Genomic DNA, 72089 nt, shown 5'->3' on the forward strand with positions numbered 1-72089 from the left:
ATGACCCTTAGCCTGGCGTACCAGAGCCTCGGGGTGGTGTACGGCGACCTGAGCACTACAGTACAACACCAACAGTCTTGGATGAATCGAGATCAAGTTGAATGAATGAATGAATGAATGAATGAAATGCTAGTTGAGTACTACAGTACGTACTGTATTACTGTGTGGGATGCGTTGGTAGGAAATGTCAGTCAGTCAGTCATTCAGTCAAATGCAGGCTTATTTTCCACTACTCTGTCGGTGTCAAATGCAGATATCTAGCAGCAGCTACTACTCAGACAAGGAGTCCGATTGCTCCCAAGGAAACCGCGGCGAGGAGGCCAACATCTGAGTCGTCTGCATCGTGAAAGCTCGGCCGGCCGTGGACCGGCGAGCAACCCCCAGAACTTGTATGCAAAGGTGAGTTGAATGCATGTGCAGCCCCGCGCGTCAATTCAATGTGACTGTTTCAGTGGACTGGTTTAGACTTTTTTTTTGTCCAATGCAGAGAAGAAGGGAGAAGATCAACGACAAGCTTCGGGTTTTGCAGAAGCTGGTGCCCAACGGAAACAAAGTGAGTCCATCCTCTTTTTCCTACTCTATGTATGAATAAAACTCCTTTTCAAAAAATAAAAATCTAGGAAGCAAACTGAGTTGCAGATTGAGCTAGTTATTGGCATTAGTACTTTCTGACTGCTATGAAATTTCTTCGTAGGTGGATCTCAACACTATGCTCGAGGAGGAAGTACTCTACGTCAAGTTTTTGAAGCTACAGATCAAGGTAAGCCCAAATGACATGGTTGCATTAGGCCTTTTATCCCCTAGGAACTCTGTGTGTGATCGTGATGTGTCTTACAAGAAATTTTGTTCATGATTTCATGGTGATGAACTCTGCAATAGTTTGCTGCTGCAATACCTACTTTTCTGTAGATTGGGTATTATTTAAACTGAACATGAGAATTCTACTGTGTTACTATATCCTCGCACTACGGTACTAGTATTAGAATTATGCTGACTGAATAATATCTCGAATAGAACATGAGTTACGCTGCATTATTTAGTCCCTAAATTAATACAGAAGAAAGAATGACTTGAATTTATGCTAGTACTCCTACCAAAGTTTGTATTCCTGTTTTTGTTATCGTTCTGGGCCAGTCGGTGCCTGCTGAAGCTTACTGAATGTATCTCTTGTTCTGGACCTGTTTTGGTTTTGTAAAGCAAAAAAAATGTATAGAGCAGCACACATTTGTTCCTTAGTCGTCACCACTCACATTTTCTCAACAAACCTTACGATATTGCAAGTGTCTCATATGCATCTCGGGGGACCTGTTCCTGCAACCAATTTCGAACAACTATGTATAGTCACCAATTAAGTTGTCTATGGGATTTATTTATTTTTAGGCACCTCGCCTGGAATCTTGGACTTTATGTGTGTGTATCCACCACAGTTGGAAATGAACTTCTACGAAATTGGCGCAGGTTGTGATGACCTATCCGGACCGGGCCGTAGAGCCGAGCCACTCAGGAGTAGCAGGGATGTGCGTGGAAAAGGTATCATCGCTTCAACGCATCTGCTCACAATGTGTGCGTTCCTCTGTTGATGATATGTATATAAGCGACAAGAATTCATTGCCATTGTGTTGTATGTATTCCTTTGTCCATATGATTGGGCAGTGGGAGTTGTGCATAGTAGCATACAATATTTTTCCTTTTCCTAATCCATCGCAAGGAGCTTCATATTAAGTTTGTTGTTAGCTTCCACAGGAAAAAAAGTTTGTTGTTAGCTGTAGCCTGCTTCAAGTGTGTACAGATTCATGTATCAAGTTTCTTCAGATGTTCACGGACTACTGGATGTAGATTTCTTACCAAGTGCTCATCTTGGTAAGCTACCAACAAAAATTGCAATCAAGGATGTAGATTTCTTAATACTCATCATGTTATAATACTCCTAGCTTTGCCACTTTGAAGACATTTCATAAAACCGGGCCTTAACCACTTTGGATGTGGGTTTATGCCATTTCTGTTTGGTAGGACTTTGTTAGCTATAAGAACTAAAATTATGTCAGCTGGCGATGCCTCTGCATTGTCGTCGACTAAATTAGGGGAGCAACATGTGACGATTCTAGCGTTAGCATTGGGCATGCGCTGGTTCAGACTTAGGAGAGGTTCAGACTGCAGTGCGGTTTAGACTTAGGAGAGGTTCAGACAGCGGTGCTACACAACCGCGTCACCAGCCCTTCTGCAGGTATGCAAGCTCATTCTCTTCTCTTATTTCATACTGATTCAAAGGAGAGGTACCAATCTGGAGATTGGTTTCTCGATCAAGGGAATGACTAGAACATCTATTTTGGGAGTGATGACTTCCATATTTACCTTTGTTATGTTAACTGTATGGGATCTTGACCCAAAATTCCATAAATATACACTTGCTATGTTAACTGTATAATGTTGACCCAAAGTTGGAAACTTTTCTTAGTCGTATGTTGGATGGCCAGATCTATGAAAACTTGCAGATTCACCTTTTCTATTTGGAGTGAATTTTTTTCTATAGAAGTTATATGGTTTACACTTTATAACCTTATTCTCAAAAACAAATTCAATTGTAATTGCAGGTAGGGAATGAACCAGAGTCAGACTTGATGTTCTGGGAAGAATTTTGCTATTTCATCTCTAAAAAGGTATCTAAAGTTGTTATTTCATCTCTAAAAAGGTATCTAAAGTTCCTGGTTTAAAACTGTATCTTGTGCAACAAACCTAACTTGAATCATCATTTTGTCTTTTCAGTGCAAAGCGCAATTCATGAGTTATCTGACTTGGTTTGGTAAGTGACATGCGTAAATTTTTGTTTCCTTGTGTATCTGATGATGATGCTTCGTAGATAGGCTATGTGGCTTGGCTTGAGAAGCAGCAAACAACTTGTTTCTATAGATTATACTTTATATATGCCTACATGGTGTTAGATATAATAAACATACCGACTGCAAAGGATATTTATTCTATGTAATGTTGTTCCTTATTGTGCGTTTAATAATTTTTACATTTGATGTATTAGCTTGATGTGGTCTTCCTGTAGCTGCCTAAAGTTATTTACATGGTTCTCTGGTCTACTTAACAATATGATTGTTTTCTTTATTCTATATTTCTGCCTCACCAGGCCCTTGGGTTATCTCTGCTTTATTTGTGTGTATGTCCATTTGTTTTTTTCCAAATTTTCTGAAATTTCACCATGAAATTTTCTTTTTTGCATTCATGAGTATTCGCCAATTTAACCTTCATATTTGATGTTTGGTGGTGTATTAAGGTACTCATGGGTTTCTTTGATCTCACAGGATATAGTTTTTGCACAGGTGAAGTACGAAGCCAAGTCTGAAGCTATGAAGCGTATGAACAAAGAGTAGCATATGTGTTGTAATAGTAGGCAATAGTAGGCATATCTGGGTTGTGGTGTAGTGTAAAGATTGTAATAGACAAATGTAATGTTGGTTTAGACGAACTTCATTTGCTCCCTAGCTTGTTTGACATATTGATTTTGAATGTGATTTGAATACTTATGAAATGGCAACTTGACAAGGGGTCCAAGTTATGATATTTATTTGACAAAATGTGAAATTTCTGACGTGTGGGACTAATTTTGAGATCAGCATGACATGTGGGACCAGTACAAAAGTAAAATAGCCAAAAAATAAAATCAGTAGAAAGTAAAAGGCCACAAACCAAAATTAAAAAAATACTAAGGTGGCTGTAAATAGGCTAAGGCCCAAAAATAAGCACCATAAGAAAAAGCCCAAAAAAATAAAACCAGCCCATGTGATCAATTGAAATGGGTTGGGCTGATTTCAACCATGACGTTTTGATTTCGTCGTAATTTTGCCACGTAGGACTGGGTTTGATTGCCAACGACGATTTAGGATCATCGTAAAGGTTACGACGATCCAAGAATCATCATAAAAGTTACCACGATTTTAATCAAAACGTCGATGTTGTTCATTTGTGACGCTCCGTTTTCGACGCTTGGTTTTTCGTTGTGAGATCGTCGTAAATTTTAAAAACCGTGACGATGTAGCGACGAAAAAATAGCATCGTGTATTAGCATATTCCTTGTAGTGTTTCTAAAATTGGTAAAACTTGCCAACCAATAAAATTGGAAAAAGTTATGTTTTTATTTTTCCAAGTATTATATTCGCCCCGGTCTAGACGCCTATTCTAGTGATCCCACAATAGGTATCAAAGCTTTGGTCTCCATAGCCTTGGTTTTATCACCATTGGAGGAAGATGGATGTGTCAAGTTTGGGAGTCTTAGTTGTAGAGTGCCTATTCTCAATGGGGAGAACTATAGTCAATGGAAAGACGAAATGCTTGATTTATTTGATTAATTCCATTTGACAAAGTATATTGAAAATACCTATGTGCCTCCCATTGACCCCTCACACACTTCACACGATGAAGAAATTGATATGCTTCGTAATCCTAGAACTATTAATCTTATCATTAGAGGATTGCCAAGAATTTTGTTTGATCAAATGAGAAACTTTGAGTGTGTTTATATGTGGGGACCCTGACTCATAAGTCGTGATCTCCGAATGTATGTGTACAATGATCCAACAGATCAATGCTCACTGAACACACAGAAGCTGAATAACAAGAGTCTTACTTGCATACATACTATGTGATACAAATAAGTACCATTATGGTCAAGTCTTACATAGATAGGGACTCGAAGGCTAACACACCAAATGTAACTAGCATTGGAAATCTTGAACGAAAGCGTGAACCCATGCCATCTTCCTTAACCTACAGGCATTCTGACGGCGAAGCGTCCTAGTTCGCATGTTTGCCTCCTCGAACTCTGTCGGATTTCGGGCTCCGCAAAACCCTAAGGATTCGAACAGAGGGGCATGTACGATGATCTCTCCCGCCTCAACCTTACCTAGCCCGCTACTCGATGGAAACGGCGAAGGACTCATTCGATGGCCAGGATAGCACAAAACTCAACAGTTTACCCAGGTTCGGGCCGCTGCGAAGCGTAAAACCCTACTCCTGCTTTTGGTGGATTGCCTCTCATGGAGGTTGGTGGACGAACTAGTACAGTGCTCTCGAGCCTCCGGAGGCCAAGTGACTAGGTGTACTGCCCTACGGTTGGAATGAACTCTCACCCTACCAAGTGTTCTACCCTTTCTACTTATAACGGAGGCTCGGGTCCTCTTCCCTCATAGCTTCGGCGGGAAGGGATCCCACAACAGCCAATTTTCTAGGGGAACAGGGGAACATGCGCCCCTGCCCAAAGGTGGTCTTCGTGTGCAAAGTACCTGCCCGTGCTGCAGGGATGGGCTCGAGGGTGACGTTTTCCCTACTGGCGGGCGGCGACGGCTTCGTTGCACCAGAAGGGAAACCTTTGGAAGTTGCCTTTGAACCCTGGTACACTCCCAGGTCCTTTGCACTAAAGGGGAAAGTGCCTCGTCCTGCCATCTTCTGCTCGCATGTCCTTTCCTGGCGTCACCTTTGACTCGTGAGGCCCGGCCTTGCCTCAGAATGTCCGCCACTCCGGAGGGGTCCTGAGGAGGTCCCCGGTGGGTCCTGATGCTGCTCCTCCTCGCGAGGCTTGGCCTCTCGCGAGGGTCTTGTCCCGGGTGATGTCGCACCAGTTGATCTTGGGTTGGTGAAGTCGGTCTGCCCTGGGCCGCAGGTAGGCAGATCTCGGTACCCCCATTCCCAGAACACCGACAGTACCCCCGGGCCTAAGGCGCGCCTGGGTTGGCTTCTTGGTGGAGCCTTGAGGGCGGCCCGGAGCGTCACGAGACCTAAACACCCGCGGTCCGGGCCTTTAAAATGGTGAACCCGTACTCTCCGCGCAGCATCTCCTGACCTGTGTCTGCTGACCGTCTCCGCCCCCTATCCACCCCGCCGTCGGCTCTTCCTCTGACACACGCACGTCACGTCGTTGTTGCCTTGTTCTCTCCGTCATGCCTCAGAAAGAGGGGAAATGTGGAGGGTCGTGGGGCCCGGCCGTCTCGGCGGCGTCCTGGCCCGCGCTGGAACGGTCGACGGTGGTGAACCTCAAGGGTTTGAAGAAGGTTCGACTGGTAGTTGCTGCCAAATCCAGTGAGTGGGGGGCACCCAGATTTGGTCGGGCTCATGGCCTCACTGGGAGAGGGCATCCCCCACGGTTGCTCTCCATTTCCACGCCTTCCTTTCTGGTGTACTGCCTCCATTCTCGGGCTTCCTCAATGCAGTGCTTTCGCATTAACAGATCCATGCGCTCCACCTTGACCCCCGTTCTTTGGTCCTCCTCTCTGCCTCCGCATTCTTGTGTGAGGCTTTTGTTGGCGTTACTCCTTCCGTGGCATTTCTCCGCCATTTCTTCTCCCTTGAGTTGATCTCCGAGGTGCAATGCTCCGTGTGCGGGTCCTAGAGAACTGTCGATGCAACAGCCCCTGGGGTCCTATACGCTGAGATCCTCCCCAAAGCGGAAGGGTTCTGGTGGCAGTGAGGGCAGGTCGAGCCTACCAAGGTCGGAGCTCTGTTCCAACCTCTGCTGACCCCCGTGACAGTGAACTGGGGGTGGGAGCGCGAAGAGCTCAGTGACGCCCGGCTCGTGCCGGTCTTGATCCGACTAGAAAAGCTGAGGCGTGCACGTGTGACGATGGCGATGGTGGTGCGTGAGTTTACTTGTCGGCGGATTGCTCCCCTCCGGCACCACTCCCGCCCCATGTGGGCTGCTACGGCAACAAAAGACCTTCCCTGGCAATGGCGCCAGGAATCCTTCTGCTGCGGGCTACGCCTATAGGGACTTCCTTGGCAAATATGCAAAGGATTCCCCCGCGGCCTTGGAGCCTTGCCTTGGTGTTCCCTTGAAGCGGAAAGGGTGATGTAGCACAGTGGCGGTATGTATTTCCCTCAGTTTGAGAACCAAGGTATCAATCCAGTAGGAGGATCGAGTCAAGTCATAAGTACCTGCACAAACACTAAGAGCTTGCACCCAACGCTATGAAGGGGTTGTCAATCCCTTATAGATTGTTTGCAAAGTGAGAACTGAAAGCAAAAAGGGAACAAAGCAAAGTAAAAGTGGAGACGATAGTTTTGAATAGACCCGGGGCCCGTAGTGTTCACTAGTGGCTTATCTCATGAAAGCAAGTAGACGGTGGGTGAACGAATTACTGTCGAGCAATTGATAGAACCGCGCAAAGTCATGACGTTATCTATGGGAATGATCATATCTATAGCATCACGTCCAAAACAAGTAGACCGATACTTTCTGCATCTACTACTATAACTCCACACGTCGACCTCTATCCAGCATGCATCTAGTGTATTGAGGTCATAAGAACAGAGTAACGCCTTAAGCAAGATGACATGATGTAGATGGACAATCTCAAATCTATGATGAAAGCCCATCTTGTTACCCTTGCACTACTAGGAAAAGGGCTATAGATGATATAGATACTAATGGCGCACCACACAAGCAGTGCGCCACTACTATATAGTAATGTCGCACCATGTGAGGTGTGCCATTAGTGTGGTGGATACTAATGGCGCACCACACTCCCGGTGCGCCACTACTATATTTTTTTTTATTTTTTTTGCAAAACTACTAATGGCGCAGCAGAAGCTGGTGCGCCATTAGTAACCTGCTTACTAATGGCGCATCTGTGAGTAGTGCGCCACTACTATAATTTTTTTTTGGGGTTTTTTTGTTTGCAAACTACTAATGGCGCACCAAAGCTAGTGCGCCATTAGTAACCAGTGTTACTAATGGCGCATCAGTTGGTGGTGCGCCACTACTAGTTTTTTTTTTGCAGAACTACTAATGGCGCACCAGAGGAGGTGCGCCATTAGTAACCAGGGTTACTAATGGCGCATATGTAGGTGGTGCGCCATTAGTAACGTGGGACCAGCTAGATATTTTGGACAGCCACCTACCACAATCACTTTCCCCACTTTCATTTTCTCCACCTCCTCCTCCAAGCTTGTCTCGGGTGCCTCCTCCTCCTCAACTCATTTGCATCATAGATTCACCCAAATTAAGTGGTTAAATTACCTTTTTTGATAGGTAAGTAAGGGGAAAGCTTTTATGTTGTAGATCTACTTTTTTCTCCCTCCAACAACGTGCACATGCACTTTTTATGGCCTAGCTAGATCTACGTATGTTTGTTGTGTTGCATATGTTTGTGGTGTTGCATATATGTTTGTGTTTGCAGGTACCTGTATTTGAAATGCGATAGTTGCCAATATTTTCCCCGGAATGTTGATTCATTTCCGTTTCGGCGAGAATTTGGCACTATGCATTCTTTTTTGTCCTATTTTTAGGCAAAGTCATGCCAATTTTTTTTTGGTTCTAAAATATCGTTTTGCTCTACCCCGCAGGCTACCATGGTCCGCACGATGACCGAAGGCATCGTCAATAGGTTTTTGAGATCCGCGAAGGCCGAGATGCTTCAAAAGAACGAGACGGAGATAAGATGTCCGTGTCGAAGATGCAAGCTGAAGAGCCTTATGGACCCGGATTCCGTAAAGGTGCGGGACCACGTGCTCTTGCGTGGTTTTATGGATGGCTATCGGTGGCAAGGTGATGAAGATGATTATGAAGTCGTCCATGGGGGCCGGGAAAGAAATGAGGAAGGGCATGAGCAAGACAACCGCGGCGAGGGCAGGCGAGAAGACGAAGAACCTCCAGGACACAGTCATCATGTAGAAGATGCCAGACATGATGATGAGGAAGATGCCAGAGCAAACAAAGGGCATGATCATGAAGATGAAGATGCCGGAGCAGACGACGATGGACCATCGATGGCCTGGGTGCAGGACCCTCATATTCAAGAGCTGCTTCTCAAGCAGACGGATAATGCAAGAGCTGCCGCCCGAGAGAAAGCCAAGCTGGATCAACTAGAGATAGACGCGGTTACTCCATTGTATGATGGATGCAGGCCCGAGGATACCCGCCTGGAAGTAACGCTCATGGCTGTGGAGATGAAGGTAAAACACAAAATGACCGACGCATGCTTCGACGAGAACATGTCATTCTGGCACGAACGTCTTCCCAAGGGGAACAAGTGCCTGACCAGTTTCGAGGAGGCAAAGAAAATCGTGTGTCCTCTGGATTTACCGCACGTGAAATACCATGTGTGCATGAACAATTGCATCATTTATCGGGACGAGCACGCGGAGTCTACCATATGTCCGGTGTGCGGCGTGAGTCGATACAAGAAGAGGAAGTAAGCTCCTCGAAAAGTGGTGTGGTACTTTCCGATCACTCCTCGTCTGCAACGGTATTTTGCGGACCCTAAGGTAGCAAAGCTCATGCATTGGCACGCGGATAGGGAGGAGAAAAAGCGAGAAGATGACAGAAATGATCCGGAGATAAATAAAAAAGACAAGATGCTGAGTCACCCTAAGGATGCGAGCCAGTGGGAAGCGGTGAACTACGAATACCTAGAATTTGGGGATGATCCAAGGAACATCATGCTGGGCGCGAGCACCGATGGAGTCAATCCGTTTGGCAGCCAGAGAAGCACACATAGCAGCTGGCCTATGTTTGTGTGGATGTACAACCTTCCCCCCTGGTTGTGCATGAAGAGGAAGTACATTCACATGAGTATGCTAATTGAAGGGCCAAAACAACCAGGGAACGACATCAATCTATATCTGGGGCTGCTGAAAGAGGAGCTAGACACGCTGTGGAAAACGCCAGCCAATACGTGGGACGCCGCAGAGAAAGAATATTTCCCTATGAGAGCCGCACTGCTCACGACGGTGCACGACTATCTCGGTTACGGATATGTCGCGGGGCAGGTGGTCCACGGATTTTCTGGATGCGTCACGTGCATGGATGACACAATGTATCGCCCGCTAGATAGAGATCCCGGGTCTTCAAAAACCGTGTTCATGGGACATCGAAGGTGGCTTCGCGACGATGACACATGGAGAAAACGCAAGGATCTGTTCGATGGTGAAACCAAACCCCGAAGACGCCCCCTTATGAGGAGCGGCGAGGAAATATACGAGTTGTTGAAAAATTGGAAAGAGTGCCCACCACCGGGAAAGGCGCCAGAGCCGGGAAAGAAGCGAAAGGCGCCAGAGCCGCTGCTGAAGGTATGGAAAACAAGGTCTGTTTTCTGGGACTTGCCGTACTGGAAGATCCTCCGTGTGCCTCACAGCCTTGATGTCATGCATATCACGAAGAACGTGTGCGAGAGTCTGCTTGGTACCCTGCTCAACATGCCAGAGAGGACCAAAGATGGACCGAAAGCAAGGGCAGACGTGAAATCAATGGGCATCAGGGAGGAGCTTCACGCTAATAATGATGATGATGAGGCGAAGCAGGACACGGAAAGTCGTCGCAAAGGCAAAAAGTCCAAGAAGACTGGAAATGACTTCCCTCCCGCGTGCTTCACTCTAAGTCAGGAGGAGATCGATCAGTTTTTCACCTGCCTCGTAGGAGTAAAACTTCCTTATGGTTACGCGGGGAAGATAAACAGATACCTAGACTCAGCGAAGCAGAAGTTTAGCGGGATGAAGTCTCACGACTGTCACGTGCTGATGACGCAGATACTTCCAGTTGCAATCCGTGGGATCATGGACGCGCACGTCCGTGAAACCCTATTTGGCCTATGCAACTTTTTCGATGTCATCTCTCGGAAGTCGGTTGCCGTGAGGCAACTCAGAAGGCTACAGGAAGAGATCGTGGTGATACTATGCGAGCTTGAGATGTACTTCCCGCCCGCATTCTTCGACGTTATGTTGCATCTGCTGGTCCATATCGTGGAGGATATCATCCAACTCGGGCCGACGTTCCTGCACAGCATGATGCTGTTCGAAAGGATGAATGGTGTCATCAAAGGATACGTTCGCAACATGTCACATCCAGAGGGAAGCATAGCCAGGGGCTTTCTGATCGAAGAGTGCATCTCCTACTGCAGGAATTATCTAGGCATCGAGAACCCCGTTGGTCTGCCCGTCAACAGGCACCTCGGCAGGCTCGCAGGATGGGGTCACCGTGAGGGTCGCCGCGAAATGCATGTCTACTTTGAGGGTCGACTCGCCGACTTTGAAAGAGAAAACCTAGTCGCGCTACAACACATAGACGTGGTCGATCCTTGGGTCGTAGAGCACAAAACCTTTATTGAAAATACGTACAATGACCGAGGCAAACAGAGGATGGACGAAGATATAATCAAAGAGCACAACTCATGTTTCACGCGTTGGTTCAAGCAGAAGCTTGTGTCGTACCCTTTACATGAGGATTCTTCCGCGGAAGAACAACTCATATTCGCCTTGTCACAGGGCGCCGAGCACAACCTGATGACGTATGAGGCGTAAGATACCAACGGCTACACATTCTACACCGAGGGAAAGGACATGAAGAGCGATGGTTATCAGAACTCCGGGCTAACGATGGAATCCTACACCGGTAACAACAAGGACAGATACTACGGAAGGATCGAGGAGATCTGGGAGCTGAGCTACGCTGGAGAGAAGGTCCCGATGTTCCGTGTCAGATGGGCCAAGAGCGTCATAAAAGAAGACCGGTATTTCACCACCATGGTTATACCCAAAGCCAAATCCAAGACCACGGGCGCAAATGTCATCGCGAAAAATGAGCCATGGGTACTGGCTTCCCAAGTGGACCAATGCTTCTTCATTACCGACCCACCAAAACCCAGTCGTGTTGTCATGAGGAGAGGCAAAAGGAAGGTCATCGGAATGGATGGAGTCGCCAATGAGCAAGACTTTGACAAGTACGGCGACCCGAAGGTAGAACATGACGACGATGATGAAGTACCAGCATACACCACAAGAAGAAGCATGACCACCCTACCTAAAGGACGTCCGTTCAAGAGAAGAACTCTATTTACAAAAAATAAGGGCAAGAAGATTGTGAACAAATAGCTAGCTAAGATCGATTGTATTTAAATTGTAGCCTTCATTTCTCGATTGTATTTCGACATTTTCAAATTTGATGATATTTTTCATATTCAATATGAAAAAATATTGAATATTCATGAGGACACTCGATCTCGATCCCCTCCATCTCGATCGCTATCACCCCTCGCAAGATCCCCGTCACCGCCGAGCACCCCCGCACCCTCCCCGCTCCAGCGCTGCTGCCGTCGGCATACTTACCACTAGGCGCACCTCAGCAAAAAAGAAAAATCATCCTCATGGTGTGATGCACACCACAGGATCAACTTCTCAAACCAAGGTGCAACCAGCACAAGAAAACAATGCATAGAAAAAAATAAAAGGAAAAAAATAAAAGGAGGGGGGAAGAGGATTCGAACCCTGTCCCCCTGGTACTCAATCCTGCATCAAACCACTAGGCTTAGAAGCATCTGCTCGACAGCAAAGTGCAAGAGGGCAAAGAATACTCTCTGATGGCTAGTGTGCCAAAGGAAAATAACCCCAAAAAGGGTGCTGAGGGGGGATCGAACCCACCACCTCCTGCTAGCAGGCAAAACCCACGCACCACTGCGCCAGTCTTTCGGAGATTAACAATGTAGAGAAGGCGCACCTCATATACATGCACCATTACTATATCTAAAAAAAATTCTAATGGCGCACCGCTCGGGGTGCGCCATTCCTACGCCGGCTGTCCTCGCGCACCGATCTACTCCATCTGCCCTCGCGCGCCCTCGTCCCCGCCTACCCCTTCCCCCACCTTCTTCCACGCAGAGAGCTCTGGCGGCGCTAGGGTTTGGCGGAGAGATCGCTCGCTGTCGGCCGCCCCTAATCCCCGCGGCCCCTGCCCCGGCTTCCGCGCCGGCCAGGCTCCCTTCCTTCGTCCCCCCGGAACCGGCCGCCCCTAATCCCCGCGGCCCCTGCCCCGGCGCCCCCTCCCGCGGCTTCGCGCACGGCGAAGGCGAGCTCTAATTCTCATGCGGTGAGTATGCTTGTGGATCTGAAACTGTATCCTGTTATTCCGGTGGTTGTAGTACACGACGGTCAAGCCCTTGGCCGACAGAGTGCTTCTCAAGACCAAGACCGTCGAGCAGAAGACGGCCGGTGGGATTTTGCTCCCTTCAACTGCGCAGTCTAAACCTCAGAGTGGCGAGGTGGTTGCTGTTGGAGAGGGAAGAACCAATGGGGATAGCAAAGTAGAAGTTGACATTAAGGTATGGCCGCTGCAGTCACTTTGTTTCAGTCTTATGAGTAGAATTTTTGTTATAACGTATCCAGCCTGAAGCATGTTAAAATGTTGATATATGATGAAGCTTGCAACGCGCTTGTGTTACGTGTTTGGATTCTAGGATTTTACACATGTTGTGCCAGTTTTGTTGTATCTGGTTCGGTCCTTTCGTATGTTTTGCCGTGATAATTAGTTTTCAGTAACTCAGTATGCTCAAATATTATGAGTTGGGTTTTAGTTATAACAAATCCAATCAGAAGCATGCTAAAGTGCTAATATGATGAAGCTTGCCTTACATTTTTTGCATTCTACAATTTTATGTGTGTTATATGCCAGTTCTGTGTCTGGTTTCATCCTTTTACTAAATGTCTTCTGCCGTGATTTGCGAGGGGCATGGTAGGCAGTGTAAGATTCTGGAAATTTATAGTATGGAAATTTAGTACTATGATATTTTCTTTACATGTGCAGACATCAGAGTTATGTCATGTCTTGTTGTATTATCTTTTACATATGATCTCATATCCTTCCGATATATTACTTGAACTGAAGCCAAAGCTTCTTGCAGAACATCGTGGCATTCCTGCTGGTTATTCCGTTGATTTCACCACTGTACATATTAGCTATCACCTGAGCAGATTTCTTAGGATTGATCACTTCCAGGGGGGATGACTCGTCCTATTTGCATTGCTTTCTCCCCCCTCCACCCTTTTTTCCACACTGATCTCTACTATGAGTAGTTACTACCACTCCTGCAACCAATAGTTAATTACTTCCTCCGTCTGTAAAAAATGTTGCTGTTATTTTCTTCCTCAGGATTAGCTAATGTTCTCGACGCGGATGAGCTCTACTGGATTTTTATGGTAACCAAAACATAAGTAATACTCTACAAAGTGTTACATAAAGTATCATCCCCAATTTGTTTTATCTTCATATCGCTCTTTTAAACTACTGGCCAGTTAAGTATCAGACTGGCCATAGATCATTTTGCAGTCTCTGAAAGACTGACACGATTTTCTAATGGTTGTCTATATGAGCATATGCTTGAATGTTAAGATCAAATATTGAATGCTTGTCGTGGACACTGGACTCATGTCCAGTTTTGTATTTTTGTTGTTGCTGTTAATGTCTAATGGCTTGATAACGGTGGCTTATTCTTTATGAAAAAAATCTGAGAGATGCTTATGATAGATACTTTCAAGGTGGGATCCTCCCTTCCATTCAAAGTTTAGTTTACCTCGTAAGTAATGTTTAGTTTACGTATGTCCTAGTACTTATCAATTTTACATGTGTTGTCATACTTAACGCATGCCTAATTTTAACACTAAATCAACTTCATTAATTTTCAGGTACAGTACTCTGACGGAGTTACCTTCTTCAGAGTGCAGAGGAGAAAAATTGTTCTAATCAGCAGCAGCACAACACAGTCACCTGGATCAGCGGAAGAGGAGCATCAGCAGCACGGGCAGAGGAGCAGCAGCCGCTAGTTCTTCAGGTACAATGGGGGGACAACAAATATTGCTATCTGAAAAATGAGTTAGCTAGTCATCTAAGTTGAGCTGATTTTGATTTCCGTATGTTATGGGGGGACAACAGATATTGCTATATGTTCATTCTTGAGGGTACATACTTGCTAAACTATTGATGATTTTTTGTTGGGTGACCTATTTTTGTCCATATGAAAGCAGAGGACCATATGGTCTATGTCCTTTTCATCCATATGAAAGTAGAGGCACATTGTGGTGCTAGTTTGCTGGGTTTTGTTTCCGGCCATCGTGTCGTGATGATTTTGCAGGTACCCTGAGAGGCCCTTGAGTTTGCCGGAATGTCGATTAACTTCCGTTCCGGCAAATTCGGGTACTCCATATGTCCTATTTTCAGCAAAGGTCATGATGAAATTCTCCGTGAATTTTAGCATGACTTTGCTAAAAATAGGACATATGGGGTACTTGCGACTAATGCATGGGTCGGGGTATCTTAGTACTTAATTAAGTAGGATCAACTGCCCCTTTATTCTTGATGCATTAAACCATAGGTGGCAATAGAGCCAAGTGATTAGGCCCAACTTAGAATTCTCCTTCCCTTTTCTTGATAGGGTATATTATTAGAAGATACCCATATATATCAGTCAACCTAGGGTGCCTCGGTATCGATAAACCCTAGGGTGCCTCGACCATGATCTTGTTCCTCGACAATAACCAACTTTTTGACCAAACTTTTTTCCTATTTAGAGAGAAACATGGCCCACAACGATGAGGCCGGCGGTTCGGGCAAGCCATTCTGGGAGCTGTCCCAGGAGATGGAGGAAGAACCTCACCGCTATGAGGACGCCGCGGAAGACACCGATCCCGAGTACACAACCCCTAGTGGCGTCTGGGATGACACCACCGATGGTGCCGCCGAGGATGCCACCACTGATGATGGCAGCGCACGCACAGATGGCAGCCAATCGAAGAGGCAACGGAAGGACCGACGCCCGAACGTTCTCAGCACCGTAAAGGAGGAATTTACTAAAGTGAACTCCGACGGGTATCCAACGGCACCCAAAGAAATAGTCAAGGGGTACGCGGTTCAACTCGGGTGCATTCTCCGGAGAACTATCTCGATCAACACCGAGAACCTAAGGCATAAGGACCGAGGGAATTTGCGCAACCTCCTCTTCACGAAGCTGCACGAACGATACAAGTTCCCCGGTGACATCGCAAACACACGCCTCTCAAGGAATAAAGTGAACTGTGCCGCCCTCACGAAGATGAGCAAGGCCCTGTCTACTTGGAGAAGCGTGGTGAAGATAATGATTGACAAAGGTGATAGTTATGAGAAGATCAAGGCGAAAAATCCTTCGATCAGTGAAGATGACTACAAGGAGTTCAAGATCAAGTGCGAGAGCAAGGCAACCGAGGAATCAAGTCAGTGGGGGAAAGAAATGCGGGAGTTGAACTTAGGGGTCCACCAACTCAGTCCCGGCGGTTACAGAGTGGAGGAACCTATATGGGACAAGGAGGACGCGGAGCGTGTCGAGCAAGGCCTACCACCCCGCTTCGAGAAATACGGTGACAAGCAGACCAGGAACTATGTCAGGGGCCAGTACAATGTGGACCCAGTAACAAAGGGGCTTACCACGGATGTGAAGACCAAGGCGCTTGAGCGTGTTCTGGTAAGGAATACACCCCACGTAATTAGCTCCATATGGTTGCATTCTAATTAATGAAGCCAAATTTCTAAATGGTTCATTCCTTCCGCAGGACAGTAAAAGCAGTAGCGCGGGGTCGTCTCAGAGCTCCCATTGGGACACCAATTTAAATAGGGCGTTTAACATAATGAAAAACAAGGATAAGTCCAGTAAGTCGTCGTCAACTGGTCGTGTGGCCGGCAAAGGCTTGTCTACGAAATGGTCGTCATACTATAACGCTGGTGGGCGAAAGGAGAGAAATACCAACTTGGAAAGCCAGTCGCGCGAGGTTGAAGAACTCAAGGCAAAAGTGGCGCGGATTCCGGAGATGGTCCAAGAGCTAGTGCAACACCAAGTGGGAGGGGTGATCACCGCCATTGTGCCTACCTTGATTGAGGGGCTGCAGGCGTGGATTGCGGGCGGCCAATAGGGGCTGCCCCCGATTCCCAGCTTCACGGCCAGCAACTCGCACAACACGCAGGCGACGCCATTGGTGTGTTCGGCGTCGGCGCCATTGGTGTCTCCGGTGCCGGCCGGCACCTCGGCAGCAAGCGGCCCCTCCGTCACTTGCACGCCCGCCGTTGGCGGTGCCTCGACATTAGCCGAGCTCGACGCCATCACGGTAACTAAGCCTCTCTCGGCCGATGACTTCATTTCCTTGCCTTTGACTAGGCATCCCCTGACGCCCTACATGTTTTCACAGGGCGCCGGCGCCGACGTTCCATGCACTCTCCTACACTTCATGGGCGGCGAGTTGATCGATGTCGCCAAGGGCAGAATCGTTCAACCGGGCAACCCCATGTTCCACGGTAAACCGATGCCACCCACCACGTATAGGGTTCAACTGGTTCGGGTGCTGCCAGGCTGCGATGACTTGTTACCTCCGTTCCACCCCGTTGGGGCCGACAAAGATGATGTGATGACCCTCAGCGCCTGCTTAAGCTGGCCCTTGCTTTGGCCGAAGAGCCAGATTCGTTTGGGAGCGGGGGACACCACCCCACAGACAACACCGCCAGTCGTGCCGGCGCCAAGCCATGGCAAGACCGCCGCAACGCTACCGGACATGCATATGGCACAGGATCCGGATATGCATATGGCATAGGTTCCAGACGACGACGATGGTACACTTACCAAGGTCGATAAGTACTTTGCCGAACATGGGTATGGTGAGGAATTCTTGGGGCCTCCTTCTCAAGAACCCAACCCTGCAAAAGACGACCGCAATCTAGCTGGTACCGCGGAGAAACCAAATTGCAACAGGCGTTGTCTGGCGTTTAGTTTTGAGGAGACGCCTCCAGCTGCCGCCTTCACCGAGCCTCAGATAGCCAAGGTGCAAAATATTATCAGCCCCAACACACTCAAGAAGGTGGTCTCTGAGAAGATGAACTCGATCCCATTACATCAGTAGAAGAAGGGACGGAAAAGAAAGACTAACAAGGGTGCGAGCCAGCCGGCACTGAGTACGATCCGTGCTCTGGACGGGCCACCTTCACCTAAGGATATCTCGAGGAGGGTGCATGTGGCGGGTAGGCTGATGCTACCGACTAATCTGCTCAATGCTGCAACCGGTGCTATGCGGAGTCTGCATGACAGTGTTCTTTGTTTGGAGAAGCGGCATCTCTCCGAGAATAATGTGGCACACCCAGTTTTCGTGGCCAAGGTGCCAGAGGGCAAGGGCTTTGTCGATAGCGCCATCGGGGGTATGATCGTCCTGCAGTGTGCTGACAGCTTCGCTATGTTTAACCTTCATCGGCTGCACTACACCTTCGTTCGGTTATTTTCGCTGAGTATGGAGATGCGGATCATTAGAGACAAGACCCCGGACCTAGTGATAGTCGACCCCTTCTATATGCGTGCCAAGATCTTGGGCAGCGCTGGGGACTAGCAAGTCGCGAGTTCATACCTCGAAGGCGTCATTCTGGCAAACTCAGAAAAGGATAACTTCCTCGTGCCTTACTTTCCCTGGTAAGTTATCCCCTCATCGCCACGTAACATATGATTTCTTAGATTTTGATCGTCCTTTTTTTCTAACATTCCGTGTTTTGTGCAGTGACACACGTTGCACACTCATCCTCTTAAGCCTGAAATATTTCGACTCGGACCGTCAGTCAAAAAAAGACTACACAAATATCAAGAAAGTTCTTGATGAAGCTCTTCCCGGCTACGCCATATCTGGAGGCACCTTCAGCAGGACAAGTCTCAGGCACGGCAAGCACGTGTTCACCCACAATAAGATGTTTGCCTGCGTCAAGCAGCCGCCTGGCAGTCAGAAGGATGCCTACTACGCCCTCCATCACATGCGGGCGATGATACGGGACAGTAATCACCTTCGGCTACCAAATAATCTCAAAGATTGGGCCGCACGCTTGTCGGCAATCCAGGATGTGGACATCAGACAAGAATTCTTTAGCATCCAGTCGGAGTTTGCGGAAATCATCCATCAAGATGTCCTTCGAACCTCGGGGCAGTTCTACCTCAGATCTACGCTGTCCAATAGTGAGATAGATACAATGCTACAAATGCAGGCTCACAACGACCGCAATTTCATGACCATCACGAAAGACGGCGGCTTCATCCACGTTCCCGTGAATCGCTACTAATTCATGTTGCAATATTAAACTTTAATGAACTGGTATGTCTCTTTGGTTTGGACAGTCGTTCAACTTATATATAATCGATGCTATTTATTAGTAGGACCATGAATCGTGTTGTTATAGTTGTAATATTAAACTTTAATGAACTTGTATGTCTCTGTGAATTGCTACTAACGTTTTGTTTGGCTAGTGCATAAAGATGCCGTCGTATGTCGTGTACAAGGGTAAGGTTCCCGGAGTCTACGACGACTGGGAGGAGTGTCGGAGACAGGTTCACCGATTCAGCGGTAACAGTTAACAAGGGTACACCACAAGGGCAGAGGCGGAAGTTAGATTCGCGCGCTATCTAGCGGGAGAGAGGAGGGAGCGTTGGAGGAACCGGATGAAGACCAGTTTCATTGCGATTATGCTCATTGTGATGACCGCAGCTCTCTTCTATGTGATGGTAGTTTAGATGGTCGATATCGACTTGTAATGTGAAGACAAATTCGCTACTCGCTGTCTCGAGACTTGTAATGTTCTAACTTTGTTCGGTACTTCAAATTCGGAAACTAATATGATGAATTGTATTCGGAGACTAATCTTGTATTGTATTCGATAAATCTGTTGTTTATATGTTGTGCTATCTATATTCTGTGCAATAATATATTTTGTAATTTCTGCAAATATCAGAAAAAATAAAATAAATACCTAATATTCATACTAGTGGCGCATCACTCAGCACACTAGTGGCGCATCACTCAGCACACTAGTGCGCCATTAGTAAACCAGAGCAAAGGGTTAATACGGCCCTGGGAGGCATACTAATGGCGCACCATAAGCTATACTAATGGCGCACCAGGATCTATACTAATGGCACACGAGGATCTATACCAATGGCGCACCGGGATCTATACTAATGGCGTACCAGGATATATACTAATGGCGCACTACTTGGTGCGCCATTAGTATACCAGATACTAATGGCGCACCGTGAGCAATACTAATGGCGCACTACGTGGTGCGCCATTAGTATACCAGATACTAATGGCGCACTTGTGGTGCGCCATTAGTAAAAAAATCTAATGGCGTGATGCTAGTGGCGCACCTATAGTGCGCCATTAGTAGCAAAAATAGGTGCGCCATTAGCAAGCCTTTTCCTAGTAGTGTTGATGGCAACAACATGATGCCTGCCTTGATGCCCCATCTGTCACTCGGAAAGGTCACCGCACGGTATGAACCCAAAACCAAGCACTTCTCCCATTGCAAGAATCATAGATCTAGTTGGCCAAACAAAACCCAAGACTTGGAGAGATTTACAAGGATATCAAATCATGCATATAAGAAATCAGCGAAGACTCAAATATAATTCATAGATAATCTGATCACAAATCCAGAATTCATCGGATCTCGACAAACACAGCGCCAAAGAGGATTACATCGGATAGATCTCCATGAAGATCACGGAGAACTTTGTATTGAAGATCCAAGAGAGAGAAGAAGCCATCTAGCTACTAACTACGGACCCGTAGGTCTGAAGTAGACTACTCACGAGTCATTGGGGGGGGGCGATGATGTTGATGTAGAAGCCCTCCAGCTCCAAAGTCACCTCCGGCAGGGTACCGGGAAGGGTCTCCAGATGAGATCTCGCGGAAACGGAAGCTTGCGGCGGCGGAAAAGTGTTTTCATGGATGCCCTGATTTTTTCTGGGATTTTAGGGAATATATAGGCCAAAGAACTAGGGAAGGGGAGTGCCAGGGAGGCCACAAGCCTGGTCGCCGTTGCCCCCCTGGCCGCGGCGTCAGGGCTTGTGGGCTCCCTGTGGGCCTCCTGTCTTGGCCCTCAAGTCCCCCAATCTTCTTCTGTTCTGGAAAAAATTATTTCGAGGATTTTATTCCGTTTGGACTCCGTTCCAAAATCAGATCTGAAAAGAGTCAAAAACACAGAAAAAACAGGAACTGACACTTGGCACTAAATTAATAAGTTAGTACCAAAAAATATATAAAAGGTATATAAAACATCCAAAGTTGAAGTATCAAAAATTATAGATACGTTTGAGACGTATCAAGCATCCCCAAGCTTAACTCCTGCTCGTCCTCGAGTAGTGAAGTGATAAAGAATGAATTTTTGATGCTTTCATGCTACCTAGCATAGATGTCCTTTGTAACTCCTCTTGTGTGACATGAATGTTCAGATCCGTTAGATTCAAAACAAAAGTTTTCTATTGACGTGGTGACAATAATACTTCAAGCAAACTATCAAGGTAATCATGAACTTTCAAAATAACAAGGCCAGAAGAAAGTTATTCCTACAAAATCATATAGTCTGGCTATGCTCTATCATCCTTGCATAACGAATTTCAATCATGCACAACCTAGGTATTGGCCAAGTGATTGCCATACAAATGACGCACTAGAGCTAAGAGTATGTGAAAGCTCTTAAAGAAAACTAGTGGGTGTGCATCCAACTTGCTTTCTCACGAAGACCTAAGGCAATTTTGAGGAAGCCTATCATTGGAATATACAAGCCAAGTTATATAAGGAAAATTTCCCACTAACTATATGGTGGTGACAAAACGAGAGACTCTCAATCATGAAGATCCTGGTGCTTAATAAGCACAAGTGTGGAAGGATAGTAGCATTGTCCCTTCTCTCTTTTTCTCTCATTTTTTTGGGTGGGCTCTTTGGCCTCTTTTTTATATTTTTTATATATTTTTTTATTTTGGTGGGCATCTTTGGCCTCTTTTTGTAAATGGGCTTCGCTGGCCTCTTTTATTTCCTCACATGGGACAATGCTCCATAAATGATGATCATCACACTTACAACTCAAAACTTAGAGCAATGATGACTCTATATGGAATGCCTTCGGTAGTGTACCGTGACAATGATCTAGCATGGCATAGACATCAATGGAAACATCATGCTAGCTATCTTATGATCATGCAATGGCAATGTAGAAGTGGTGGCACATGTCATGGTGGTAGTTGCATGGCAATATATCTTGGAATGGCTTTGAAAAAGCCATAGTAGGTAGGTATGGTGTCTGTTTTGAGGGAGGCTAATGGTGGTTTTATGCACCGGCGAAAGTTGCACGACACTTAAGAAGATAGTGATGGTGGAAGGTGAAAGTGCATCTAAACCATGGACTTGACATTAGTCATGAAGAACTCATATACTGGTTGCAAAAGTTTTAGTAGTAATCGAAACAAAGCATTCAACGCATACTCCTAGGGGAAGGGTTGGTAGGTATAAACCGATCCCGACTGCCACACAAAGGATGACAATCAATAAACTAATCATGCTCAGACATCATCACATAGCGGTTCACCATACGCGCATGCTACGGGAATCACTAACCTCAACACAAGTATTTCTAGATCCACAACACTTTACTAGTATAACTTCAATATTACCACAACCACAACTCAAAACTAATTGAGATGAATCAAACTTCTCTAACTATTCAATGCACATGAAGGTGGAAGTTTTCATATCCCTTTGGATAACTACCCCTTTTGAGACTACTTTCGTAGCATAGATCAACTACCACGCCACGCGCTTCCGTGCTCTAAAAGATAGAAGTGAAACACATAGAGGAAAATCAACTAGCTCTAAAGATATAAGTGAAACACATGTGAGCTGAATTGTCTAACCAAAGGATATAAGTGAAGCTCGACAAAATCACGGTGAGTGCATGTATCTATCTCTAGGTGTGAAGCAAGGAAGATTGTGACACAACAAAAATAAAATACTCCTACGATATAAGACGCTCCAAGCAAAACACATATCATGTGGTGAACAAAAATATAGCTCCAAGTAATGTTACCGATGGATTGAAGACGAAAGAGGGGATGCCTTCCCGGGGCATCCCCAAGCTTAGGCTTTTTAGGCATCCTTGTATCAACTTGGGGTGCCTTGGGCATCCCCAAGCTTGAGCTCTTGCCACTCTTTATCTCTTTGTCCATAAGAACTTCACCCAAAACTTGAAAACTTCACAACACGAAACTTAAATAGAAACTCGTGATAGCATTAGTATAAGAAAGCAAACCACCACTTCCTTAGGTACTATAGCAGACTTAAATTCTACTTATGTTGATGTTGGGTTACTATATTTTAAATCTTCCATGGCTAATACCCCCCGATACTATCCACATTTTCATCAAAATAAGCAACCAACTCAACAAAAACATTATGTGTTAACAACAGACCAGTCTGTAGCAATCTGTATACTTCGTATACTTCTGGTACTTCAACAATTCTGAAAAATTACGACAGTCTGAAGAAGTTGCGTAGAAATCAGGAGCAGAAAGAATCAACTCAAAATCTGTTACAGAAAAAAATTAAAATTCTTTTCGTGAGCAGAAAGTTTCTCTCTTTTCGAGCATGACCAAACGATCATCCCCAAGACTAATCATAACGGTTTTACTTGGCACAAACGCAAAAGAAACACAAAAAACATAATCATAACAGAATTATCAAAGTGTGGAAAACACAAAACAGAAAGAAAAAGGATAGATTCGTTGGGTTGCCTCCCAACAAGCGCTATTGTTTAACGCCCTTAGCTAGGCATAAGGTGATGGAATCATGTATAGTCATCTTTGGTGCTCAAACCATAAGTAGCCCTCATCATAGATTCATAAGGCAATCTTATTTTATTTCTAGGAAAATGCTCCATGCCCTTCTTTAGAGGAAATTGAAATCTAATATTCCCTTCCTTCATATCGATGATAGCACCAATAGTCCTTAGGAAAGGTCTACCAAGAATAATGGGACATGAAGGATTGCAATCTATGTCAAGTACAATGAAATCCACGGGTACATAGTTCTTATTTGCAACAGTAAGTTCCCATGGGTTTCTTGGCAGTAGAATCCGCAAGATGCAAATTAAGAGAACACTCTTCAATCTCATGAAAACCAAGAATATCACATAAAGACTTTGGAATCGCGGAAACACTAGCACCCAAATCACACAAAGCATTGCATTCATAGTTTTTGATTTTGATTTTGATAGTAGGTTCCCACTCATCATGAGGTTTTCTAGGTATAGAGACTTCTAGTTCGAGTTTCTCTTCAAGAGATTTCATCATAGCATCTACGATATGTGCGGTAAAGGCTTTGCTTTGGCTATAAGCATGTGGAGAGTTTGCAATGGATTGCATCAAAGAAATGCATTCAAACAACGAGCAACTATCATAATTGTATTCCTTGAAATCTAAAGTGGGAGTTTCATTACTAACCAATATTTTGATTTCTTCTACTCCACTCTCCACACCTTTATCATCAAGATAGGTGGACTCCGAATCATTGGGGCGTTTTTCAACCAAAGTGGATTCATATCCAGCCCCTTCATCAATAGGTTTGACACGAGAAAACAAAGATTCAAGAGGAGTCACACCAAGCACTTTAAGATCTTCGTGATTTGCATCACTAGAACGCACCCTTTTAAACCATTCATGCATAGCGCGAATTTGGGCGGTTCTTTCTTTGCTCTCATTCATGGAGACACGCGTAGCTTTTAAAGTTTCATCCAAGTTAAACTTGGGAGGAGCACATCTAACTTTCAAAGCATCAATATCACAAGACATCCTATCAACGCTCTTAGCCAAATCGTCTATTTTGAGTAGTTTGTCCTCCATGGACGCATTGAAAAATCTTTTGAGAGTTGATGAACTCTTTGATATCACTCTCTAAATCAGAGGGTAATTTGATATGATTTCCATAAGTGTTGTTGTAGGAATTGCCATAATTGTTAGAGGAGTTACTAGGAAAAGGCCTAGGAACATAGTTTCCTCTAAAAGCATTGTTGTTGCCAAAATTGTTCCTACCAACAAAATTAACGTCCAAACTAGCATTGCTACTCTCAATCAAGGAAGATAGTGGCATGTCATTAGGATCTAAAGGAGCATTTCTACTAGCAACCAAATTCATCAACTCGTCCATCTTAGCACTAAGCGTGTTAATTTCTTCTATAGCGTGTACCTTTTTGCTAGCAGGTGACCTTTCAGTGTGCCACTGAGAGTAGTTGGTCATGATATTGTCTAGGAGTTTTGTAGCTTCTCCTAACGTGATTTCCATGAACGTTCCTCCTGAGGCGGAGTCCAAGATAATGCGAGAAGCAAAATTCAAACCAGCATAAAAGTTTTGTAAAATCATCCACAAACTCAAGCCATGAGCGGGACAATTTCTAATCATTAACTTCATCCTCTCCCAAGATTGTGCAACGTGTTCATGATCAAGTTGCTTGAAATTCATGATATCGTTACAGAGAGAGATAATCTTAGCCGGCGGAAAATACTTGGATATGTAAGCATCTTTGCACTTATTCCAAGAATCGATACTATTTTTAGGCAAAGAAGAAAACCAAGTTTTCGCACGATCTCGCAGAGAGAACGGAAAAAGCTTCAACTTAACAACATAATTATCCACATCTTTCTTCTGTTGCATATCGCAAAGTTCAATGAAAGTATTGAGAAGGGATGCGGCATCTTCACTAGGAAGGCCAGAAAATTCCTCTTTCATAACAAGATTCACAAGGCAGCGTTGATTTCATATGATTCCACACTAGTGGCGGGAGCAATCGGAGTACTAATAAAATCATTATTATTAGTATTCGAGAAGTCGCAGAGTTTGGTATTTTCAGCCATGATGACTTCAATAAACAAACAAGAACACAAGCAAGCAAGAAAACTGGCAAAGGAAAACAACAAAAGGCAAATAAAAACGGCAAAGGAGAAAGGCAAATGAAAACGGAAAATGTGAAGTGGGGGAGAGGAAAATGAGAGGCAACTGGCAAAAAAGGTAAATGCAAGAGATGAGTTTGTGACACCTACTTGGATAGATCTTGAATTGATCTCTCCCCGGCAACGGCGCCAGAAATACTTCTGCTACGGCAACAAAAGACCTTCCCTGGCAACGGCGCCAGGAATCCTTCTGCTACGGGCTACGCCTATAGGGACTTCCTTGGCAAATATGCAAAGGATTCCCCCGCGGCCTTGGAGCCTTGCGTTGGTGTTCCCTTGAAGCGGAAAGGGTGATGTAGCACAGTGGCGGTAAGTATTTCCCTCAGTTTGAGAACCAAGGTATCAATCCTGTAGGAGGATCGAGTCAAGTCACAAGTACCTGCACAAACACAAAGAGCTTGCACCCAACGGTATGAAGGGGTTTTCAATCCCTTATAGATTGTTTGCAAAGTGAGAACTGAAAGCAAAAAGAAAACAAAGCAAAGTAAAAGTAAAAGTGGAGATGATAGTTGTGAATAGACCCGGAGGCCGTAGTGTTCACTAGTGGCTTCTCTCATGAAAGCAAGTAGATGGTGGGTGAACGAATTACTGTCGAGCAATTGGTAGAACCGCACAAAGTCATGACGTTATCTATGGCAATGATAATATCTATAGGCATCACGTCCAAAACAAGTAGACCGATACTTTCTGCATCTACTACTATTACTCCACACGTTGACCTCTATCCAGCATGCATCTAGTGTATTGAGTTCATAAGAACAGAGTAACGCCTTAAGCAAGATGACATGATGTAGATGGACAATCTCAAATCTATGATGAAAGCCCATCTTGTTACCCTTGATGGCAACAACACGATGTGTGCCTTGCTTCCCCTTCTGTCACTGGGAAAGGTCACCGCACGGTATGAACCCAAAACCAAGCACTTCTCCCATTGCAAGAATCATAGATCTAGTTGGCGAAACAAAACCCAAGACTTGGAGAGACTTACAAGGATATCAAATCATGCATATAAGAAATCAACAAAGACTCAAATATAATTCATAGATAATCTGATCACAAATCCACAATTCATCGGATCTCGACAAACACACCGCCAAAGAGGATTACATTGGATAGATCTCCATGAAGATCATAGAGAAATTTGTATTGAAGATCCAAGAGAGAGAAGAAGCCATCTAGCTACTAACTACGGACCCGTAGGTCTGAAGTAGACTACTCACAAGTCATTGGAGGGGCAATGATGTTGATGTAGAAGCCCTTCAACTCCAAAGTCCCCTTCGGCAGGGCACCGGGAAGGGTCTCCAGATGAGATCTCGCGGAAACGGAACTTGCGGTGGCGGAAAAGTGTTTTCGTGGATGCCCTGATTTTTTCTGGGATTTTAGGGAATATATAGGCCAAAGAACTAGGGCAGGGGAGCACTAGGGAGGCCACAAGCCTGGCCGCGACGTCAGGGCTTGTGGGCTCCCTGTGGGCCTCCTGCCTTGGCCCTCAAGTCCCCCGATCTTCTTTTGTTCTGGAAAAAGTTATTTCGGGGATTTTATTCCGTTTGGACTCCGTTCCAAAATCAGATCTGAAAAGAGTAAAAAACACAGAAAAAACAGGAATTGGCACTTGGCACTAAATTAATAAGTTAGTCCCAATAAAGATATAAAAGGTATATAAAACATCCAAAGTTGACAAGATAACAACATGAAACTATAAAAAATTATAGATACGTTTGAGACGTATCATGGGCCTACATAGGGCCCAGCAACTCAATGAGGACCAAAGTCGTCCCCTTTTCCCCTGATGTCTTGCGTGAGCTGCTTCGCCGGCTGACCGACGACTATCCTGACGAGCTCCCCCCGAACGGCCTGCCGCTTTACAACTTCAAGGCCCCGGGAGCTCTCTCCACCGAGATGCCGCTCTTCGACGAATGGTGGCTCCTTCCTGAGGGGTAAAGACGTTCCCCGGAGGCGGCGCCCCCCGGGGTTCAGCCCTGTGAAGACCCTGGTCGTGCGGTTACCCCCGTGACCAGGGTGAGCCATGCGCTGCCGCTCGTTCCCCTAGTTTTGGATTCGCGTCAAGACGGGGTTGATGGTGGCGATTGGTCGATGGTGGAAAGCGCAGCCCCCACTTCTGAGCCTTGCTCGAGGGCCGCCGAGTCCCCCCGCTGGGTCGCCCCTACCGGCCAGAAGAGGAGGTTGCCCGAGGGCGGCAGCCCCCCGGCGCGAGGGGCTCCGATGAGGAAGAAGTGGATGGCCATTGACGAGTAAGTACCCGTGTTCCCCCTCGTCCTCCCTTTATGCGCCTATCTTCTGAACCCTTGTTCTTCAGGTTTCCCTTCGGTGCGTGGGGAGGCAGATCAGCGCCGCCTGCTCCGGAGGTCGCCGGGCATCCCGCGGCCTCTTCTCCCACATTCCACAGGGCTCGGTCTCCTGAGCCTCATGCACGTGACCCCCCCGCGGTCTTCTTCGATGGCGGCCTCCGGTACTTCGGGGGGATGCCTCTCCCCTCGTCTGTGGCCCCTCCATGGGCCATGCCGCGCCTTCCCCTTGGACCCCTCCATCATGGAGATGAGGGGCCCCATGGGGCGCTCAATGCCGACGAAACGGTCGCACGGGAGCCCCCAGCCCCCGGTTATGGACTTGGGTTGGGTGATTCCTTGCGCACTTCTCCTGCTCGTTGTACGGGAGACGATGACCCCTGCTGGACTTTGTAGCATGTTGCGGGTTCGCCCACCGCACTATGGGGCTTGCTCCGCACCGCTCCAGACATGCTTCAACGTATGGGGGCGGGGCTTGCTATTCATGAAGCCCGCTGGGAAGGTGAGTGCCAATACCTTGCGTCGGGGTGGCGCCAACTTGAGGTCGCCGTGAACCTCGGTCGCTTGCAGCGGGAGCGTGCTCGCGCAAAGACGGATGCATCCCTCCTTGTAGCGGTAGAAGTCCGCGAGCACGCTTTCGGTGAGGCTGATTGTCAGTGCAGGGCCTCCGGAGACCGCCACAGGGAGATCTGCGCCCTCATCGCCAGTCTTGAAGAGCAAGCTCCGCCGAGGGCCTCCCTGGGGGGCCCGCCGGCAGAGTCCTTCCATGCCGGTCCTCGAGCATCCGCCAACTCGCTGGTGCTTGTAGAGGTGGAGCAGTGCGTGGAGCAAGAGCGTCTGGAGATGAGGGAGTGCCAGTTGTCGCTTGCTGAGGAATCCCTTGCCTCTCGTGAAGAGAAGCTTCAGGAGGAGATAGACAAGGGGGTGGCGGAGGCTCGATGTTCCCTTATTCTCGATTACCATGTGAAGTTGATGCTCCAGGAGTCCCGCTTCCTCGAGCATCGTGGTTGCGTGCAACATGAGGCCAGTGCCCTCCAGAGAAGGCTGGATCAGAAAGTGGAAAGCTGACAGGCCGCGCTGGACGCACATGCCACTGTCGAGGGTAAGTTGTCTAATATCTACAAACAAGTGAAAGGCGCGACTTCCCTGGTTGGAGAGGCTTCCGAAGAGGCAGCCCGCACTCGCAGCCTTCAACTTGAGCGCTCCAGGATGTTTGGGTCCCTCGAGCGGAGGGCTTCCCTCGCTTTGTGTGACATCTGTGGAGATGGCGTGTCCGGTCCCCTGATTCCCGACAACTGTGGGTACTTGGGCCTTTTCTACCACGTCGTGGAGCACCTTGTGCTTGCGGAGGATAAGAGCCGCGACCTTTTGGGTCAGGCCGCCTCGGACGTCTTCAACCACCTCCTTCACCTCGACTCCGACTTTTACTTTGCTTTGGTGCTGGATCCGGTGCGAGAGACGGTCCGCGCCGCCCTGGCCGAATGGGTCGAGGTTCATGTGGAATACATGGTAACAAGGCTTGCTCCAGAGGGTCGCAGCATGGGCTCCGATGATGACGCATCCTTATGATCCACAACTTCGTCCTCCTGACAGGTAAATGTTTTAAGTTTAACATCAGCTAGGTCATGTCTGGTGGGTACCTTTTAACGTGTTCCCTGATGATCAGGCATGCGTGACGCTTCCCTAATGGCGATGATTTGGCATGCGAGCGTCGGCTCTTTCCTGGTGTCTCCTTCCTGCTTTTGGGGCAGTTTGAGGACCCTTTCGACACTCTGTGTCTGCAGGTCCCGGTCCCGCACATTTCCCTTCCGCCGTGGGGTGTAACCGATTACCAAGGTCGCATGGGAAACAAAAAATTTCCTACGCGCACGAAGACCTGTCATGGTGATGTCCATCTACGACAGGGGATGAGTGATCTACGTACCCTTGTAGATCGTACAGCAGAAGCGTTAGTGAACGCGGTTGATGTAGTGGAACGTCCTCACGTCCCTCGATCCGCCCCGCGAACAATCCCGCGATCAGTCCCACGATCTAGTACCGAACGGACGGCACCTCCGCGTTCAGCACACGTACAGCTCGACGATGATCTCGGCCTTCTTGATCCAGCAAGAGAGACGGAGAGGTAGAAGAGTTCTCCGGCAGCGTGACGGCGCTCCAGAGGTTGGTGATGACCTTGTCTCAGCAGGGCTCCGCCCGAGCTCCGCAGAAACACGATCTAGAGGAAAAACCGTGGAGGTATGTGGTCGGGCTGCCGTGGAAAAGTCGTCTCAAATCAGCCCTAAAACCTCCTTATATATAGGCTGGAGGGAGGGGAGGAGGCATCCTCAAAACCTAAAGGTTTGGCCGAAATTGGAGGTGGAGGAGTCCTACTCCAATCCTACTTGGAGTAGGATTCCACCTTCCCACTTGGAAACTCTTTCCACCTTGTGTTTTTTCCTTCTCAAACCTTATGGGCCTTAGTGGGAACTTATTCCAGCCCACTAGGGGCTGGTTTATCTCTTCCCATAGCCCATGAGACCCCTTGGGGTGTGACACCCCTCCCGATGGTCCCCGGCACCCCTCCCGGCACTCCCGGTACACTACCGATGAGCCCGAAACTTTTCCGGTAATGCACGAAAACCTTCCGGTAACCAAATGAGGTCATCCTATATATCAATCTTCGTTTCCGGACCATTCCGGAAACCCTCGTGATGTCCGTGATCTCATCCGGGACTCTGAACAACATTCGGTAACCAACCATATAACTCAAATACGCATAAAACAACGTCGAACCTTAAGTGTGCAGACCCTGCGGGTTCGAGAACTATGTAGACATGATCCGAGAGACTCCTCGGTCAATATCCAATAGCGGGACCTGGATGCCCATATTGGATCCTACATATTCTACGAAGATCTTATCGTTTGAACCTCAGTGCCAAGGATTCATATAATCCCGTATGTCATTCCCTTTGTCCTTCGGGATGTTACTTGCCCGAGATTCGATCGTTAGTATCCGCATACCTATTTCAATCTCGTTTACCGGCAAGTCTCTTTACTCGTTCCGTAATACAAGATCCCGCAACTTACATTAAGTTACATTGCTTGCAAGGCTTGTGTGTGATGTTGTATTACCGAGTGGGCCCCGAGATACCTCTCCGTCACACAGAGTGACAAATCCCAGTCTCGATCTATACTAACTCAACGAACACCTTCGGAGATACCTGTAGAGCATCTTTATAGTCACCCAGTTACGTTGCGACGTTTGATACACACAAAGCATTCCTCCGGTGTCCGTGAGTTATATGATCTCATGGTCATAGGAACAAATACTTCACACGCAGAAAACAGTAGCAACAAAATGACACGATCAACATGCTACGTCTATTAGTTTGGGTCTAGTCCATCACATGATTCTCCTAATGATGTGATCCCGTTATCAAGTGACAACACTTGCCTATGGCCAGGAAACCTTGACCATCTTTGATCAACGAGCTAGTCAACTAGAGGCTTACTAGGGACAGTGTTTTGTCTATGTATCCACACAAGTATTGTGTTTCCAATCAATACAATTATAGCATGGATAATAAACGATTATCATGAACTAAGAAATATAATAATAACTAATTTATTATTGCCTCTAGGGCATATTTCCAACAGTCTCCCACTTGCACTAGAGTGAATAATCTAGTTCACATCACCATGTGATTCCAACGAATCCAACACCCATATAGTTATGGGGTCTGATCACGTCTTGCTCGTGAGAGAGGTTTTAGTCAACGGTTCTGAAACTTTCAGATTCGTGCGTTCTTTACAAATCTTTATGTCATCTTATAGATGCTGCTACTACGTGCTATTCGGAAATGCTCCAAATATCTGCTCTACTATACGAATCCGTTTCACTACTCATAGTTATCCGGATTAGTGTCAAAGCTTGCATTGACGTAACCCTTTACGACAAACTCTTTAACCACCTCCATAATCGAGAAAAATTCCTTAGTCCATTAGTTACTAAGGATAAATTTCGACCGCTGCTAGTGATTCAATCATGGATCACTCTCTGTACCTCTCAACATACTTTGAGTCAAGGCACACTTCAGGTGCGGTACACAGCATGGCATACTTTAGATTCTACGGCTAAGGCATAGAAGACGACCTTCGTCTATTCTCTTTATTCTGCCGTGGTCGGGTTTTGAGTCTTACTCAAATTCACACCTCACAACGCAACCAAGAACTCCTTCTTTGCTGGTCTATTTTGAACTCTTTCAAAAACTTGTCAAGGCATGCATCTTGTTGAAACTTCTATTAAGCGCTTTCGATCTATCTCCATAGATCTTTGATGCTCAACGTTCAAGTAGCGTAATCCAGGTACTCCTTTGAAAACTTCTTTCAAACAACCTTGTATGCTTTACAGAAATTCTACATTACTTCTGATCCACAATATGTCAACCACATATACCTATCAGAAATTCTATAGTGCTCCCACTCACTTCTTTGGAAATACAAGTTTCTCATAAACCTTGTACAAACCCAAAATCTTTGATCATCTCATCAAAGTGTATATTCCAACTCCGAGATGCTTGCACCAGTCCATTGAAGGATCACTGGAGCTTGCATACTTGCTAGTATCTTTAGGATCGACAAAACCTTCTGGTTGTATCACATACAATGTTTGCTCAAGGAAACCGTCGAGAAAACAATGTTTTGACATCCTACGTGCAATATTTCATAAATAATGCATCAACAACTAACATAATTCTAACAGACTTTTAGCATCGCTACGAGTGAGAAAGTCTCATCATAGTCAACTGTTTGATCTTATCGAAAACATCTTTGCAACAAGTCGAGCTTTTCTTAATAGTGACTTATCACCATCATCGTCTGTCTTCTTTTAAAGATCCATTTTTACTCAATAGTCCTATGACCATCAAGTAGTTCTACCAAAGTCTACACTTTGTTTTCACACATGGATCCTCTCTCGGATTTCATGGCTTCCAGCCATTTGTCAGAATCTGGGCCCACCATCGCTTTCTCCATAACTCGTAGGTTCACTGTTGCTCAACAACATGACCTCCAAGACAGGGTTACCGTACTACTCTGCAGCAGTACGCGACCTTGTCGACCTACGAGCTTTGTAGTAACTTGATTCGAAGCTCAATGATCATCATCATCAGCTTCCACTTCAATTGGTGTATGCGCCACATGAACAACTTCCTGCGCCCTGCTACACACTGGTTGAAGTGATGGTTCAATAACCTCATCAAGTTCTACTACCCTCCCACTCAATTCTTTCGAGAGAAACCTTTCCTCGAGAAAGGATCCGTTTCTAGAAACAAACACTTTGCTTTCGGATCTGAGATAGGAGATGTACCCAACTGTTTTGGATATCCTATGAAGATGCATTTATCCGCTTTGGGTTCGAGCTTATCAGACTGAAACTTTTTCACATAAGTGTGAAAACCCCAAACTTTCAAGAAACGACAGTTTAGATTTCTCTAAACCTCAGTCTATACTATGTCATCTCAACGGAAATACGCGGTGCCCTATTTAAAGTGAGTGCGGTTGTCTCTAATGCATAACCCATAAACGATAGTGGTAATTCGATAAGAGACATCATAGTATGCACCATACCAAATAGTGCGTGGCTATGACGTTCAGACACATCATCACACTATGATGTTCCAGGTGGCATGAACTGCGAAACAATTTCCACATTGTCTTAACTGTGTACCAAAACTCGTAACTCAGATATTCATTTCCATGATCATATCGTAGACAATTTATCCTCTTGTTACGATGAACTTCACTCTGAAACGGAATTGAACTTTTCAACATTTTAGACTTGTGATTCATTAAGTAAATACTCCAGTATCTACTCAAATCGTCAGTGAAGTAAGAACATAACGATATCCACTGCGTGCCTCAGCACCCATTGGACTGCATACATCAAAATGTATCACTTCCAACAAGTTACTATCTTATTTCATCTCAATGAAAACAAGGCCTTGCTCATGTGGTATGATTCGCATGTCACTAGTGATTCGAAATCAGGTGAGTACAAAGATCCATCAGCATGGAGCCTCTTCATGCAATTTATACTAACATGACTCAAGCGGCAGTGCCACAAGTAAGTGGTACTATCATCATCAACTCGTATCTTTTGGCACCAATATCATGAACATGTGTAACACTACGATCGAGATTCAATAAACCATTGAAGGTGATTATTCAAGAAAATAGAGTAACCATTATTCTCTTTAAATGAATAATCATATTGCAATAAACATGATCCAATCATGTTCATGCTTAACGCAAGCACCAAATGACAATTATTTAGGTTTAACACCAATCCCGATGGTAGAGGGAGCGTGCGACGTTTGATCATATCAATCTTGGTAACACTTCCAACACGTATCGTCACCTCGCCTTTAGCTAGTCTCCGTTTATGCCGTAGCTTTCATTTCGCGTCACTAATCACTTAGCAACCGAACCGGTATCCAATACCCTCGTGCTACTAGGAGTACTAGTAAAGTACACATCAACATCATGTATATCAAATACACTTCTTTCGACTTTTGCCAGCCTTCTTATCTACCAAGTATCTTGAGTTGCTCCACCCCAGTGATTGTTCCCCTCATTACAGAAGCACTTAGTCTCGGGTTTGGGTTTAATCTTGGGTCTCTTCATTAGTGCAACAACTGTTTTGCCGTTTCACGAAGTATCCCTTATAGCCCTTGCCTTTCTTGAAACTTAGTGGTTTTACAAACCATCAACTATTGATGCTCCTTCTTGATTTCTACTTTCGCAGTGTCAAACATCGCGAATCGCTCAACGATCATTGTAGGTATCCTTGATATGTTATAGTTCATCACGAAGCTCTCACAGCTTGGTGGCAGTGACTTTGGAGAACTATCACTATCTCATCTGGAAGATTAACTCCCACTTGATTCAAGCGATTGTCATACTTAGACAATCTGAGCACATGCTCAACGATTGAGCCTTTTCTCCTGTGCTTTGGGGACAAAGAATCTTGTCGGAGGTCTCGTACCTCTTAACAAGGGCACAAGCATGAAATCACAATTTCATCTCTTTAGAACATCACTTATGTTCCGTGACGTTTTACAACGTTTTCGGCGCCTTGCTTCTAAGCCATTAAGTATTTTTGTACTGAACTATCGTGTAGTCATCAGAAACGTGTATGTCGGATGTTCACAACATCCACAGACGACGCTCGAGGTGCAGCACACCGAGTGGTGCATTAAGGACATAAGCCTTCTGTGCAGCAACGAGGACAATCCTCGGTTTTACAGACTCAGTCTGCAAAGTTTGCTACTATCAACTTTCAACTAAATTTTCTCTAGGAACATATAAAACAGTAGAGCTATAGCGCAAGCTACATCGTAATTTGCAAAGACCATTAGACTATGTTCATGAAAATTAGTTCAATTAATCATATTACTTAAGAACTCCCACTCAAAAAGTACATCTCTCTAGTCATTTGAGTGGTACATGATCCAAATCCACTATCTCAAGTCCGATCATCACGTGAGTCGAGAATAGTTTCAGTGGTAAGCATCTCTATGCTAATCATATCAACTTTACGATTCATGCTCGACCTTTCGGTCTCATGTGTTCCGAGGCCATGTCTGCACATGCTAGGCTCGTCAAGCTTAACCCGAGTGTTCCGCGTGCGCAACTCTTTTGCACCCGTTGTATGTGAACGTTGAGTCTATCACACCCGATCATCACGTGGTGTCTCGAAACGACGAACTGTAGCAACGGTGCACAGTCGGGGAGAACACAATTTCGTCTTGAAATTTTAGTGAGAGATCACCTCATAATGCTACTGTCATTCTAAGCAAAATAAGGTGCATAAAAGGATTAACATCACATGCAATTTACAAGTGACATGATATGGCCATCATCACGTGCTTCTAGATCTCCATCACCAAAGCACCGACACGTTCTTCTTGTCACCGGCGTCACACCATGATCTCCATCATCATGATCTCCATCAACGTGTCGCCATCGGGGTTGTCGTGCTACTCATGCTATTACTACTAAAGCTACGTCCTAGCAAAATAGTAAACGCATCTGCAAGCACAAACGTTAGTTATAAAGACAACCCTATGGCTCCTGCCGGTTGTCGTACCATCGACGTGCAAGTCGATATTATCTATTACAACATGATCATCTCATACATATAATATATCACATCACATCGTTGGCCATATCACATCACAAGCATACCCTGCAAAAACAAGTTAGACGTCCTCTAATTTTGTTGTTGCATGTTTTACGTGGTGACCATGGGTATCTAGTAGGATCGCATCTTACTTACGCAAACACCACAACGGAGATATATGAGTTGCTATTTAACCTCATCCAAGGACCTCCTCGGTCAAATCCGATTCAACTAAAGTTGGAGAAACCGACACTTGCAAGTCATCTTTGAGCAACGGGGTTACTCGTAGCGATGAAACCAGTCTCTCGTAAGCGTACGAGTAATGTCGGTCCAAGCCGCTTCAATCCAACAATACCACGGAATCAAGAAAAGACTAAGGAGGGCATCAAAACGCACATCACTGCCCACAAAAACTTTTGTGTTCTACTCGAGAAGACATCTACACATGAACCTAGCTCATGATGCCACTGTTGGGGAAGGTCGCATGGGAAACAAAAAATTTCCTACGCGCACGAAGACCTGTCATGGTGATGTCCATCTACAAGAGGGGATGAGTGATCTACGTACCCTTGTAGATCGTACAGCAGAAGCGTTAGTGAACGCGGTTGATGTAGTGGAACGTCCTCACGTCCCTCGATCCGCCCCGCGAACAATCCCGCGATCAGTCCCACGATCTAGTACCGAACGGACGGCACCTCCGCGTTCAGCACACGTACAGCTCGACGATGATCTCGGCCTTCTTGATCCAGCAAGAGAGACGGAGAGGTAGAAGAGTTCTCCGGCAGAGTGACGGCGCTCCAGAGGTTGGTGATGACCTTGTCTCAGCAGGGCTCCGCCCGAGCTCCGCAGAAACGGGATCTAGAGGAAAAACCGTGGAGGTATGTGGTCGGGCTGCCGTGGAAAAGTCGTCTCAAATCAGCCCTAAAACCTCCGTATATATAGGCTGGAGGGAGGGGAGGAGGCATCCTCAAAACCTAAAGGTTTGGCCGAAATTGGAGGTGGAGGAGTCCTACTCCAATCCTACTTGGAGTAGGATTCCACCTTCCCACTTGGAAACTCTTTCCACCTTGTGTTTTTTCCTTCTCAAACCTTATGGGCCTTAGTGGGAACTTATTCCAGCCCACTAGGGGCTGGTTTATCTCTTCCCATAGCCCATGAGACCCCTTGGGGCGTGACACCCCTCCCGATGGTCCCCGACACCCCTCCCGACACTCCCGGTACACTACCGATGAGCCCGAAACTTTTCCGGTAATGCACGAAAACCTTCCGGTAACCAAATGAGGTCATCCTATATATCAATCTTCGTTTCCGGACCATTCCGGAAACCCTCGTGACGTCCGTGATCTCATCCGGGACTCCGAACAACATTCGGTAACCAACCACATAACTCAAATACGCATAAAACAACGTCGAACCTTAAGTGTGCAGACCCTGCGGGTTCGAGAACTATGTAGACATGATCCGAGAGACTCCTCGGTCAATATCCAATAGCGGGACCTGGATGCCCATATTGGATCCTACATATTCTAAGAAGATCTTATCGTTCGAACCTCAGTGCCAAGGATTCATATAATCCCGTAAGTCATTCCCTTTGTCCTTCGGTATGTTACTTGCCCGAGATTCGATCATTAGTATCCGCATACCTATTTCAATCTCGTTTACCGGCAAGTCTCTTTACTCGTTCCGTAATACAAGATCCCGCAACTTACATTAAGTTACATTGCTTGCAAGACTTGTGTGCGATGTTGTATTACCGAGTGGGCCCCGAGATACCTCTCCGTCACACAGAGTGACAAATCCCAGTCTCGATCTATACTAACTCAACGAACACCTTCGGAGATACCTGTAGAGCATCTTTATAGTCACCCAGTTACGTTGCGACGTTTGATACACACAAAGCATTCCTCCGGTGTCCGTGAGTTATATGGTCTCATGGTCATAGGAACAAATACTTGACACGCAGAAAACAGTAGCAACAAAATGACACGATCAACATGCTACGTCTATTAGTTTGGGTCTAGTCCATCACATGATTCTCCTAATGATGTGATCCCGTTATCAAGTGACAACACTTGCCTATGGCCAGGAAACCTTGACCATCTTTGATCAACGAGCTAGTCAACTAGAGGCTTACTAGGGACAGTGTTTTGTCTATGTATCCACACAAGTATTGTGTTTCCAATCAATACAATTATAGCATGGATAATAAACGATTATCATGAACTAAGAAATATAATAATAACTAATTTATTATTGCCTCTAGGGCATATTTCCAACAGTTCATGTGGAAGACATGGTAACAAGGCTTGCTCCAGAGGGTCGCAGCGTGGGCTCCAATGATGACGCATCCTTATGATCCACAACTTCGTCCTCCTGACAGGTAAATGTTTTAAGTTTAACATCAGCTAGGTCATGTCTGGTGGGTACCTTTTAACATGTTCCCTGATGATCAGGCATGCGCGACGCTTCCCTAATGGCGATGATTTGGCATGCGAGCGTCGGCTCTTTCCTGGTGTCTCCTTCCTGCTTTTGGGGCAGTTTGAGGACCCTTTCGACACTCTGTGTCTGCAGGTCCCGATCCCGCACATTTCCCTGCCGCCGTGGGGTGTAACCCATTACCAAGGTTGCCTCTCACGGGGCAAAGCCCCGGCGCCCTGGGGGCCGAGTGGCATTGTGACTAGTGAGGCCCCTGAGGCGTGCTACTCAGGAGCCCCCTTTGACACTCAAGCCTCTCTACATCGTCAAGCCCCAGTCCACACATTTTCCTACCACCACGGAGCTCACGCTTCACAGGGCAGGGCCCCACCACTCGCGGCGCCGACCGGATCTCCCGGACGTTGCCAACATTGGCGAGTGGCATTATGACCGGTAAGACTCGTGAGGCGGAGCCCAGGAGCCCCCTTTCTGGTGCTCGAGCGATTCCGCACTCCGCCCCTTTTTGCGATTGCCTCGGGAGAAACAGAGACCTCCCGAGGTTCCCGCAAAACACCAACCACAACAAAAGGGGGAAAGAGAACACGAGTTCGGCAAAGTGAAAGAACATAGAAACGAAATCTCCTCCCTTCTTTTATTTTCCAAACATTAAGTAGAGAAACCTGCAAGCCCTCGACAGCTCAGGATACAGTAGAAAGCGAAAGTCCCTATTTGGACTCAACTCAAAACGCAATGAAGGAATGAGAAAAAGCCGCGTCCAGCATCCTAGCTATTCGCCACCTCCGTCTCCCCCTAGCACTGAGCATAGTGCTTCCACTAGGCGTAGGGTGGACCCCTTCCGTGTCCTCGTGGGCCCCTGGGCGTATACAGCCTCGGCTCGTTATTACGTGAGAGTTTCACGGTGGGGGTGTATATGGGAGGTCGTGAGGATGCTTTGGCCTCACGAGTGTCCCTACCCCCGAGGCATTAGGCGCCTGATTCCGGAAGTCATTTGGGGGATTGTGTTGATTCCTCCGTGTTCTCCACTAGGAGTGGTGTAGACCCCTTCCGCGTCCTCGGGGGTCGTGGGTGTATACAACCTCGGCTCGTTATTACGTGAGAGTGTCACGGGATGATGTAGGTTCCGGAAGAATTGAAGGAGGATGCATGGTCTATGCAGAGGTGGCGCCGGGGCATGATAACCCACAAGTATAGGGGATCAATTGTAGCCTTTCTCGATAAGTAAGAGTGTCGAACCCAACGAGGAGCTAAAGGTAGGACAAATATTCCCTCAAGTTCTATCGACCACCGATACAACTCTACGCACACTTTACGTTCGCTTTACCTAGAACAAGTATGAAACTAGAAGTACTTTTAGGTGAGACAGGAAAGGTTTGAAAGAAAAGAAAGAACACGTAAATAAAAACTAGGGGCTGCTTAGATAAATAAACAATTACATTAGTTTGACGAGTGTGGAAAAGTGGTGGTAGGAGTTGCGGAATTGTCCCTAAGCAATTGACTACGTTACTAGACCGATAGCAAGTTTTATGTGGGAGAGGCCACTGCTAGCATGTCATCCCTTACTTGGAATTCTATGCACTTATGATTGGAACTATTAGCAAGCATCCGCAACTACTAATGTTCATTAAGGTAAAACCCAACCATAGCAATAAGATATATTGGTTCCCCTTCAATCCCATATGCATCAATTTCTATGCTAGGCTGAAGCTTCTGTCACCCTTGCCCTCCAATACATAGTCCTATTAACATACTACTAACCCTATGGTGTGATCCACGTGAGTGCTCATATGATGGGCACCAAAGGACAGCAACATAACCACAATCAAATTAAACCAATCATAGCAATTCATCAATCACCGATAGGACAACGAAAATCTACTCAGACATCATAGGATGGCAACACATCATTGGATAATAATATGAAGCATAAAGCACCATGTTCAAGTAGAGGGTACAGCGGGTTGCGGGAGAGCAGACCACTGAATATAGATGGGGGAAGGTGATGGAGGTGTTGGTGAAGATGATGGAGGTGTTGGTGTAGATCGCCGTCACACGATGATGTCTCGGGCGGCGTTCCGGCGCCACCGGGAGAGAGGGGGAGGGAGCCCCCCTTCTTCTTCTTCTTCCTTGACCTCCGCCCTAGATGGGAGAAGGGTTTCCCCTCTGGTCCATGGTCTCCATGGCGGCGGAGGGGCGAGAGCCCCTCCGAGATTGCATCTCTCTGTGTGTGTCCTTCTATTCCTGCGCTCCTAGACTCTTCATTTGACCGTTTCTTAAACTCCGATTGGGCTGAAATTTTAAAACGATTTTCTTCTGGATATTATCTTTCCTGCAGCGAAAGAAGGGCACCAACCACCTTAGGGATTGGTCACAAGCCTTCCAGGCGCGGCCCCACCCCCAGGTCGTGGCTAGGGGGCTTGTGACCCCCTCGGGCATCGTTTCGCGTTGATTCTTCTTCCCAAAAATCATAAATATTCCAAAAAATCCCCGTAGGTTTTTTATTGCATTTGGACTTTGTTTGGTATGGATAATATGAAAAACAAAAAACATGCAACAAACAGGAACTGACACTGGGCACCGGATCAATATGATAGTCCCAAAAATAGTATAAAAAGTTGCCAAAAGTATATGAAAGTTGTAGAATATTGGCATGAAACAATCAAAAATTATAGATACGACGGAGACGTATCAAGGCGTCGTGGGGGCGGCGCCAAGGTGCTACGGGTTGATACGGGGCTCAGGATGCTTTGGGGGCTCCATGCCCTAGGGGCGCGCGCCCCGCTCGCGGTCCCCGGGATTGTAGCGGCGTGGCGTGGCCCGCCCTGAGCGAGCCCTCGAGCTAGGGGAGCCCCCCGCGCCCACATGCCGGAAGACTCGCCCACATGGTGGGTGCCGAATCCCTGAGGCGATGCCCCAGCATGCCTCGCTGTGGCCCCCCGGGTTCCCTGACTGGTACCCTGGGTCGTGCGGCCAGGCTGGGCTAGCCTAGCCTAAGGGCAGCGACGGGTACCCGAACACCTTCTGGTAATCGAACGAAGCCTCCACCGGTGACATGGGCGTGTGTTCCACCCTCAGTCCCCAAGTGGGCGTCGCGTTCCCTGTGGCCGGGGGCGGGTATACCACCCCGACCCCAGGTTGGGATTGTCTGGCCCGGTAACATGGGTGTATGTTCCACCCTCGGTCCCCAGGACAGGGCCCCTCGACCTGGACATGAGGGTGCGTCCATCGTGTCCAAGGCGAGAGGTCCCCGGTCCCCAGACCCAGACGTCTGCCTGGGGCAGCTCCCAACTAGCAGGTGCGCCCTACGAGTGCACCCGCGCTGGGCGTCCTCGTGAAGCCACCCCTTCGAATCACCCCACGGTGTTATCCATACCTGTTCGCGCGGAGGCTGTCCGTGGGGTCGCGCTCGTGCCTCCTGCTGTACTGACGGTCCGTTTGGTCTCCTCCGTAACCCGTAGGTGTGCCAATATGGTTTCCGTCGGAACGTGTGAGTCCCCGAGGGTTGATGTAGTCGAGCGTCCGGTACTCCCTCCCTGCTCCGTGAAGTGCGCCGGGGAACGCTGGGTGACGCTCTCCCAGCGGGGCCGAGTTCTGCACCCCCATATGCTCCCGCCGGATCTCCAGTAGGGGTGAGCCCAGGTGGAGGTTTGGGACGTGCCCACGCGGTCCTTCCATTGCAAGTCCTGGCAATGCGGTCTCACGGACATGGCTTGCGCGGGAGAAGGTCGAGCTTCGCTAGCAGCAAAGAGCCTCAGGTGGCGCGCGTGACCTCCAACGCGGCGGTGCCGTGCGGTGCGCTCGCGCCTCAGCTCATACGCTACCAGCAGCGCGACATGCGTGTGCGTCGGGTGCTGACAAGCTCAGACGAGGGAAGGGGCCACCGGGATGCGCGGAAGGGCCGGGGCATTGCGGGGATGCTGTATGGTTGGTGAAGATGGCAACCCTCGGCGCCCGCCGGAAGCCTGTCCAGCATGGACGTCGGCTGTCAAGGTGGCGGGACGCGGCTGGGCGTCGTGGCCCGCCCGCGCCATCCGCGCCACACAGGCAGCTCGCCTCTCCGCGCGGACTCATCGTTTCTCCGTCATGGGCGCGGTCAGTTTCAATGAGCCGAAGCTTGGGAGAGACCTCGACACACCCCCTACTTGGCGCGCCAAATGTCAGATTTCGGGCTCTGCAAAACCCTAAGGATTCGAACATAGGGGCGTGTAGGACGATCTCTCTCGGCTCAACCTTACCTAGCTCGCTACTCGATGGAAACGGCGAAGGACTCACTCGATACTGAGGGTAGCATAGAACTCAACAGTTTTCCCAGATTCGGGCCGCTATGAAACGTAAAACTCTACTCCTGCTTTTGGTGGATTGCCTCTCACGGAGGTTGGTGGATGAACTAGTACAGTGTTCTCGAGCCTACAGAGGCCAAGTGGCTAGGTGTATTGCCCTACGGTTGGAATGAATTCTCACCCTACCAAGTGTTCTACCCTTTCTATTTTAAAATGAGGCCCGAGTCCTCTTTCCTCATAGCTTAGGCAGGAAGAGATCCTGCAGCGTCCAATTTTGAAGGGAACACGAGAACATGCGCCCCTGCCCAAAGGTGGTCTTCGCCTGCAAAGTACCTGCCCGCGCTGCAGGGATGGGCCCGACGGTGACGTTTTCCCTACTAGCGGGCGCCGGCGGCTTCGTTGCACTAGAAGGGAAACCTTTGGAAGATGCGTTTGAACCCTGGTACGCTCCCACCTCCTTTGCACTAAAGGGGAACTGCCTTGTACTGCCGTCTGTTGCTCTCATGTCCTTTACTCGCGTCACCCTTGACTCGTGAGGCCCGGCCTTGCCTCGGAATTTCCGCCGCTCCGGAGGGGTCCTGAGGAGGTCCCGGCGGGTCCTGATGCTGCTCCTCCTCGTGAGGCTTGGCCTCTCGCGAGGGCCTTGTCCCGGGTGATGTCGCACCAGGTAATCTTGGGTTGGTGAAGCCGGCCGGCCCTGGGCCGCACGCAGGCAGGTCTGGGTACCCCCATTCCCAGAACATCGACAAACTCTTCTCCAAAGTCCTGCTCTTCCATGCCTCACCAATTAAATAACCAGTGGAAAGCCAATGAGTACTTTGAATGTACTCACAAGCAACCCATGATGTGGAACAAGGCAATAATGAAGCATGATATAACACTAGTAGGCAATTTTCTGGAAAGCGGATTTTTCCTGATGCAATAGCATGATCAACTTCTCATGCGAGCATGCATCATAAGGTAGGTGACAACCATGTGAACTGGTTACAGATATCAATATCAACTAAGGGCTGAACATCCCATTTTCTCCCATCATGCCAAGTCATCAGATTTAGCCCAGGTATGATATTACTCACATACCACCTTTTTCACACACGCACACTGTTTGGTAACACATCGACGTAGCCCAAGAGCAGTCATCCAACTGTCCATGACCGTGAACACCACTATTCGAATAGTTTTACACTCTGCAGAGGTAGCACACTTTTACCCACAAGACTCGGGAAACTTCCGTGTCAAGACACGACTCTCGATGTTTCTCACACCCGAGGCAAGTACCCGAACATCACCTTTCCCATGACGATACTAGCAAAGAGACCACTCATTGGTTATAGTCCCTCGTGATTTACATCATACACACCATCCATGGGGCACGCAATGGTGTGCCCGGTGTGTGTGAAAACAGCCCATGGTCGCCCTTTTTCTTAGCATGACCCCGTCTCAAGAGTGACCATGTCACTCCCGCCACTAGTAATGCGGGCTCTCTAGTAGCACCAACACAAAGCCCCGTCTCATCAGGGGTATCGTGGTCGTGCATGTAAGGTTGGAGTAACGGTCACAACTTAAGCCAATCCGATTTCGAAAACCACACAAACTCACTAGCCTCGGTATACCACTTCTTTCGCAAGTGGCTACCTAGATCACACCATCTCCCTCGGGCCTTTATGGCACCCGACGGGGTTTTCATAAAACCTTTGAAATCATCTTCATTTACTGTCACCATGCATGTACTCAATCCCACCCTCGGTTCTAACTACATCCCACCCGCACAACCCTCATTGGTAGGTAGGGTTATGCCCAAGTGCAAGTGTCAACAAGGAACGATCGAAAAAGCCCACCGATGTAGTTAACGATTCAACATGATCTTATGCATCACAATAAAATGCTAAATATGACATGCATGAAAGTATCCTCTTAGACATGGTCAATGAGTTGCTTTCCTTGCTCAACAAAGTCTCCGGAGTCTTCAAAGTATTCTGGTCCAAGTCCCTCGTTAGCAACGCAATCTATTGTCGCAATATCAACGGGTAAAAATAAGCGCTCAACCAAAAACAGAGAAAATAATCTACTCAAAAAAATGTCACATCATTGTTGTAAAATACTAGGATGAATATAGGTACTGTAAAAATTATTGGGTTTTATTTTTGGACTATAAAAAGTTGTATAAACTATTTTAAGAGAGTGTTAAAATGTTCTAAACACGGTTTTAAAATAAAACAGTGCATGCAACCTATTGTAAATATTACACCCTAAAATACTACACAATATTACAGGATTTTTTGGTGGAGGAATATTTGAATTTGGACAATCATTTAAGCTTAGGGGATTTTTGAAAGATTCTGAAAAAGAAATAAAAGGAAGGGCTAATGTTCCCATGGGCCAAACCGACTCGGCAAAGCTGGCCCAAAGGGAAACCAGCCCGCGCCAGGCGAGCACGTCGAAGGCGCAAGGGTGCTTTATGCGTTCAGCTGACACTGTGCACGTGCCCCTGGGTGTTGAAACCTGACTGTTCGGCCCCAGCGGTCAGCGAAATAGGGAAGGGGAAGGAGGATGACAGGCAGGCCCCAACCACAGTCGTCTTCAACCTCCCGACAGGTGAGAGGGAGAGCTCACCGGTGGCGAGATGGGGCACAACTAGGCTCGACGATGACGGGAATGAGACCAGCGTCGTCCCGCCGTTCGGTTGGTGGTGAAGGAATGAGATGAGGTGCAGCGATTCGCTAGCAGCGAGGTCCCGTGGAGGAGGTGCTTCGGGAGGGTGTTCGCTGGGGCTGATTCCTGCAGAAAAAGAATGAGGGAAAGGAGGAGAAGCATCAGGAGGCTGCAACGGTTCCAACGGGGAAGAAAGGAGGGACAGAGCGACCCTTTACCCGAGGATTTCCGAAATCCGGATGCGGTGGATCCGGAGCTCGACCTCGAGCTCGGGAGCCTTTAGAGAGGAGTGGGTGGGCTAAGGGCTCGATTAGTTGTAGGAGGAGGTCGAAGAGGGGGAGAGGGAGGCCCGGGTAGGTTTTTATAGCTAGGACATGGTCCACCGAGAGTTTGTGCTTTGGCGAGATCGTGGCGACTGCCAGGGGAAGAGAGGGGACTTGGCGACGCATCCATGGTCTTCCTGGACGTGGTCTGGGTCTAGAAGAGGACGAGGAGGAGAGGGGCCACGTTCCTGGACTTCCACGGTGGCAGAGGCCTTGTGACCGAATCGGGCGACCGAGGGCACATGTCGTTGGGGGAAGAGAGGGACAGTGAGGAGCGGGCCAACATGGCGCAGGGCCTCGCTCATCGAGGGCATCTTGGGAGACAATCGGAGGGGGCACGAGATAGTCGGGGCTGGCCGCACATCAGTGTAGGAGCGCACTGTAGCGCGTACAGAGCGCGGTTTTGGCATGCCACGGCATGCTGGCGCGCTCTGGTGCACTCCACCTTGTCCACTAGCGTCATGGGACAGTGGAGCTACAACTTGGATGTCATGGAGCTTAGGAGAGAGGTAGTGGTCAAAGGGAGAGTGGAAGAATGCTTCTGCCAGGGTAAATCAAAGGGGTAATTGGGGTTTTTACACACCCCTACCGTTGAATCAGAGCTGGATCTTTTTAGTGCAGGTGAAGGGTAGCAATGTCGGCTTGTGGTAAGAGTTTTGAGTGAAGGGGAATGGTAGAAGGGGTGAAAGCAACAGTTTTACCAAATCACCAGTAGGTGTTTGATGCTGTTTTGAGCAATATAAAACTCACCACTTGTAGTGAGATTTAACGGGGTCATTTGATGGGTAAAACCAGTAGGATTCATCAAGTTTGAGCTCATTTGAGCAAAGTTGACAATGTAGTCATGAAAAAACCTAGAAATGGATAGAATCAGATTTTTGTGGACCTAGCTGATCAAATCAACTCCCACAAATGCACAACTTGGTGAAGCATCCTTATTTGTGGGCTGGGTCGCTCATGTGAAGTTTGGGATCAATTGGATAAACATGGCAATGTAAAGTTGCTCAAATTTGGTTCTGGACAGAAACGGTTTTGGGATTATTAGGTGGATCAAATCAACTTAGATTGAGATGAAACTTTGCAGGATCACCACATTTATCATGTGGGATTTTCTAAAATTTTCCTGGATTTTATTGAGAATATTTCCTATGGAAATATTTCAAAAAGCTTGAAATAGGCATAAAGGGTTTTGAGGGGAACATGACCATGTGTTGAGACTCTTATGTACGGAAAATATATGTCCACTAAGTTTCCCTAAATTTTCTCAAATATTTTTGAACCGATAAACTATTTTTTCTTTATGAAATACCATTTGTGGCTCCAGAAATATGTGTTTAAATAATAGGGAAATAATTTTGAAAAATAATCATTATATGGTTTTGGGAGACCTTTTTGATAATTGGTTCCAAATAAAAACTTTCCGGGTAAGGCATCACTCCTAAATTTGGGACTTGTAGTGCAAATACCAAATCAGGGGTTTCGGAGAAATTAAAATAAATAAATGCCTTTTGCTAAAATAATAATTTACAAAAATGATTTTCTAGTTCTATTCACATGGCATGATCATTGGGCAAGGGCTTGGGGTCAACGAGGTGGGTTTTAGAGAGGAGAACAACTATAGTGATTCAAAACTCAATCACTCACACAAGCTAGTTGCAACAAAATCAACCATCACAAACATGCAAAAAGTTTTAATTGGCTCCAATTTTTACAAAAGCATCATGTGTCAAAAGTGGTACAAACACTGGGTGTGTCATTATAACTTATGAATGGCTTGGAGAAAACATATCCAAACTACTGTTTGAAAATCTTGATGTCATTCTCCATAAACTATTACTTTTCACAAAATTAAGCCTAGTGATCCAAACTTTGATTAATGTTTATTTGAGCTTCATGAACTCATGTGTTCTAAAGGAGATGTCATTACCATCAATAACATCATTGTTGAAGCTATTCACATTCATAAACTTGAACATTGTCATTGTTGCAATTCAAACGAATCTCTTGATTTCTATGACGAGGACATTCCACTTGATGATGGCAATCTGGAACATGGCTACTATGACGAAGATGAGAAGTTTGACATCGAGTATGAGAAGATGATGAAGATCCTGAGTCTAGTGGGAAACTTCAAAGATTACATGTCCGATGGAAAGAGAGGATTCTCGATAGTGGATGCACCGATTGCATGACCGGAGATAGAGACATGTTTCAACAGATCGCACCAAACCATGGACCACGGAGGTATATGACTTTTGGAGACAACTACAAGGGTAAGGTACTCGGTCTTGGTAAGGTGGCCATATCGCATGATAGCTCTATTGAAAATGTGATGCTTGTTGAATCCCTCAGTTACAATCTTCTTTCAATACCTAGATTAGCCGATTTTGGTTTCAATGTGCTATATACTAAAGTTGATTGCCAAGTGTGTCATCAAGACAATCATAAAATGGTCTTTACTAGCTTTTGTAGAGGTGATATATACATTTTTTATTTCACTAAGAGATCCAAACGTCGTACATTTCTTATTGCAAAATCATCTAAAGGTTGGCTTTGGCATAGAAGGCTAGGTCATGTTGGTATGCGTAATCTAGAAAAGATAATCAATGGTGATCACATACTTGGTATTAAAGATGTTATCTTTGACAAAGATAGACTTTGTACTTCTTGTCAAGCATGAAAACAAGTGGGTGGAAGTCATCCCGTAAAGAACGGCATGACTACTAGGAGACCACTCGAGTTGCTTCATATGGATATCTTTGGTTCCAATGCTTACAAGAGCCTCGAGGGAAATTTCTTTCGTGTTGTTGTAGTTGATGATTTTTCTAGATTTACATGGGTATTCTTTCTTGATGACAAGTCACAGGTAGAAAAGATCTTCATGAACTTCGCTCGCAAAGTGCAAAATCAATTTGAAGTGAAGATCAAGAAAGTTCAGAGCGGTAACAGATCGGAGTTCAAGAACACCAATGTGGATACTTTTCTTGATGAACAAGGTATCTCACATGAGTTGTTGGCTACGTACAAACAAAATGGAGTTGTTGAGAGGAAGAACTGGATTCTCATAGAGATTTCTAGAATGATGCTCGACGAATACAAGTCGCCAAGACACTTTTGGGTAGAAGTCGTGGAAATAGCTTGTAATGCAACAAACCAACTCTACCTACACAAGCTTCTTGGTAAAACGACATATGAGCTACTCACCGGTAACAAATACCGAGTTGGATACTTTTGAATGGTTCAAAGCACTACATTCTTCATAAGCACTATTGTTCCAAATTTGCTCCTAAATCTCATGAAGGTTTCCTACTTGGTTACGGATCAAACTCTCATACTTACCGTGTGTACAACAACTTCACTCGAAAAGTTGAAGAGACAGTAGATGTGAAGTTTCATGAATCTAATGGTTCACAAGTCGAACAATTGACAAGTGATGTAGGAAATAAGGACCTTTTGGAAGCCATTCAAGACTTGTCCATCGGCAAGATTCGTCCCATGGAGTTGAAGGAAAGCACTTCATCAACTCAAGTGGAAGCTCCTACTTCGCGTCAAGGCGAACCACAAAACAACATGGAGGCGGCCACAAGCGGTACATGACAAGAAGAAGAAGAGGAAGAAGTACATCAAGATGATCCACTTCAACCTCCTTCACCACCACCATAAGGGAGCAACACCTTCATCAACAACGAAGAATAAGATGATGATGAGGAAGCTCCACCATCCAACAAGCAAAAGCAACCAATACTTTTAGCAAGAGTGAACAAGAATCATCCCTTAGAACAAATTCTCAGTGACATACAAACCGAGAGAATCACTGGCTCTAAAACTCGCTTAGCTACCTTTTGTTAGCATTACTCATTTATCTATAGTATTGATCCTATGAAGGTAGAAGAAGCACCTGAAGACCCGGATTGGATGAATGCCATGCATGAAGAGCTACACAACTTCGAGAGGATTGAAGTGTGGAGACTAGTGGAGAAGCCCAAGGAGGAGCACAACTTCATTGGAACAAAATGGGTGTTTCGAAACAAGCAAGATGAAGATGGTCAAGTCGTACGCAACAAGGCACGTATGGATACACTCAAATCAAAGGTATGGACTATGGTAATACCTATGCCCCCGTTGCTAGACTTGACGCTATTCGTATACTTCTTTCTTATGGCAATCACCATGACATTACCCTTTACCAAATGAATATCAAAAGTGCTTTTCTAAATGGGGAAATTGAGCAGGAAGTTTATGTCAAACAACCTCTCCGGTTTGTGAACCCTAAGAAACCTAATCATGTTTACAAACTTTGTAAATCTATCTATGGTCTTAAGCAAGCCCCAGGAGCTTGGTACAAATGCCTAACGAAGGTTCTTCTTGAAAAGGGATCTTCTTTTAACCTTGTTGTCTATTCCAACTCTGACCATGCCAAAGACAAGGTTGATAGAAAATCCACCTTGGGTACATGTCAATTTCTTAGAAGATCTCTTGTGTCTTCTCGTCCAAGAAGCAAAACTCAGTATCTCTATCCATCGCCTAAGCAGAATACATTGCCGTCGGATCATGTTGTGCGCAACTTTTGTGGATGACTCAAAATCTTAAGGATTAGGGCATACATGAGAAACATGTACCATTGTTATGTGATAATGAGAGTGCAATTAAGATTGCTCATAATCCCGTGCAACACTCTCGAACTAAGAATATTCAAGTTTGACATCATTTCATTCGTGATCATGTTGACAAAGGAGATATCAATCTCAAGAATGTTCATACTAACAAACAATAGGCCAATATATTTACTAAGCCACTTGATGAGAAAGTGTTTTAACACTTAAGGAGTGAGTTGAACATCAGTGATGCTTCAAACTTCAGCTAGACTCACTCACATGCATGCAAGGGCATGAGCTTACATGCGTATTCCTTGATATCACTGACATGATAATTATTCACATCTTGGAAATATGTGCTCCCTTGAATTGCATCTAATCTTTTGTAGGTACTTTGAGGAACTACACTTCACAAGATTGCCATCAACTCACATCAAAAGCAATATTTTCATGGCAGAGTATCAACAACCCCTCTTTGAGATGGAGGAAGAAGACAACACAAACCATATCCTTGACAACTATTTGATGAACAAATTTCAGTTTTGTCATTTGGATATTTCTTGTTCTTCCTTTCATGACTAACCCATGTAGATGAAAAGTGAACCAAAACAATCAAGGATTGTTGTCAACTCAAGATGATCTTTATGAACTTTGAGCATCCACAACAAGCTCTCCTACATACTATGTCATCTACATAATTCAAAGGCATGTAATCATACCCTTGAAAAGCTTTACTCTAAGACATGATATAAAGAAGCTCTAAGTGATATGAAAACATCTAAAGGCATAAACTAAAAATGGCAACCCCATTTTGAGCTTAACGATGAGTATGACTTATGATCAAGTATTCTTGCTTAGCTCCTAAGTTGTCGACCATCATCTAGACAAAGTTTCTTGTGTGGTTCATCTCTTAGTTGCGTAATTTTCTTGGAACCATTCAATCTACATATAAATGAGAAAATTCATTGCAACTCTTTGAGAAATTCAATGCAAATCTTTGAGAAAATTCATTGCAAATCTTTGACAAAATTCATTGCAAGTCTTTGATAAAGTTCATTGAAAATCTTTGGGAAAAATCCTTGAAAATTTGTTAAAAAAATTCTTAGAATATTGGACAAATTTTTTCTGCTGATTTTCAATGTCTAATATGGCCAATAATACTTTTTGACAAGTTTCAGTTTGGAATTCTTGTCTATCCGACATGGGAAAATCGGTTCCATCGATAATGCAAATATACTCCCAAGAGCTTGTTCGGTACCAACAAAAAGAACCTATTCGGTAGCACCAATTTCTCCGAGAGACCTAAGATTGTTTTGGGTTCTTCTAATTCACTTTGCCTCGGAGCTGCCAACATTTGCCACTACTTGAGATCTTTGCCATCTTCTTGACATGTCTTCGTAAATATTCTCAATGACCCTTACTCTCAAGGATCCCTTACGCGCTAACCCTTTTGGTAGTTAATTCCAAAGGGGGAGAAATATCAAAGCTTATACATGATAAAGGGGGAGAAATATTAAAGGGGGAGAAATATGAAAGCTATCAAAGCTTATGCTTACCCAAATGGAGAGAGTAGACCAAATTCATTCTATCATCAAAGGAGAGAGAAAATGTGATTTCAATTTGTTTGTCTATTTGTGGTAGACTTGTATCACCCTACCTACTCCCAGTATCTACAAGCAAGGATTCAAGGGGAGAGGAAGATTCACAAATCCATACTTAGGGGAGAAATTTCCAAATGTTCTTCGAGAAATATCAATCATCATATGTCATTTTCAATATGTCTTGCATGTCTTGGTTTTATTTAAGCCCTTTGCATATTTATGATAGGAATACTCTTGTGTTATCTAACCTTGTTTTCTCAATTCTATATATATTGTAAAGATGCTCAAGAACTTCAAGGTAAGTATATGCATCATATCCTTGGTGAAGATGATCTCTTGCTTCTTGCACATATTGTTTGCAAGAGTGTATCTTGAACATGGAAACACCAATTTCACATATGATTGATGCATATAGCCAAGATACACTTGACTTATCATGTCCTCTCTACCATGTGTCTGTCCATGCATTCCAAAGCAACTATCCCTTACAAGGATTGCACACATTTAGGGGAGCATGTCTTAGTCAGGTGTCTCTCAAAGCCTTCATATACCTCTTCATATCTTAATTGGAAGCTTTGATTGTATGTTGTTATCAATTAACAAAAAGGGGGAGATTGAAAGCACATATGCTCCCTTGGTGGTTCTGATAATTCATGACAACATACATTGTCTCTTGGACTAATAAATTTACCTTGTTTATTTCCTGTATAGTCCACAAAGAGGATTGGCTAAGGATTGTGAGGAGAATTCCCAAGAAAAGAAAAAATAGAAAGCAATATGATTGGATAAGCTTCAAGCTTCAAGACTCTACATTTTGTATTTTGTGAGAAATCACAGTTGAGTCCATAGGAAAGCCAATGCTATTAAAAGGGAATGAGGTGTCTATGATAATCTGGTTGCTCAAGTACTTAGAGATTAGCCACCAAAAGTACTCATGAAATTCTCCCACAAATATTCTATACAAACCCTAAATTAAAAACTCGGTGCCACCAATATTTCCAATTTGGCCCCACCGAGTTTTACCCTAGACAGATCGAAAGCCAAGCCCAAACCATCTCGGTACTACCAAGTCCTTTTTCAATGTCATCGAAAATGGTGGCAAACCTACTGATGTCTATTTGATTAAAATTTGAATTTCCAATTTTAGCAAATCGGTGTCACCGGGTTTGCTTAACTGCCTAGGTCAGCCAAAATTAGATCAACCAAGATTTATTTATCGGTCTCACCAAATCGCCAAAAGTTTCCACATTTTGCACTAGTCTGTGCAACCGAGTTTTTGGATCCGTCCAATCGAGTTGGGAAATAATGTTGTAACAGTTGGATTTTGGAGAAGCCTATATAAACCCCTCCACCAGCCTCTCACATAAAGAGGAAGCACTCAAAATGAACCAACACTTACTCCATCCATTTTCTGAGACAGAACCACCTAATCATGTGTTGTGTGGGGACCCCGACTTGTAGGTCGAGGTCACCGAATGTACGTGCTCAGTGATCCCAGAGATCAATGCTCACAGAACACACAGAAACTGAATAACAATAGTATTACATACATACACAATGTCTGATACAAGTAATGACCATTACGATCAAGTCTTACATAGATAAGGCCTTGAAGGCCAACACACCAAACTCAACTAATAGCAGAAATCTTGGTTGAAAGCATGAAACCAAGCCATCAGCCTTAACCTCCAAGCATTCTAACTGAGAGGCGTCCTAGCTTGCAGGAACTTCACCAAGGTACTCTTCTCCATCTCCTATTCTCTCTTACGTGGTCAATGAAATAACTAGTGCGAAGCCAATGAGTACTTTGAATGTACTCGCAAGCAACCCATGTCTGGTACAAAGCAATAAGAAAGTATGACATAACACTCGTATGTTGTTTTGCGAAAAGCATATTTTTCCCTAGTGCAATAACCTAATCAAATTCTCGTGCGACATGCATCACAAGACAAAGCGGTAATCAAGTGAACAGGTTACATATATCAATATCAGCTGCGGGTCAAATACTCCATGTCCACCCATCATGCCAACTCATCTGACTTAGCTCAAACAACACATTTGCCATATCTCCATCTTTTACTCATATTACCCCCCCCCCCACACACACACACACTTGCTTTATGCGGAAACCACTAGACGTAGTTTAAGAAAGATTACCCAACTGTCCTTGACTGCGGACACAACTATTCGTATAGTTTTACACTCTGCACAGGTTCCGCGCTATACCCACAAGACTCGGGGAACTTCTGAGTCATCCATGGCTCGCGGTATATAACATACCCGAGGTAAGCACCCGAAAAATGCCTTTCCCATGGCGACACTAAACAAAGAGTCCACTCGTTTGGTACACAACCCACATGATGTACATCATAGGAGCCTCGCTCTAGATCGTATCATCCATGCAGGGACCAACGGTGTTCCTGGAACCTGTAAAAACAGTGTAGTCATCCTACCCGGCACAACCCCATCATTAGAGTGACCACGTCACTCCCGCCACTACTAATGCAGGCTCTCTGCTAGTATTGACCAAGGTAATCAACAAAGCCCCGCTGCCATATTGGGGTATTATTGTCGCACGTGAAAGTTGGGATGGTCGACAAATCTTAAATCTAATCCCGATTCCTAAACCACACACACAAAATCTTTCTTGGTACACCACTTCTTTCTCAAGTGGTCATCCATCTCAACACCGTCATCCTCGGGCATTAGTGGCACCTCACGGGGTTTTCGAAAAGCCTTTGTGAACACTACCTTCACCATCACCATGCATATTCCTATACCTATTTGCGTAGCAAATACTTGCAGCTAATTACATCCCACATGCACAACACTCATAGGTGGTAGCGTCATGCCCAAATGGAGGTTTCAACGAGGTGTTCTTTGGGGACGACCCAACATGAATATATGCCCAAGTAAGGTACCACATGACGTGCAAATAAAAGTTTTTAGGCATGGTCAATGGGTTGCTTGCCTTGTTGATGTCTACGCACGCTTCTATTCTTGTAGACTATGTTGGGCCTCCAAGCGCAGAGGTTTGTAGGACAGCAACAATTTCCCTCAAGTTGATGACCTAAGGTTTATCGAACTCAGGGAAGTAGAGGTTGAAGATGGTCTCTCTCAAGCAACCCTGCAATTAAGAAACAAGAAGTCTCTTGTGTCCCCAACACACCTAATACAATGGTAAATTGTATAGGTGCACTAGTTCAACGGTGAGATGGTAAAATATGGGTGATTGGTGTGGCAAAGCAAGGTAATATAAATCTGTAATAAAAAATTACAGCAAGGTAGCAAGTGACAAAAGTAGCACAAACAGTGTAACTATGATGAGAAACAAGGTCTAGGCTTCATACTTTCACTAGTGGCAACTCCCAACAATATTAACATAGTCTAATCACATGATATTTCCACTAAAACATGCAATGGAGACATACTCAGAGGTCATTCCTTTGTGATCAAGGGAGGATGAGAATTATGTAGGGTTACATAAGCACACCTCAGAGTTCGTAGTTCTCATCTATGGATTTCCCAATGTCACCGCGGCCATCCAAAGAGAGTACCACAATCACGAGCAATGCTACACATACGCAGAGTTATGTTAAGTTTTACGTAATTAGCCATTTGGCAATCTGTGATTGGAAGTAGGGGGAGGAGAGGCCCACCCTCGCTGCAATTTAGGGGGCGGAGAGAATGGATGAAGGAAGGTTACGTAACATTGCACGTAGTTGTTCGTAGATGTAGTATTATTGCACAATCACCACAAAAAATCTCAAGGATAGTCAAAGACAAGCACCAAGAGACTCTCAATCTTCAACCAATTCACAAAAGAGGAAATCATTCATGAAAATATTCTTCTAATCCATGTCCAATAGACCGCTGTCACCATGGTCTCGAGGATTATACTAGATAAGATCAAGTGAGTACATCAATCCAATACATAGAAGAAGGGGAAACATCATGGGATCACCCTAGATTAACATAGCCTATGATCACAATCAAGATCACATCATGGGAGAGAGAATTAACCACATAGATATTGTAGAAGACCTCAGCCCCGAGGAGGAACTACTCCACCTTCATGGAGGGAGGAAGCAATGTCGATGGAGATGAATCCGGGGGCATTTCCCCGTCCCGACAGGGTGCCGACACAGGAATTCTGGTTCCCCGAAACTTGTTGGCGATGGCAATGGAGATCGGAATTGCTTCTGGAGAAAAGGGTTCTCGAATCAGGGTTTCCTCCACGGGGGTAAAAATAGGGCCAAAGGGAGGGACCAGGGGAGGCCCCACTCACCCAGGCGGCCTGGTGGCGTGACCTCCCCCTAGGCCGTGCCAGGTGGCCGCTTGGGTGGGGGGTGGCCCCCCTCTGGCTCTCCTTCGGGCGTCTAGAGTCTTCTGGAACGCTGATTTTTTATTTGGAATTTTTCAGGCACTGTAAACATGGGTATAAACCTGGAATTCACACACATCAGCAGACAGAAACTGGCATTGGGTGCACTGAGTTAGTAGGTTAATCCAAATATGTTGAAAAAGGTATAAAAGTGTACAAAACACATAGCAATATCACCCAAAACATGCTTGGAGCAAGCATAAATTGTAGATATGTTTGGGACGTATCACTTGCTCAAATAAGTCTCTGGGGTCTTCGAGGTCTTCTAGTCCAAGTCCGAGTACTCCGCTTATTTTGCCAACTATCGTCGGAAACAACAACGATAAGCCACACAACAATAAGAAACACAAAGTGCTCTAAAAATACGAGTTTTATTTCTCTTGGACATCTCTGGTCATAAGAGAAAAACTAAAGTTGTCCTAAGGGATTTGGATCACTAGAGATTTTTGAATGGTGGAAACGGGGGCATCACTGGTCCCACAAGAAGTCTACAGAAAATATTTTGCTAACAACGAGTGGAGGCACCCATTTAATAGGGCATGATTTTAGGAATATTTAGGAAGTGGTTTCGCCGAATTTGGAGTTGGTATGAATTTCCTATGGATTTTATAACATGGAATAAATAGTAATAGGTGCTATTTATTAGATGCAACAGAAATATGGTAGAGAAAAATGTTGACTAAGGCTAGAAAATTAGAGCATGACATTCTAAGTCTCTAGAAATTGGAATCACTCCTTTTAGAGTTGATTTGAGGGCTACAAGAATTTGCAAAGGTGGAGTTTCAAATATTCAAATTTGAATTTGCATATTAGTGCTAGAGAAAAGTTTCTTGGAAAAATGTGAAATGCACATATCTGGATAGGCAAGGATTTTAGGAGTTCCCGGGAATTTGGATCATCTATTTTGGAGCCCATATTAATTAGTTATAATTTTTGGAATTTCCCTATAAAAGAAAAAAGGGAAGAAGAAGGTTATACCAGGGGCATCCTGGCACACAGGGCTGTGGATAAGGATGGGCTGGCCTAGTGGCTCGGACTGAATTGCGTCGGCCATGCCGAAGGCGCCCCCCATGGAATGCGCCTTCACATCAGGGAAGCGGGAGAAGCATCGGGCGCCTCCACTTATTCGGGTGGGGCCACCCATCTGTGGCACGCTCACCATTCGACAACGGGGCCCGCCTGGCCTCCTCTCTCCCCTCCCCTTTCTTCTACCTCCTAGCAGGAGGTAGAGGAAGCGCTGGCCCTCGCGACTCTGGCTATTTGGCTGCCCAAAATTCGAAGCCGAGGGTGTGAGCGGATGCCCCGCTCTCTACCACGACCAGGGGTGGGCTCAATGGTCGCGGGGGAGGTCGGGAGTAGGAGCACAACGAAGAGGTGGACAACGATCTCGGCTATTGCTGGCGAGCGTGGCTCCATGGCGGAGGGCCATGACTGGATTCCCGGGGGGATGGAGTGGACACAGGGGCCTCAATGGAGGCGGAAACGAGGCAAGGGGGGCTCGCTTTGCTCTAATTCGAGCGGATCCAAACGGTGGCAATGGCGGCCATGGGAGGATTCTCGAGACCGAGAGCCTCATTAGCCTTGGGAGGGGGGGTTCTCGGAGTGAGATAAGTGTCCTAGGGCACGAGAGGGAGCTCCGGGGAGGGATAGGATAGAGGGGCGACGAGGGGGAGCTCGGCTACGCCTCATATGCGCTCTGGCGTGCGAGCAGAGACGTCAGAGCCATCCTAGAGTATTTCTGGTGTCACGGAGGGGTATGGGCAGTCAAAGGGGAATCTGGCGCACGCTGGGGTTTTTCCACTGCCGTACACGGGCTCCAAGAAGGAAACAAGGTGCAGAGCAGCATTACTGCATGTTGCGTGCATGGTCACCACGACCGTTTATGTCTAGAGTGCCCTTGTCACCGGCCAACCATGGCTGATGCGTGAGCATGCATGCATGAGGTTGATGGAGGAGGTTTGTCTCATATGGGTCTGGTTAGGTTGGGTTTCATCACTGTTTAAGTTTGCAGCAGCCAACTTGGGCCCTCATAGTAGGGGTTTTACTACTGGGCTTAAGGGATGAAACCTTGTCTAGGGCTATTAGGTATGGAAGGACTACAAGTGCACCAAGTTTGAGATCAGGGGGAGGAGCATAGCTAGCACTTGCAGTTCAAGGCTACATTTATGCCAAAATCAAGTTTCAGAAGGGCTGCTCATATTTACCACATGAGGATGCCATATCTTTGCTTGAAATAGTTCATTGGCATACTAGAGATGCTCTGAAAGGATGTGGGGGCATTGTCTTGAACATCGTTATTGTGAGAGAGTAAAATAGGGGCTGCCATGGTAAAAAGAAGAGGTCAAGAGAGGGAGTCACCCTCCAATAATTGACCAGAGGTCATGGTAATCTTACTGGAGGTAAAATAGGGTCAGAGAATAGTGTGGTAAAAAATTGAGCTAAAGGAGAATAGTGGAAGGGCCAAAGAAGCAAGTTTGGTAAGTGAGCAGAAGGTGTTTGATTGGTGTTAGAGCTAGCAAATGAATCCAATTGCTATGAAACTTAAAAGGATCACATGATAGGTAAAAATGAGATAGGATACCAAATTTGGAATTTGTTGGATAAAGTTTCCAATGTAGACTTGAAAAACCCTAGAAATAGGAAGAAATGACTTTCTAAAGATAAACCCATGCAATTTAATTCCCACAAATGCACCACTTGGTGTGGTGACATTATTTGAGTATTATAGCATTCCCAAAAAGTTTGGGATCAATTGGAGAAACTTCACAATGTAAAATTTCCCAAATCTAGAAATCAAGAGAGAAGGTTTTTGAGGGGTTTTGGACAAGTTAATCTATTATCCTGGATGCACCACTTGGTGTGGATGCATTATTGGATCATCAAAACATGTCCATAAAATTTGAGCACAATTGGAGATACTTGGCAATGTAGTGGTGCTCAAATTTGGATCTGGACCGATAGGGTTTTGGAATATTCAGCTGAATCAAATTAACTTGGATTGAGATGAAACTTGGCAAGATCATCACATATATCATGTGTGAATTTCTAGAATTTTACTGAGATTCATGGAGAATATTAGAAATATTCCAAAAGCTTGAAATAGGTAGAAAGGGTTTTGACGAATATTTTGAACATGACCATGTGTTGAAACTCTTATATATAGAATTGTGGCCACACATTTAAGGTAATCAACAAAGCCCCGTTCCCATATTGGGGTATTGTGGTCACACATTTAAGGTTGGCATTGTCGATGAATCTTAAATCTAATCCCACACACACAAAATCTTTCTTGGTACACCACTTCATTCTCAAGTGGTCATCCATCTCAACACCGTCACCCTCGGGCATTTGTGGCACCCGACATGGTTTCAGAAAAGCCTTTGTAAACACTCCCATCATCGTCACCATGCATATTCCCATACCTATTTGCGTAGAAACTACTTGCATCTAACTACATCCCACATGTAGAACCCTCATAGGTGGTAGGGTCATGCCCAAATGCATGTTTCAACGAGGGGTTGTTCAGGGAGAACGCAACAGGGGGGGGGGTTCTGATCCAACATGAATATATGCATAAGTAAGGTACCACATTACATGCAAATAAAAGTTTCTTAGGCATGGTCAAAGGGTTGGTTGCCTTGCTAAAATAAGTCTTCACGGTCTTTGAGGTCTTCCAGTCCAACTCCGAGTACTCCGCTTATTTCACAGAATATCATTTGAAACAACAACGATAAACCACACAACAAGAAGAAACACAAGGTGCGTACAAATAGGAGTTTTATTTCTCTTGGACATCTCTGGTCACAAGAAAATAACTACAGTTGTCCTAAGGGATTTGGACCACTAGAGATTTTTGAATGGTGGAAATGGGGGCATCATTATCCCCACAAGAAGTCTACAGAAAATATTCTCCAAAAAATGACTGGAGGCACTCATTTAATAGGGCATGATTTTAGGAATATTTATAAAGTGGTTTCACTTGATTTGGAGTTGGTATGAAATTCCTATGGATTTTCTAACATCGAGTAAATAGTAATAGGTGCTATTTATTTGATGCAACAGAAATATGCCAGAGTATTTTTTTTTACTAAGGCTAGAAAATTAGAGCATGACATTCTAAGTCTCTCGAAATTGGAATCACTCCTTTTGGAATTGATTCGAGCGTTACAAGAATGTACAAAGGTGGAGTTTCAAACATTTAATTTTTTATTTGAATATTAGTACTACAGAAAAGTTTCTTCGAAAAATGTGCAATGAACATATCTCAATAGGCAAGGATTTTAGGAGTTCTGAGGAATATGAATCATGTATTTTGGAGTCCATATGAATTAGTTATTAATTTTGGAATTTCCTAATAAAAATAAAAAGGTAAGAAGAAGGTTATACCATGGGCATCGTGGCACAGACGACGGTATAGGGATGGGCCGGCCTAGTGGCTCGGCCTCACGGGTGGGGCCACGCAGAAGGCGCCCCCCCACAAAATGCGCCTTCACAGCGGTGAAGCGGGAGAAGCGACGGTTGCCTCCACTTATTTGGGTGGGGCCACCCTTCTGGGCATGGCTATCGGCCGACCGGCGGAGCCCACCTGGTCTCTTCTCTCTCCCCTCCCCTTTCTTCTACCTCCTGCTAGGAGGCAGAGGGAGCGCTGGACGTCGCGGCTCCGGCTATTTGGCCGCCCAAACACCGGGCCGAGGGCGTGGTCGGATGCCCCGCCCTCTACCGTGCCCGGGGGCGGGTTTGATGGTCGCGGGGGCGGCCAGGAGAAGGAGCATGATGAAGAGGCAGACGGCGGCCTCGGCCATTGCTGGTGAGCGTGGCTCCACGACGAAGGGTGATGGCTGGATTGTCGGGGGAGGATGGAGTGGACACACGGGCCTCAGTGGAGGCGTCAACGAGGTGGAAATAGCGGCCATGGGAGGATCCTCGAGCCCAAGATATTCAATGTCCTTGGCTGGGGGGGGGGTTGGGAGTGAGATAAGTAGCCTAGGGCATGAGAGGGAGCTCCGGGGAGGGATAAGATAGAAGGGCGATGAGGGGGAGCTTGGCTATGCCTCGGATGCGCTCTCGTGCAGCGAGCACACGCGACGGAACCATCCTCGAGTCTTGCTCACATCTCGGAGTGGTACGGGCGGTCAAGGGGGAATCTCTGGCGCACGATGGGGTTCTGCCGCTTGTGTGGTCATCACGACCATTCATGTCTCCAGTGCCCTTCTAGACGAGCAACCATGTCTGACGCGTGAGGCATGCATGCAGGAGGTTGATGGAGGAGTTTGGTCTCATATGGGGCTAGTTAGACCGGGTTTCATCACTGTTTAAGTTTGCAAAAACAAACTTGGGACCTCTCAGAAGGGGTTTTACTGCTGGGTATAAGGGATTAAACCTTGTCTAGGGGTATTAGGTATGGAAGGACTACAAGTGCACCAAGTTTGAGATCAGGAGGAGGAGTGTAGCTAGCACTTGCTGTTCAAGGCCACATTTCTGCCAAAATGAAGTTTCAGAAGGGCTTCTCTATTTCCCACATGAGCATGCCATATCTTTGCTTGAAATAGTGCTCGGAGAGAGTAAAAGAGGTGCTGCCATGGTAAAAAGAAGAGGTAAAGAGAGGGAGTCACCCTCCAATAATTGACCAGAGGTCATGGCAAGGTTATTCGAGGTAAAATAGGGTCACAGAATACTGTGGTAGAAATTTGAGCTCAAGGAGAATAGTGGAAGGGGCCAAAGAAGCAAGTTTGATAAGTGAGCAGAAGGTGTTTGATGAGTGTTAGGGCTAGAAAATGGATTCCAATGGCTATCAAACTTAACATGATCACATGATAGGTGCAAATGAGACAGGATACCAAATTTCGGATTTGTTGGAGAAAGTTTCCAATGTAGACTTCAAAAACCCTAGAAATAGGAAGAAATGACTTTCCGAAGATAAATCCATGCAATTGAATTCCCACAAATGCACCACTTGGTGTGGTGACATTATTTGAGTATTAGAGCACGCCCAAAAATTGTGGGATCAATTCGAGAAACTTCACAATGTAAAGTTTCCCAAATCTAGAAATCAAGAAAGAATGTTTTTGAGGGGTTTTGGACAAGTTAATCTATTATCCTTGATGCACCACTTGGTCTGGATACATCATTGGAGTATCAATACATGTCCAAAAAATTTGAGCACAATTGGAGAAACTTGGCAATGTAGAGTTGCTCAAATATGGATTTGGACAGATAGGGTTTTGGAATATTTAGTTCAATCAATCATTTGGGATTGAGATGAAACGTGGCAAGATCATCACATATATCATGTGTGAATTTCTAGAATTTTAATGGGATTTATTGAGAATATTTCCTATGGAAATGTTCCAAAAGCTAGAAATAGGTAGAAAGGGTTTTGTCCAATATTTTGAACGTGACCATGTGTTCAAACTCTTATATATGGAATATATGTCCACTAAGTTTCCCTAATTTTTCTCAAATATTTTGAGAGAAGGAAAAATAACCTTTATTCAATAAAGACCATTTCTGGCCTCAGAAAGAGTTATTTATATAAAATATTAAAATAGCTTTCAAAATAATAATCTTGTGGTTTTGTGAAGTCTTTTTGATAATGGGATCGAAATAAATATTTGGGGCAAAAAAAACTTCCCTAATTTGAGGACTTGTAGTATATATCCCAACTCATGGGTTTTTGAAAGCTTAAATCAAATAAATGCTTTTTGGTAAAAATAATTGTAGCGGCCCGACTCAAAACGAGTCAAGCCTCTGTGTATCTGTGCCATCCCTGGATCAGTATGCTGGCACACATAGTACATCAATGTATATATATCAAAGTGCAATCACATGTAAATAGCGTAAAACTGATATATACCTTAAATATCTCAGCGGAAGCAGTCAAGGGAGTGGATTCCCAATAAACACCAACGGCAAGTTGAGTGTAGACCGTAACCCTGAATCGTACTCTTACTCGTCGAAGAAAAATATCTGCAACATAAGACGCTGCAGCCGTGTAGGTCAACATATTGAATATGCCGGCAAGTCACATATGAGAGGGGGTAAAATATCATCTATACTATATGCATATATGGCAGGTGGTGTTGTACCTTTTAGCGTAAAGCAAATTTTCTCCTACAACAAGAGAGGGCTGAAAGCAAAATATTACTACATTGTTTGTTGTTAACGAGATGGTTCCGCCAACCAATTCTTGTACCCGAGTTATCAATATTACCCACATCAATATTATATAATGGTGTTGAGAATTTCAGATAACTTAAGTTCCTTTGGCTCAAGTTGTCCATGACCGTGGACACGGCTAATCGATTAGGTTTGGGTACTCTGCAGAGTTTTGCACACGTTCCCCACAAGAATTGATTGCCTCCGTGTATGTCCTCACACTTCAGGGTGTTTGAAGACCGAATGATCAAAACATGGTCTTTCAACGGGTCCCTCTGAATCCCTGTCGGTGCCCATCCAATCCTACCGTTCTTCTACATCTGCTAGCACCGCCTGTCCAGAGTCGCTACGTTGTCCAACCAAGCCAGAGCCCATAATGACTTGTGGCTGTGCAGGTAAGCCTTGGGTCTTGAAAATATCCGTCCGTCTCTTTGAGCCTGGGTGAAGCTTTCCGCAAGATGTCATGGCACGTCTCGAGCATCCCGGGTCATCAACCGGTTTCTCCAGGGAGCCGATCATCCGTCCTTCACCAAGAGTTGCATTGCATCACGAGGTCTTGAAAAGTTTTGACTTAACCGGTCTTGGTTATTGAATTATTCTCGCATCACTCGTGATAAACTCTCAACCAGAATCCCGTCTACTCATGCATAGCAATATGAAATTTGTCGTCCCGGGCCAAGTAACGGAGTTGTTGGGTGCCTACCACATGATACTACAATATGTAACCATAATTTCCATGTACCTACTCAGCATGCAATTGGGCATAGGATGGTAGAACTACGATGCATAAAACATAGGTGATACATGATCAAATGACTTGCCTGGTGATGTTGACGAAGAAGAATTTTTGTTCTCGAGGAATAACTTGATAGACTACTCGTCACTCTCCGATAAAATCTATATACCAACCATATCATTCACGTGAGCACTCATACTAGCAATCATTCTAGCAATCAAAACGAAAGAGAGAGCGAATAAGAATCCGAAGGAAACTTCAAATAAGACTCAGGAGTCTTCTACTACATCAAACACTAAATAGTTTTTTGTCTAAAAAATAAAATACTTAAATAACAGGGAAACTAAGATATAAATTGAAGTAAGATAAAACGAAGTATTTTTCAAAAAACTATTTGAAAGTATTTCCAAACGGGATTTGAAACGGTAGAGAAACCAATTGCAAGTTATTAGAGAACTAGAATTGATTCATGATAACATATAAAAATAAAATCAAAACTTGTTGCAAACCTACTGTTAACTAACAGAAACAAAACATAATCTTTCTGAAATATAAAAGAAAAATAATTTAAAAACAACTAAAGAAAGAAAATTGGTCACAATCCTAAAAGAAGTTAAGCAGAAAGTGTTTCAGCAGAAATAATGATCCAAAATACTCAAACAATTCTGCAATTTTTACCACTGATAAATAAGATCACTAGTGATGAGTAGCAAAACAAGGTTTAAACTAAATCTGATCTAATTCAAATTTGAAAATTTCAAACATAGACAAATAATATGTTTTTGACAACTACAGGAAAGTTGTGATCTACTGGAAAAAGAATCAACCACATTGGAGTTATGGATCAAAAGTTATGAGCTAAAGAAAATTGAATCTGCCTTTGTTTTTGAATCAAACTGAAAATAGAAAAAACTAACTAGTGAACAGGGGGTCCACGGCGCGCTCTCTGATTGGCTAAGGGGTGAGTGCTGCGGGGAAAACTAACAAACGGCCGTTATTTAACCAAAACCTCTTCGGCTAAAAGTTAAGTGAAGTAAACCGGCTCGGTTTTTAACTGAAAACCGAAGGGTTATCTGCAATCTAATCTAACGCGTGTATTTTAGATCCAACGGCTACGGGGGGGATGGGGGGTGCTCACAGGGGGCTGCCAGCGATGGCCCTGTTCTAGCGAGGCAGAGGAGTGGCGGTGGTCGGGGTGGGCTCTCCGGCGATCTACGACGACGTCCGAAGGTCCAGGAAGATGGCATAGCTCCTCCTCCTTCGTTCGGTGGTGGCGGAGAGGGGCTCGGGGCGATGGAGCTCGAGCTCCTGGAGCTCTTGGTGGCGGCCGAATTCCGGCGAGGGGAGGCGCAGTGGCGCGTAGCGGTGGAGCTCGGGGTTTGGTGGAAAAATGGAGCGCTACAGATGTGGGGATTTCTCTGGTGGCGTCGGGTGGTTGGGGCGGCGAGGGGGTGGCGCAGGGTGGCGAGGCGAGGTTCTACTAGAGCCTGGCTCCAGCGAGGTGCGGCGGCGTTCTGGCATGGGGAAGGAGGGGGCCGAGGGGGGGGGGGTTGGAGGCACGGTTTATATAGGGGCACGGGGGCCGAGGGAAGGAAGGGGGAGGCCGAGATCGGGGAGGAATCCATCGGATCCCGGCGAGCAGGGGGTTACACCATGGCTGCGCGCTGGAAGGAAAGGGTCATGGGAGAAGAAAGGAAAGAGGAAGAAGAAGGAAGGAAAGAAAGAAAAGAAAAAAAATAAAAGAAGAGGGGGGTGCGCTGGAGGCGGTTGGAGGGATCTCTCTGGCAATGGGGGGTGGATTCTGGCCCAAGAAAACGCCTAGGGTGCCTTCCAAAAAAAAGATTTTTAAACAGCAAGAGAAAAGGAATAAAAGGAAACAAAATAAAAATAATTTATATGGAGTATTATATACCAAATCGATCAGAAAAACATTTCCTAGTTGATTATCATTTTTCCAAAACCAAAATAAAAACTTTTTAAAAATGTTTTTTCAGGAAAACCCCTAAGGCTTTATTTTGTTTTTGGCTATTATTTTCTCCATAAAACTTTGGTGTTTCTTGGCTCAAATATTTTCAAAAGTGCCTCACATTTTGGAGGGTCATTTTCCTCCGCTCTTTCTTGCTTGCAAGAATTTATTTCCCAGCACTTCTTGCACGAAGAAAACAAATAGAAATGCAAAAGAAAATTTTGAAATAATTCAAATACAAACTCCATTCACATTATTTATAGTTGAAGAAGTCATGTCATCTTCTCTCATTGCTTTTTAATTGGATGAATTTGAATTCACCGGAGAAGGGGAAAGTCATTTTATTCCCTCTCAGTCAAAAGTTTTGAAAACTTTTCAAATTTCACTCAAGTTTCAATCACTCAAACAAACAAACAGTCAATCTAATAATTATATTAACATTCCAAAATTTGGGATGTTACAAACCTACCACACTTAAAATAAATCTCGTCCTCGAGATTCGGAGGGGCTAGAAAGAAAAGGTTAGAGTTTGGGGGTCTTCGAACAAATCCAACCTCCGTCAAAGTGGGATGCTACCACCCTTAAAATGAGAGCTACTGGTCCCTGAAAATTTTAACGATTCTCTGGGGTCTTGGCATCTGGCTCGTCACATTCTTCATTGTAACTCCTTTGGTGATGATCTTCCATTATACTCATAATGTTCCCCTCAGAATCCGATGTCTTATGTGGATTTAAGCTTCTTCGGGCACTGGGTCTTCTTAAGTGACAAGTCTTGTGATCATTCTAAATAACACATCGATGATTCTCATGGTGGTCTACCATTTGTGGTTGTCCGGCAGAGAGAGGGGTCTTGGTTTCATTCTCACCGTAAAATTTCCTACGCGTGACAACAAATGCCAGGTACATGGGGCTTTCATCATACCATTCTAAGGCTTAAACAAAAGCTTCAAAGAACGTCGTCTCTCACTATGGGTAAGTCTCTCAGATTTACCATTCCGAATAGCAAGAGAATGATAATAGTAAGTCGTCATGGTGGCCAAGCCATGTCGCACTGAAATCATTACCTTGTATAAGGATTAGTGAATCTCGTATTCTAACATTTGGGCATCCTCACAAGCATTGCAGAATTTCTCTTGTCCACGAACGAAGTTCGGATAATCCATTGGTTCTGCAAGCTGAACAAAACATCTATCGTAACTTCACAACAATCAGGTTTTCGTATGCTCCTTGGGAAATGTTGCTGATACAAGTGTCCTTTCCCAAAAGATAGTACTTGATCCTTGTTAGTCCCGGGGTCTGTGGGTTTCAGGCATACTTGGAATTACACTGCCTTTAAATTCCATAGTGTTTCATTCCATCATACTCTTGGGGTAACTATCTAAAAATAGTCCTCAGACTTATTTTTGGTACACACTCCACTATGTGGGATACTTTCCATTGGTGTGTTTACCATGAAAAGGTATTGGTTCATCCATAAATCATATTCATTTCATAATCAATCCTTTATTACATCCTTACTTTCTTCAAAATTCTAACTCAAAAGTAATTTATTACAAATGCTGCCATCCACATTGTTCGGTATGGTCAAGCATTTCTGCCAACTTTATTCATCTGTCTCTCTTGGAGGTACTTTAGTTCCACTGGAACTTTCCGAGGTGCTCCTTGAAATCATCCATCTTTTTCTTCCCCATGGTGGCCATGAGCTTCATTTCCATCATCTCTGCATGCACTTCACTCAAGTATTCCTGGGTATAACGGAGTCTTGCTTAAAGTATTTCTCCAATTTGGCGTATGGCTTCCATGGAAGCTTCACGAACAGCATCAAAGAAGGTTGCTCGTGGTACACGTGAAATGAAAAAGTATTGCCCCATAGTCTTTGGACAAACTCCTTTCACATGGTGGAGGTGTACTTCCACATACCAACGTTCTACTCCACTTTCCATGAATGGGTAGCCTTTGTAGACTGCATCTCCTTCAAGATGAATGTGCTTCATCATGTCCTTCAGGATTTTTGGGTAATCATGATCACTGGTCAGGGTCATGATCGTTTCTGGGCCCATGAGGAATGGCTCGTAGAGAGTTGTCATCTGCAGGTGTCAGTAAATAGGTACTCAGAGGAATGTATATGTCTCCTTGGTAGTTATGGTACATTCCTACTTAGTGGATCCCGTGGGTTTACCGATTACTACCACACTTAAAATGAATTATACTCATGCCTGCATAGACCATATTTTCTCATATCCTCATAATTGTTGCCAGATCTTTGTTCGAAGAGAAACAACGCATACAGTTTTCAACATAGGCAATCATGAGGCAATAAATTCCATTTATTCATGATGTTATTACAATCTCAGGGACTTCTGTTAAAAAAATTTCACTCCATGATCTCATGAAAAACAAGAGTTCTTCAGATAACACTAATTGCCGCGGTCAAAACTTAACTACTCCTTTTTAGCTTTCTTCCTTTGTGGACAATCGTTAGCAACATGTCCTGCTTCCTTGCAACGAAAGCAAATGAGTTCTGACCAATCTCGAGGCATCTTCTGCTCCTTGTGTTTGCTTTTGCTCCTTGGGTTTCTGGCTTCCTTCCTGAGCACATGTATTTGTGGTGGCCAAATTCCATACACTTGTAACATCTGACATGACTCAGGTCTATATCTGCAGAGATTTGACTCTTCCGAGGGTACCTTTGTTTCTTTCCGGACTCCTTTATTTTGGCCAGTTCTTCTATTTCAAGTGGATCAAACTCCACTTTTTCCGTCGGGAAGTTTCCCAGATACTCTTGGCTTCCCTTCGTGCAATCCTGTGAATAATGTCCGTCTCCTCCACATGAGTAGCATGCATTGGAGAAAAATCTAGTCACACCTTGTTCATCAGGGTCTTCTATATATTCGTTCATCACAGGTTCTTCTAGAATCTTCTTCTTGAGGGTTTCCTTCATTGCATCTTTCTGCTACTTGACAACTTGTTGTACCTTGGGGTAAATGTGACATTGAGCTGGGTAGTGGGTGGTTCCTTCACAAGGAAACAAGTCACCTAACTACTTGGGCACTCCTCAGCTGGGTGATTTTCTTCACAATGGGTGCATCCATCCTTGTGTTCCTCCTGGGTGTGTTCTATTTCTCCACAGATCTTGCATGCACAAGTCTTCTTCATCGGGCCTTCATAGCACTTTTGAATAAGACGGGATCTTAACAGAGTCTTGTTGAATCCGTCCCAAGTTTCTACTCCACTAAATCCTTGTATGGCATGATGCATTTTCCACCAGATAGCAGCACCTTGGGTAAAGTACTGAAGAGCATGTGCCACTTCATACTTCCTTGAAATCAAATTGCTCTCGAAGTGATTCTCCATGCTCTGAATCCATATTTTAGCTTCCATCTGGGTCATTGGTCCAAACACTACAAGTCCAGCTGCATACGCCATCTATTGGGTCCAAGGTTTTTGGGATGAGATGGGTAAGAGAGAGAGAGAGAGAGGGAGATTGTCACGCCCAAGATGCGACCCTATCCTCAATTTGGCATGGGGGCCTCGTTAGGGATAGAAGCGCATCTCATCGTGTCGCAAGAATGGATATCGTTACAAGTACATGTACTGAAAAGGAGACATATATAAAGAGTTGGCTTACACTCGCCACAAGCTACATCAGAGTCACATCAGTACATTACATAATCATCAAGAGTAAGAGCTGGGTCCGACTACGGACGAAAACAAACGACAAAAGAAGAATGACGTCCATCCTTGCTATCCTAGGCTGCCGGCCTGGAACCCATCCTAGATCGATGAAGAAGAAGAAGAAGAAGCAACTCCAAATGAACAATCAACGCGCTCGCGTCACGTAACCTTTACCTGTACCTGTAACTGGTGTTGTGGTAATCTGTGAGCCACAGGGGACTCAGCAATCTCATTTCCAAAGGTATCAAGACTAGCAAAGCTTAATGGGTGAGGAATGGTTAAGTGGTGAGGTTGCAGCAGCGGCTAAGCATATATATGGTGGCTAACTTACGAGAACAAGAAAATAAGAGGGGGAAGATCTACGCATAACGGACGTGAACTATAGATGATCAAATGAATGATCCTGAACACCTACCTACGTCAGACATAACCCCACCGTGTCCTCAATCGGAGAAGGAACTCCCGAAAGAGACAGTCACGGTTACGCACACAGTTGGCATATTTTAATTAAGTTAAATTCAAGTTATCTAGAACCAGTGTTAAACAAAGTATCCACATTGCCACATAACCGCAGGCACGGCTTTCCGAAAGATTTAACCCTGCAGGGGTGCTCCAACTAGTCCATCAAAAATTACCCCAAGCCGCATAGAAATCCTCAATCACGAAGCTCGCGATCTCGTCGGATTCCCTAGTGGAAAGCCTCAACTCTGAGATTACCCAAAGCATCACCGGAATCCCGATGCACAAGATATCTCGTCAAAGGTAAAACTAATCCGGCAAGGCCGCCCGACGTGTCGACGATCCCGATAGGAGTCGCGTACCTCGTTCTCAGGACACGACGGATGAGCGATGGTTACCACACCAAACGCCGAGTTGCCCCGGGTAGTGTTAATAAGCTGCTCTGTTTTGGACCAACACTCATGAGGAGCACTGGCCCGGGGGTTGATTAAAATAGTCCGCGGGTGCCAGCGGGTCCCTATGAAATTTTATTAGGTGATTAGGCAAATGTAGTACCAATGCTGGGCCTTGCCAGACCAGCTTTAATCTAAAACGAATTATCAAGGGGGTCCCCATAACAATCCCGATCGTGTTAGGAGCGCTCAATTATGGAACATAACACCGGTAGCCGGAAACTAAGGGGGCAAAGGTGGAACAAAACACCAGGCTCGAAAGGCCGAGCCTTCCACCTTTTACCAAGTGTATAGGTGCATTAAATTAAATAGCATTTAATATGGTGATATAACAAGGAACCCATGCTTTCGCATGGAAGAATCTGCACCTGCAACTAGCAACGCTAACACAGGGTTAAGCAAGCAGTAACATAGCCAATCAGTAGTTTGCTAGGTCGAACAGGTTGAAGCTAATCATGGAATTGTTGAGAGGCTGACTTTTAACAAGTGGTAGGCAACGAGACATAAACGATAGAAGCGGTAAACTAGCATGGCAATGATAGTAATGGTATCTGGGGAAATGATCATCTTGGCTGAGATCCCGCTTGGAAGAAGTATGCCTCCGTGAAGCAGACGAACCGACGTAGTCGAACGGGTCCTCACGATCCGGCACGCGTGCGGAACTCTATCGAGACGGGGAAACCGGAAACAAGCATCAACACACGATATTGACCACACGATGCACATCACATATGATGCATGAGCTACTGAATACATGCAAGTCATGGCATGGCAAATCACACAATCAAACACTACACATTAAGTGAAGTTCAATATGCACGAGTTGCATATTGACGAAACTCCACGTTAATTATTTAGTTCACTCCTGGTTATCTACACGGCAATATTAATGTTTTCAAACATGCAAGAGGTGAAGTGGAAATTAAACTACCTATCTAGGCATTTTAAATGAGGTCGGAAATGACAGATAGCACCTCCGAAACGACCTCACATGTTAATTTACAATTCTGACCAGATCTGAATTAACACCTTTAATTAGTTGTTAAACAGCAAAACAAATAGGTTCACGTGATTCTACGCGTCAAGGCAAGCAATCTACACATAAAGAACATCTCCAACGGAGCTACGGAACAAAAGATACAAGCACCGCAAGATATGATGGCATGAATGCAATATGTGTGCAACGACGGCTACGAGCACTTCAAAACAAACAACCAGCACGAGAAAATGAAACTACACGAGATCCTAAGCAAGTTTCATGTAGGACACGATCAAAACGGAGCTACGGTTCGGAAACTACGGGCAAAACAAGAAAACACTACAAACTGCCA

Source organism: Hordeum vulgare, chromosome 2H (assembly GCF_904849725.1).
Source record: "Hordeum vulgare subsp. vulgare chromosome 2H, MorexV3_pseudomolecules_assembly, whole genome shotgun sequence".
In the NCBI taxonomy this organism is placed as follows: Eukaryota; Viridiplantae; Streptophyta; class Magnoliopsida; order Poales; family Poaceae; genus Hordeum; species Hordeum vulgare.